Below are 71,632 nucleotides of genomic sequence, written 5' to 3' on the forward strand. Positions count from 1 at the left end.
CAAATTTCTCACGTGAAACAAGACAAATCTATCAAGTAACATTTCAGCAAGATAATTAATTTAATATTGATGGAAAAAGTTCTAGTTCCACTTATAACATGGGAAAATGTCTTGGTACAAGTGAAATGATCTGCCAATGGAACTAGTACTTTTTCATCAATATTAAGGAATTATCGACTTAAAACAAACTCCCATGTTTTTTGCGAGTTAGTTTTGTCTTATTCCAAGTTTACTAAGATATTTGCATTAAAACCAGAGCAGAGTACTTGGTAATGTTTCGTGTTTTTGCAGCGTAAAAGCCCTTATTAGGGGTAAGAAAACCCCAATCCCATCCACAGTGGGCCTAATCCAGGATTAGCTGACAGCAGCTGAACGCCGCTGCTGTTTGACAGGTGTTGTGGTTTTTACGATGCCTTTAAGTGCCTTTGTACATCTACACACCTGTTTGGATCGGAAGCTCTCAACAGGAAGAAAGTGGTTAAAAAAGGGACAGATTTTTTTTTTTAAGTGTCACTATAATTAACTTATACAAGAAATAAAGGCCAAGTAGAAAAATGTTTACACTTTTTTTTTACTCTTTTGGGTAATTTTTTGCTGAATAAAAGTCAGATTTGCTCTCAGGTGGAGTCTGGTCTCCAGTTTTTGTAATTTTTCACCATCAAAACCTTTAAATCCAAACTGTGAGAAAACAAACACTTGTTATTCACTGCAAAAACAAAATCTGAATCAGTTTTGTCTGGTTTTTAGTGCAAATCTCTCATTAAACTTGTAATAAGACAAATAAAACTTTCAAGTAACTTTTTAGCAAGAATTAGGAGCTTGTTTTCAGCCAGTAATTGTTGATTAATAAATTCTACTGGCAAATTATCTAACATACGATGTGAGAAAAATGTCTTGTTATAAATGAAAAAAAAATCTGCCGGCAGAATTAGTACTTTTTATAAAGATTCAAGAATTATTGACTATAGTTTAGATTATTAAAAAGTTACTTGTTATCCGTCTTATTAGAAGTATCAAACTGCATTTGCCCCAGAAATTAGATCAGGAATCTGCAACATTTACAACCTTAAGAGCCAAATTTACCTTTAGTTAGGATAAATAAGAGCCACAAATATTACATGATTTTAAAAGAAGACAGACAATTTTTTTTACATAAATATCCAATCCATATTTGTAATTTAAAATAAACTTCATTTTATTTTTTTAGTTTTAAAATAAAGAGAAAGGAAAATTGATATGTTTCCTTCTGTGGGATTGTTAAATTTATAGAAAATGAAAAACAAAACATGATTTGCAACTTAAAAATATAATACATCTAAATCAATCACTGGTATTTTTAGTGTCATGTTGTTGGAAATTAATTTACTACATGAAAACAGCTGTTTAAACCAACATTTGTGATTAAATTTATATTTTAATCTATTAGTTGGTTCTTTATTAATTTAAGAGATTTATTAAGAGCCACTGTTGAAGGTCCAAAGTTGCAGATGCCTGAACTAGACAAATACTGGGTAAGATTTTGGTTTTTGCAGTGCATCTCCACAACTACCCCTTAAAGCTGCAGTATGTAACTTTCATAAAAAAAAAAATTAAAAAAAAGTTTTTACATATTTGTTAAAACTTTCACTGATGGTGTGAGATTCAAAAAGTAAAAAAAAAAGAAAAAAAAAGAATAAACTGCTTTTCCTTCTCCCAATGCCAACTAGAAAACCAGTCAGGACCAGGTGCAGGGTCTTAGTACTGTCAATCAAGCTTGTGTACATGCCATTTATATTCTCCCCCCTTTCCTCTCTGTTATACTGCAGTTGCTTCACCACAACAAATCCTGTCATGAATGCTCACACTGGTGGATGAATGATTTTCCTGGAATGTTAAGTTGTTTCTTAGCCTTCAATACATTTAGCAGCACACACATCAGGTAGATTGACAGCGCCAGGACCCTCCTCCTGGCTCTGATTGGTTGTTATTTTCACAGATTATCCGTCTCGTATTACACCATCATGATGTCTGAATAGCTTTAATAAATATGTAAAAACATTCACACAGCCTCAGTGATGCGTCTCCAGCTCCACCACCGTCCACTCGCCCTGCGGCGAGCTGCCGGTGGCCTCGGGGGAGAAGCTGCTGACGGAGGTGACTGTGGCAGACGGAGGGGTGAGCGGGGGCAGCAGGCTGGGCCAGAGGCTGCTCTCCAGGGGGCTCAGGGTGCCCCCCGCCCCTCCAGGCAGCAGCAGCAGGGAGGAGCACCCGTCCCCGTTCAGCAGCAGCGTCTGGTTGATCAGCTGCTGGACGATGTCCACCTTCTTCCCCCAGTCCAGGTCGAGGGGCGGCGGTTGCTCCGGAGACGGTCGGTCAGAGTCGCAGCTGGGACACATCTGTTCGTGTGGATCCGGTCCAGGTTGGGTCGGGTCTGCATCCGGGTTCTGCTCCGGCGTTTCTTCGTCTTCGCTGCTCTCCAAGGCTTCATAAATGGTGCAGAGTCCAGACGAAGGGGACAGCAGTGCAGTCTGGGATTTGTTGGATTGCTGTAGCTCTTGCTGCCACTGCATGATCTGCTGTCTCTGCTGCAGCTCCTGTTGTTGCTGCTGCAGCTGCAGTTCCAGATCTCTCCTCTGCTGCAGCAGCTCCTCCTCTTCATCCTCTTCCCTCCTCCTCCTCTCCTCATCTGCCTTATTCCTCTTTATTTCTTCTTCTGCCTCGTCTTTCTTCTTCCTCTGCTCCTCCTCCACCCTCCTCTTCCTCTCCTGCTCGGCCTCCTCCAGCGGCCGACTCTGCTGCGCCCGGCGCTGCTGCAGCTCCAGCAGCTGCCTCTGGTGCTGCTCCAGCCTGCGGAGCTGCGGGCTCAGCGCCTGCTGCCCGAGGTTCCGGGGCGGCAGGTCGGTGCAGGTCAGCTTGGGCGAAGCAGCGGCGCTGATGACGGGTTTGACGAGGTCGCAGAAAGTTCTGGGGTAGGATGAGTGATCGCGGCGGTGAGGGTGTGGGATCGCCACGAAGCCTGTTGGTGACAGGAAGCAGAAAACGCCTCAGAGACGGAGCGCAACGACCGAAAAATGTGTTTTTATCAGTAATCCAGTTCAAAAAGTCAAACTGTTTCATAACAGGGAACAAAATGATTGTTGGTTCTCAAATTCACCATCTCGGAAAACAATACACTGCAAAAACAAAAAGATCTTAAGAATTTTTAGTTGATATTACAATTATTTTTAGTACACTTAAGACAAAAACGTAAAAGTTTTTCAGCAAGATGGAGCTTTATTATTGAGAACAGTTTTTAAAAATACTAGTTCCACCATCAGCTTATTTAAATTAAAATAAGAAAAATATCTTCTTATAAGTTACATAATCTGTCAGTGGAACTAGTCATTTTTAAAAATAAATATTCAAGATCAAAACAAGCTGAAAACTTACCTTGAAGTTATTTTTGTTCTAAATCAAATGTACTAAAACGTTTGCAGTACAAACTAGACAAAAAACTTGGTAAAATTTTGCATTTTTGCGAGACAAACACTGAAAACCTCACCAAGTATTTTTATCTAGTTTCTAGTGCAAATATGTTAGTATTAAGACAAAAATAAGTTCAAAATAAGATAGAGCTTATTTTGAATGAATAATTCCTTTATTTCACTTTGACATTTTTTAAATGTTATAAGTGAAATGATCTTCCAATGGAAAATATTCATTAATATTAAGGAATTTACGTAAAACAAGCTTGCAAATTACTTGTAAGTTAGTTTTGTTTCATTTCAAGTGTACTATTTGTCTAGAAACTAGACAAATAGTAGGATTGTGCTTTTGCAGTGTGCACATGGTTCTTTACACTGCAAAAACTTAAATATATTCGTACAATTGAAAACGCAAAACACACAACATTTCTGGATTTTTTTTCACTTATGTTTCCAATCTAAGTGAAAATCTAGGAACTTTTAGTCTTAAAAGAAGCTTGTATGTCTTGCTGTGAAGTTGCTTGCAAGTTATTTTTTGTCTCGTTTCAAATGCAACATATTTGAAACTAGAAACTACACAAATATAGTTGGAAAGATTGTGTTTTTACAGTGTACCATTACTATGAAGCATGGTGGTGGCAGAGTAATCCTCTGAGGTAAACATGTTGAGTTTCACTTTTTGAACTAAATTGCTGAAATAAATTATTTATAGAGAAACATCTGTTGAGCAGCACAGAGACAGACCACAGCTGTGAGGAGCAGCAGAAGGATGCACTGCAAAAACAAAATGTTACCAAGAATTCTTGTCAAGTTTCCAGTGCAAATATGTTTAAAATAAGACAAATAACTTTGTTTTCAGCAAGATAAATGTTTAAATTGATAAGTCTTTAATAGACAAAAGTATTAGATCCACTAGTAGATTTTTTCACTTAAAAAAATCTGCCAGTACTTTTTTTTTTAACCTATTAGATTATTATTAATTTTTTTTTACAGAAAACAAGCTTATGTATTTTGCTGGAAAGTTACTTTAGGTGCACTTACATATTTGCAGATGAAACTAGACAAAAATACTGGGTAACATTTGTGTTTTTGCAGTGTGTGTGAAATAAAGAAGGTCGGTCCTCATACCAGAGGAAAAAGTGAAAGGATTGTGAAGCCAAGCTCAAGAGTTTTTCCGTTTGCCTACAGCCCCAAAACAACCAGCAGTAACCGTTTTATTTTCTTACTTATATAAACAGAAAACTGTATTTTTGTGCAGCAGTGGCAGAACAGGCTCATTATTTACTCAGAGAGCCAGAGTGAGGTGATTGGGGGTGGTCAAGTGTTGGGAAATTTGTGCAGAGAGCAAAAGTGCAAACCCATTTTCTTTTCTCAGAAATGAGACCCAGAAAAGAAAGACTTTAGTGCAAAAAAAGAAGCCAAACTTCCTGTATATGCAATCAGCCCGGTGAGACGTAGACACCCACAGAGACGCTCTCAACGAGCTCAACAACAAATCACCAGTGTATAAAGTTCAGTTAGTCCACCTCGGATGCATGCAAAAGCTCCCCCATGCATTGACAGACATACAGGGAAGCACAAACAGCTTGGCTTCAGCTGGGAAACGCTCACAGCTGGATTTCATTTCTGCACACAAAGCCCCAGAGCCGAGCTATTTGGCTGACCCTGAACGCATCATCCCATCAACATGAGGCGCAACTCGTTGTGCAGCGGTGACATGCAGAAGCTCAGTGCAGCAAAAACAAACAAACCAACCAACAAGGAGGCATAACAGCAACAGACCCAAAGGGAGGGAAATTACAGTTCTGGAGTTCTGTAACGTAGCCGGGCGGATCCTGAGGCGACCCGGTCCGGTGGAGCGAACCGTCAGCCGCGTTCTTCTGGTCGCAGATCGATGGCGTCTTTGTTGTGGTCAAAGGTTTTGATCTTCAAGGTTTTACAGGAAAGTCACAACTTGTGGAAATGAACATGAATACAAGTCGACATGCAGCAGCAGCAGCAGCATTTTTTCAAGATGTTTTATTCAGCAAAGGATATTTTAATTTACTTATTGCAGAAATGCTTTTTACATAGAAAACCGTTCAGGCATCAACAGGTGAAGAGTTTTCATGTAGGAAATGCCAAACCAAACGTGTAACTTAACCTAGTCGGTTTAAATTCTGTAAAAATCACCTTTTGCTTCAATGCACTGAGTTAAGAAGAGACGTTTTTCACGTTAGACGCATCAAAAAATGATTGAGCATAAACTAAAGGATTAGTTAGCATTTTAAAGTTTACATTTTTATTTGAATTCACTTGAATGTTTTAATGTGTTTCTAATATTGCATAAAAAGGCTTAAGTGTGAATGTGACTACACACTGCTGGTCAGCTGGCTGATATAATACCTCAGCACTTTTCCCTTGCTAGACCAACATATGTGGTTTTTAGTGAACAATGGCATAGAAAATAATGTTTCCAAAGTTAATAATTAATTAATAATTAATAATTTAAAGTTAATAATTATTAACTTTAAATGTTCTTACAGTCATTTTTAGGTACAGGACAGTTTGTCTATTAAAACCAAATTGGCTGCAGAATTTGCAAACTGTGTGTCTTAATTGAATAAGACAAACGTGCAAAACCCCTTTTTTCAGTTTTGGATTTACAAGATAAAAGAAATGCGACATGCATTTAAAAATTATGTCTCGTGTTCTCTTTTTAATATTTCATTTTGTCCTGCAGGTACTTTTAAGTTAAAGATTTTGGACCATGTAAACTAAACTAAATAAAAGCATGTGATTATTTTAAAGATTTGGTTCCGAAATACTTTGATTCTGTTGCATTGGCTTCATCAACAAACCTCAATGATCCCACACAAACAAATTCCTGCAGTGGAATTTTCTCATTTCAATAACGGTACAGTAAGAATACATGATGGTAAAAAAATCGAATCTTTATTTAAAGCTTTAATGTTCATTATTCCAAAGGAAAAGGAGGGAAGAAGTTGGTACAATCATAAGTGCAAAAAGACTTGGTTAAAGAAAAGTACCCATATATAGTAAGAGCAGCTCCAAAACAGCAAACAGTCTTATTAGTTCTGCTTATTAAAAAACATACAATGATAAATGTGCATGGAAATGTGTTAAACAATTCATTCCACAGTTGTTTTGATATGTTTTCACTGTAAACAGACGAGTCACATCCATGCCACATAATTCTGCATCAGATAAAACAGACACCAAAAACCCAGCGCACGTCGATTAAAGGTAGACGCACCAAGCTATTGCACATACAGGAGTTACTTAAGCCAAATGCTCCGAGTTTAAATATGACAGAGGAAGTGCCAATGTGGTCTGCATTCTCCTTTTTGTTTGCTCTCTGATTTTTATCGATTCAGGTGTGAATACATCCACCCCCACAGGTTTATACAGACAGAAACTATCACTACGGTGAAGAGAGGAAGCTGAGGGGTCAAAGGTGAGTTAGCGAGCTCTGCTACTATACATTACCTGCAAAAGAGTCCTCAGTCTTTTCACAGATAGCCGAATAGTACGGAGGCTGGATGTCTTCTGCGATTTCCTCCGGCTTCGCTGTGGCGTCTTCAGATCCAGGGAGTTCCGTCTCGACGCGCTCGGCCGCCTCCGCTTCCTGCTGCTTCCCACACTCGATGTACTCGGCGGCGCGGCGCTGCGCGTCAGGCTCAGGGTTGAGGCACGGCTCCTTGGCCTCCTCCGAAAGCTCCTCCAGGGAGAAGATGCCGGGGCTCTTGATGCAGCTCTCGCCGGTGGACAGGGCGTTGGAGTTGGAAGCCGTGGTCATGGAGTCGAAGTTGTAGGACGCCAGTGAAGCTGCTGAAGGTGGAGTGGCTTCGTCGGCGGCGAAGCTTTCCACTTCCTCTCCCTCTTCCACGGTGGACAGGCAGTGCTGGGGCAGCGGAGGCTGCATGTCGAAAGTCAGTCTGGAGACTGGCGGGCACTTCAGCGACTCGTCCAGCTGAGTTTCTCCCTCCGTGTCGCTCGCCTCGTCTTCCGTTACAGAGGAAGAGGAGGGGTTGGACGTCGGCGCCGTCGAGGGGCCGCCAAGAACTTCATCAGCAGGCAGAGTTTCAGGTTCAGCCTCTTCCTCCTCCTGGGATGCAAGTTATTGATTACTTAAAGAATCTCGACTTCACTTAATTGATAAGTTTTATTAAAGAGTCGTCTTTTGCACAAAGAAAGTTTACCATCTTCCCATAGCATGAAGGGTTAAAATGAAGTTTTAACTACAGGTGCATTGATTGCAGGTTTTTGGCTGATCTTTAAAAAGCTTGGCCTGCTGACTCCGATTTTGGCCGGTACCATTTTTTTTTGGCTGAAATGTCGCTACAAATAGCAAGAACTTTGTTGACTGCAAACGTACAGAGATGCATGACCTGGTGGGCCAACCTCTTGGTCAAACCTCTCCAAGGGAGAGCAGAAGAGGACAGTGGATGATTTTTAGACCTTTGCCGACATCGATAAGATAAAGAGATAAAATTAGCTTCACCTGGAGGCATCGGCTGATCACCAGTCTCCCAAAATTAAGGAAATCGGCATCAATAAATCAGTACACCTCTAGATTTTACATCATTTTGTGTCAGGTGTATAAAACACTGACTGAAAAAACTAACATTGTGGTTCTCACATTAAATGTATAAAATTTACAAAATAGGAATCTCTTAGCCTACTGAATGGAAAATAAAAGTTGAAAAAAAACGTGAAACAATTGCCCACGAACAGATATTCATATAGAAGTTCAGTCTGTGGATGCTCCTAAAGGGTACATTTAAAATAAATGGTTGAGAATTTTTAAAGAGTGAACTTCTACTGCTTTTTAAATTACTTTTATGTTTGAAATAAAAGAATGTTAAAACTGGCGACTGGCCTCGAAAATCAACCTTGCTTATTGCCACATTTTTTTCCATAATGTTATTTTTTGCATTATGTCAGCTCCATTTTGTCATCTTACTAGTAATTTTCAATTTATAAGTTGACGCTGCTCCGCCACTAAGCTAGGCCGAATGAGCGATATTAAGGTAATAACTTAATGAGCTTGTTAAGTGTTTATATTTCAAAATAAAACCGCATAAAGTAAATTTTATATCCCAAACTGGACTCTGGTTTGACCGTTTCTCTATCTCCGCCATCTTTAATTCTCTGCTTAGCTAGCTCCGCTTAACGATCAACAGCGGTGCCTTCTGAGGCCAAACTACAACACTGAAAGAATGTCTAAACGGACGTTGTTAGAAAATCGATTTTAACTAATTTTAATCTAAAACCATTAATCAAAAACATCCCTACCTCCTCCTGCTCTCGTCTCTCCGCCTGAGCGTCCTGGCAGTCTCCGTCCGGCTGTGAGTTATGTGCCGAAGTTTCAAAAACGTGAGCTGGGAGCTTCCCTTCCTGGTTCCTGTCACCCTGGTCTCCAGGTAGGGCCATTTCTGGGGCTGGACCCGCTGGTTCCACGTTCTGAGGTTCGTTTGGCACCGATGAATGATGGCAGACATCTTGTCGTTCAGGAGCAGAAGGTGCAGATCCGACATCCAGCCAGGTCTGCGCTGCGGACTGAGCTAAAGCCTCGCAGTTTGCCGAGGCTTTAGATTCTTCTGGAATGTGTGATTGTGGCGGTTCTTCCCACGGAGAAGCAAACGGATTGGGTTGGTCCCACTGGGCCGCTGGGGCGGAGGGCAGAACCGGTGGTGGCGGCAGCGGCTGCAGAACCCGGTTCAAGTTATCCAGGTTGTCCTCCGCAAAGTCGTCCTCATCCGCGTTTCCGTAGCTTTCCAGTCCGCTCTCCGTCACGCCTTCGCTCGCCATCTCCACGTCATCATCGTCCTCATCTTCGTCCACGTCGTTGTCGTGCCTCGGTCTGCGCGGCTCGTCAGTCCGCTCCGAGCCCACTTCCATGTCGCACACCCGGTCGCTGTCGTCCTCATCTTCGTCTTCGAACTCGTTGGCGGGAATGTCGGGAACCTTCTCGAAGTCGGGGGAACCTGCCGAGGCCAACTCCATGTCGATGGCTCCTTTGAGGCTGCCGTCTCCGAGGTCGTCCGTGCTCTCCGTGCCCTCCAGGACGCCGGGCGCGCTCAGCTCCGACGCCCCCTGCTGGCTCCCGCTCACATCCTCGGAGTCCAATTCGGAGAGCAAGGCGCCTCCGGCTTTCCAGGCGGCCCTGCCAACCGGCCCGCCCGACCCGGGACGGGACTCTTCCGTTGGCTGTGTGGTTCCGCTCATTTCCGACACAGACACCAACTGGCTTCCCTCGCGCTCCTCCTCATCTTCCTCTTCGCTTAGATTAATAGCAGCCGCAGCAGCGCTTGGTTCTGTTGGGTTGACCGCAGGTGTAGAGGTGGTTTGATCCACTTCCTGAAGGAGGCGAGCAGAAGAAGAGGCCACGGTTGGTGATGAAGGCTTGGCTGGGGAAGAGAGTTGCTCTGGCTCAGGAAGCGGCACGGCACAGCCCTCAGATTGTTCCCGGAAAGGAGGAGATGTTGGTGGCGATGTCGTGTTGATGTGTTGGGCCACCTCCTCTGGTTCTGCAGCTCTTTCCTGCTGGGTTTGGACCTCCTCTACAGCAGAAACCACAGCCGCTGTCGTAACCTCGGTTACGGTGTCTGCTACCTGAACAGATTCAGCTGCTGTCGCTGAAGGAGCTGCAATCTGCGGTTCGGCAACAGACAACGCGACTTTCGCAGCTTTCTGTATGAAAGGTGAGACGGTCTGAGTCGGTTTGTTGGTTCCGCGTTTTGCTGCTGGGGTCGAAGGTTTGCCTGCTGGAGAAGCGGGTGGAGTTCGGCCAAGCGGCGGTCTGGTCGACGGAGGGTAGCGAGGTGTGGCTGCAGGTTTCTTTGTTTGGGTCGGTTTTGCCACGGATAGAACTTTGCCTTGCGACGCTTTAGGGTCGGCTGCCTTGGTTGCTGTTTGAGCAGAGTTTGGTTTCACTGCAGTTGTAGTTTTTGACGTTTCCTTCTTTTTGGCCACAGGTGATGCTGTTGGTGTTGTAAGGGGTTTCTTGGCAGCTGGTGCAGAAGGTGGTCGACCAACATCTGGTGTAAAACAGGCAAAACAGTTTCATATTTACAGAAAAAAACATTAGTAATCACTGTAAATAAATACATGTACAGTTATTTTATATTAAATTGGAAAGCATTAATTTAAATTCATAAGATGGTAAAATATTTTCTTTATTAAGGTGGAACTGTTTGGCCATATTGATCATTGTTACATCTGCAGGAAAAACTTCTGATTTCAAGACACATCTCTCATCGTTACTATGGCATTTCGTAAATAGAAATAATTTTGTCAGTTCTAACTAAACTAAAAAAAGATTGGTCTGATTTAACTTTAGACAGAAAAAAAATATTGCAAGTAAACTTATGGCTTACTTAAAAAGTAATTTTTTATGAATGATTCCCCTCTAGTCATTTAATAGACAAATGGTGATAAATACTTGAAGTTTTATTTTACCAATTTATTTACTGATTTATTGCAGTATTTTCCCCGTTTGCCACATAAATCAAAAGCAAATCGCTAAAACAAAGAAATATCTGCTGCACATGACATGACCTCCTCACCTTTCTTAGCAGGAGGATTTTTATTCAGCTGTGCTCCTGCACTCCTGCCAGCAGATGGCGGTGCAGCGGCTCTTGACGAAGCAACTCGTGAAGCTGCAGTGGTGGAAATCTTTGTTGTTGCTGCAGCAGCAGGAGGCTTTGAAAAGGTGGATGTTGCTCGAGATGTTGAGGCACCTGCAGCAGGCCTGAAAGGAAATAAATCCGTTTTTTTTTTAGAAAGGATGCAACTTTTTTTTTTAATGTCCACCTGCAAACTCCAGTGAGATGAAAAATAAAGAGCTGAAAAAGAAAAACGGGTGAAAGGAAAACATCTGAAGTATCATTTTGTCTAAAGCAAATCAAAAGGAAGCAGGTGGAAAATTAAAAGAAACAGAGGTTGTTGGTTGACGCATTTTACTTGCAATATTCTCTGCCAGAAGTCCATTTCTAGTTTTCAACATTTAAAGCATTACGTTTGTTCTGCAGATTTCACAAATGAATTAAACAGGAGGCTGTCTTTATGGCATCTGGACAAAACTGAATCAGCTCTGTTCAAAAATCCACAAATCTTGGACGGGTTAAACCGGGTCTTTAGTATCCCAGACTCTTTAAAGCAGAGTGTGTGAACTTTTGAACCTCAATTTTTTTAAATCATAAGATTGACTAATAACAGCTTTTCTAAGTGCTTCATTTGGAGTTCAAGCAAAGAGTTGAAAACTTACTGTATGAGTTTTGAACTAGTAAGAAATCAAAACGCTTCTGGATACATTGATAAATGCAATGTGAGATTTGGTAACTAAAAAGGGAAAAAAAATGTTTAATTTAATATTTAATGTAAAAACCACATTTAAGCATCATTAGACGTCTGCTATTTAGAAAAGGCAACAAAGGAAAAAGTTAAACAACAAACAAAACCAGTGTTCCACCCAAACTCGATACAGAAAAATTCTGGATTCAAAGCCGTGACCTTCTTGCTGCAAGGCAACAGTGCAACCAACTACACTGCAGTGCAGGCCTTAAATGTGTCCAGTCCTGGAAAATAATAAAAACCAAACTAAACTTCAGAACTGCATGGAAACGATGCTTTTCACTGCATTTTACTACCAAGTCTGACATCATCAAGTTCCTAAAGTCAATGAAAATAAATCGACCGCTACCAGTTCCAGTCCTCAAAAACCAGTCACGTATATTTCAGACGTTTTTCTGGTTTAACGCATCTGATGCAAAGTAATGGTTTATTACTAAGCCTCTGCAAAAGCTGGCATGCTGCACAGGAAAATGCTGTAATCTATAAAAATATATTTACAGTCTTCATTACCTTTTGGCTGAAAGACTTTCAGATTTTTGTCCTTCAGAGTTTCACTCTGACTGAACAGAGTTTTCTTATTACCATAAACAAAACAAAAAAAAGTAATTTGACTTCCTGAAAATGCAGCTTTTTTAAAATCTATAAATATATTAACAGGAGAGCCAAATTTATTCACTTTTGATGTGCAAGAAACTGCATCTTTAAAAATAAATAAATAAATGTTTTCTGGCAGAACAATTGTCTAAAATTGATTATTTGAATCCAAGACTGAAAGTTCATCATCAAGAACATTTGTGTCTCATACTGATGAGATTGACTGTCTATCAAATGTAGGTTGCCCTCTTTTTCAAGTAGAAAATGGTAAAGAAAAGGTTTCCAGAAAACTTCACCCAACTTTAAACCTTCTCCCATTTATCAACGGGAAGTCACAGGCCTGCAAGTAATTATGATCCATGGCATCATTTCCCAACCAAGTGCACCAACTTTGCTTCAGAAATTGAGTGATCAATCAATAACAATCTGCATTACGTTTCCTTCGACTTTGTCCGCTGATGTGGAAGTTGCAGCAGGAATAATCTGGGACAACACTGACTTTGATGGCTTTTAGCGGGGCAGCATGCCTGCAAAGAGATGCCGCTCCCACATTACAATCAACCATTACAATGACCATTTGTTCCTCCAAGATCAGACAACCACTGTACAGACATGAAGTCAGAGCGGCAGCATTTTCTAATTGGCTGTCATTAGACCGTAGAACCGGACTTTAGTTTGGCCAGAACCGCTCAAAGCCAGTCTGACATGGAGCTGGCCTCGGCCTGCAGCCAAGGAAACAGCAGAGAGACAATAAAACAAAGTCAATAAAGAAGAAACGGCTTTAAAGAAAGTGGAACCATTGATGTCCATCACATTTGATTCTCTTCCGAGAGGCAAAACTGTGATATAAAGGGGATGCAAATAAATACAAACAATAAAAAGGTAAAGGTGGCATTACTCACTGTAATTAGTGATGCCTTCCTCACATTTTACCCAAACAAAAATGTATTTACTCTGAACTTAATCTCTCCAGGATGGCAGTTTAGTCCCAAATAATGCTGATTGTAGTAAATTCCCCACCAACAGCAAGAAGATCCCGCCAAATTTATTCACCATCTGCACGAGTTGCTGTCAGGCCGAGATGCACCAAAGACACTGTAGCTTTTTGAAAATTTCAACTATTCTCTCTGTAGCAGGAGTACTAATCGTTTACACCAGTTTCAATGTGTTCCTGTGAAAGTGAAGCCATATATACCCATCAAAGGTATTGGGATAAAGAAAAGAAAAGTGATTTATGTGCTTTAGATGCATGTTTGTCCGGATCGCTCTTCTCTCCATCAACCCCAAACTGTCCAGAATCCTGCAGCTCAGCTTAGACAGCACTAAAAAAAAAAACAAACACACTCCAATTGACTCTCCATTGACTTCCCATTTGTTTACCAATTAAAATGGACTTTTAAAAGTTTTAATAGGTCTGGCCCAGTCTTCTTATTTAACTTATCTCAGCATTCAAAGAGACATAAGGAGCCAAATACTGCAGTCATTACCTGTTTGGGTGCTCCAGATTCGACACGTTGAGAAAAGCACACTGGATGTTTTGGGATCAAAATAAAGGCAAAAATATGGTAAGTAAAAGAAAATCAACTCTGTTGTACTTGATATTGATCATTTTAAGATGATATTTAGTCATGGTCATTCAAACTTATCTGTGCTGGTGTGTCCAGTATTTTTGAAATCTGGCCTCCTCCCTGGGTTACACTTTGAAACAGATTCAAAGTCCTTCCAACTTTCAACAGAAAGTGCAACATTAACAGGCGTTTACTGAATTAAGCTAGGCTACATCATACAAAAACAGCGGTGGTCACACTTCTGCTAATCTAGCTAATCTTTCCATTTAGCACCTTAGCTAGCTTTGAAAACATTTGGCACACTTTGGTTCCCATAAACTTTTTTTTCTGGATAAATTCTAAAGCGCTTAATTTACTTTGCTATTTTATAACCTTTCAGTTGAATAAAGGTCGACATCTGGGTCGAATTTGTCAACTAGTTAGACATTTATGGACATGCTCTTATTTTGAAGTGGGTGAAAATGCAGAAGTTCCATTTCCTCGACTCGGAGTTTCTTCCCTCCCCCAGCTATTAAGATATAAATAGATACAATTTCGAAGGGGATTATAGAGCACAAACTAAAATTAATTTAAACTTGAGAGTTAGTCTGTCAGAGGCAGATTTAATTTGAATTCGAATTAGCTTCAGCATTCACTTCTGCTAATTACTTTGTTGGTGAACTTCATTAGCATTAGCATAGCTAATGTTTATGATTAGCGTTTCAGGGTTAGCGGTGATTAATTAGCGGTGCTAAGCACTGCACAAAAACACAACCAATGCTGCCACCCTGTTTTTTGGCATCTGTGGTTTTTATTTATGTTTTGGAAAATAAATGGCTGCAATATAATTTAGTAAAACAATTTAAAAAGGAGAAAAACATAAAATGGGGACAAAATGTACCATTTGTACATATTTTGATTGCCAATTTTCTTTACATGATTGATTTAAAATTGACTGTACTGTGGCAAAAGAGTATTGATTATTTCTTTTATTTCCCCCATTGGTGGAAACAAACAAAACAACCAACCATCCAATAAGACTAGAGTCTTATTGGATGGTTGAAAGCAGAAGTCTGCAAGTAAAACTCCTGGTACAGAGTAAAAGGAAATTTTAAACTAGAATGACTAAAATAAATAAATAAAAAAGAGTTAAGATTTAACCAATCAGAAATCAAATAGTTTAGACCGTCAAATTGCCACATTTTCTTTTTTACATTTTTATCCCATCTGATTTTACTAAATAGAAACAAGATGGCCGCCACAAAACTAACCCCTGACTTCTGGAAGGACCCTGATCTTTGGTGAACATGAACCCAAAGGCATCAAGTTATCGCTTCACGAGGAGAAATAATTCAAAGCCTTAATCGGACTGATGGGAGCGAGGAAAGACTCGCCAACGCCGGCTGTCCGCACGCAGCCTGCGGGTGTTGGCTGGTGCTTGTGTTTTAGTATAGATTACATTTCCTGCCGGCAGAAGGTTCAAATCAATACAAACCACCACTAAAAGGAACACGATCAGCCTCACACAGTCATCTATGAAACTTTAATGATAAACAGCAGGTCCTGAATGACCAACACTGTTGACAGCCTGACAAATCATAGGATTTTTTTTTCTGAGTGTGTTTACAAGAGATGACATTACACTTCTGTTGTTCACAAAACAAAGCAACCACATCAATTTGGCTGCCAATTATTAAACGCAGGAGGAGTATTTTAAAAGCTTAAAACCAGTCGTCTGTGACTGCTATGGTTTTACTGGAAGGAAATAAACCAGTTAATTAGTTTTCCAAACTATTGAACTCCTCATACATAAAAGCAGAAAATATATTTTTTGTCTTGCAAATAAATTGTTTTCTCATGCTTCAGCGCACGCTAGATATTCAAGTGTAACGCAGAGCCTTGTTTTGCTTGTAAAGCATCCAAAACCAGCAGATTTACTCTGTCCTGAGAGCAGCACACATTCTTGACGCTTGTGTGGGTGATCTGTCATCTCCTCCACAGAGACTGAATGCCTAAAGCAGCTCAGTGGAGAGTTCAGAGCAAGCTCTGCAGCCTAGCAGCAGCCAGGAACTCGGGGTTGGCTCTGCAACAAGGCAGACTGGAGAAACTACAGCTTCAACAGAGAAAATGTAAAAAACAGAGGAAAAATCCAAAATATATTGTTGTGGTTTGGTTGAATTTACACTGTTCATTAAAAAAAAGTCATGATTAGGGCTTCAGCTAATTATTGTGATAATTGATTATTCTGACGATTAAAAGGATATAAAAAAATTGGCACTCATTTTAATACTTAGCCTTCTATATGCATGCATTAAAAAAACACATTTAACTGGAATGCTATAATTATCTGGCTGTATCTGGGTTATAGAGCATTATTATTATTGTTTTTATATACGTGTAGACTTTGTTAGTATTAATTTGTTCTTATTTGCTCCAGTTTAGCTTGCATTAGCTTGTGCCATGTTAAGTGTTGAACTGTAGTGTATATTTTTTGAAGAAAAATTTATAAAGTTCAATTCATTAAAAAAAAGCTAATAAATATAAATAAGTTTCCCTTTTAAATAGGAAATGTCTGAAATGCAAAAGATGCATCTGCAGATAAAAAAATAAAATCATGAGAAAAACTTAACCCTTTCTGCTTCAGATAATACTGTGAGGGCCAACATGTTGATTATGGTTTTGTTTTTTTATAAATAAATTATAAATTAATCAGACATTTATTCATTTTGCAGAATTTGAAGCTACAGCTGATATTAGAGAAGTTCTGGGTAAAATATTTACAAAAGACGTTTTTCATCTTAAATACTAAATGTACATGTTTTTTGTAGACTAACTGCTCTGACTTGTTCTTTGGCATCTATTCCAGTTAATGATTAACAAACTACTAAACTAGTTGACGATTTTGATTGTTTCAGCCCTAATCCTGGAGCTGAACTTTATCAGCGTAAACATTTATCACAACAAACATTTCATAACTTCTGTAACTCCAATACATGATGCTTGTTAGAGTTCAGGGTTTTAAATTAGATTGAAGGAACAAATCAGGATCCATCTGTCCTATTAAATCTGAAGAAGGATTTTACTTTTTGTCCTCCTTCAAATGAATTTCCCAGTTAAAGCAGCTCTGCCCTCCAAGGCAGATTGGAGCGTAGATTGGTTTGTCGTATCGGCCCAATCTAAGGCATGACTGATGCAGGGCAAAGAAAAACAAAGCCCTGAAATATTCAGCTGACTGATGCATGATTGGATGAAAATATTATCTTTTCTAAAGTTATTTATTCCTGAAATCTTTTCCATTGAAAAGCACAAACTCCACTAGTTATATATGAACCATCTGGCGTAGCAGGTTGAATATGGAACTACAGTGGGGCCAAAAAAGAAACAGAGAAAAGATTTAAAAATTTAAAGTAAAACAGGTAAAACCTACTTTTCAAATTTCTTTTTTTCCCAGTTTTACAAACTGAAGAACCGAACTATGGGGTTCTTCTGCTTTACTTTACTAGCATGAAATGTCCAACATGAACTGAAAATGCTGCAGAAAATGTTCAGTTTACTTTTTCCACTGATTTCTGTTGACGTAAGCGCCTATCGGTTCAACAATAAAACAATGAAGATAATGTTTAAGAGACTTCAATTTCCCACAGTTAATACAAGTTGGGAATATTTTGCACAGCTGGTACGTTGAGCCATCAGCCATGATTCAATACAGTTTCAAAAACTTGTTTTTCAGGTCCAAATCTGTTATTTTTAAGAATTTTAAATATATTTCAGTTTCAAATATTGTTTTAGCAAAATTTCTGGCAATAATATAGCTCCACAGTTAAAACACCAACATATTAAACCAGAAAAACAGACTGATCTCAGATCAGTTTTTTTTTCTTTTCTCTCAAGGTTGACCAAATTTAAAATCTCACATTAGAAGCAAAGGCAGATAAGAAAACTAGACATATGATTGTACAAAAACAAATTAAGAAATAGATCGTATTTTTTAGATGTGGAGTTCGATACCTCCTGAGCAACATTATGACTCATCAAAAACAAACAGGAAAAAAACAACAACAACAAAAACAAACTACTAGCTATAGCAGCTGAAGAAAAGAAGCCTGGTATCTGCCACACTTGACATTTTGTAATTTCCAATGCAAGTTCAAAAATATTCAAGCTTTCAAATACATATTAAGTAAAGTTTTTTTCCCCTCCCCTAAAATCTTGCATGTGCATGTCTTAATATCTCAGAATCCAACTAACTTCAAGTTTTTTCTCCGACAAAGAGATGAAACAGAAACCGGTGGAATAAGTTCACATTTCTGTCCGATATCAAGAAAAACTCACGACATCGACAGCAAGGGCTACCGAGGGCGTCTGAGTGCCCAAACAGTTCTGATCTGATCAATCTTATTCATAAGGGAAATTGATCTGCAGCAAGGATCATAAATACAAAAACCATCCTAAAAAAAAAAGCTGAATCATTTCATAATGTTGTCCTTTAACGTCTCTTGTCCAAATACAGTTCCCGTTCCTCGCCACAGTCATCTGCTTTCCATGCTGCAGATCTAGAACGTGTTGAGGGGAACATAATGAGTATTTTTACAAGAAAGCAATGGCTTGAAGGAAAATGGGAATCAAGTGACCCTGTGCTGGGTGGACGGCAGGATTTAATCAAGTTTCAACACAGAACATTACATTCTGTGGAAAACCGTCACTTTAATGTAATAGAAATTACATCTACAAGACAACAAACCAAATGAATTAAGGAAAAATGCAGCAAATAAAAATATTAAATTTTCCTGTCAATTCTAAAAACAACTTCCTGTGTAAAAAACCCAGAATTAGAAAAGAAGACCAAGAGTATTGGCCCAGTATGAGGGGTTTCATGCTCCAAGTCAACAGCTCTCTCTGCCCCGGGGAGGTAGGTCTGGTTCTGCCAGGGGGCATCAGGGACAAAGCTTTGGTTCTTCGGTTTCACATGCTGTGTTGAGGCTCTCTGTCTCAGGTCATTCCTGCTGATGTGACTCATGTAGCTGAAGAGGATCCGATTCATTAAGACTGCAGCAGATGTCCATCAAAGGTAAAGACCTTTGATGGACATCTGCTGCAGTCATCTGCTGCAGTTTCATCGCATAAAGACGAAGCATTCATAAAGTCTGGACATTAAAACTGTCCGAAGACGACTTAACCCGTTTTTTCAGACAAATTTACAAAGTGTTAATGAAGCATTTGAGCCAACTAGTCGATTATTTTGCTTCTTTCACGTCGACAAGTCGCAATCACGTAACAAAACCGATTTACTCAAGAAGATGAGAATCTAGGCAAGTTTTTCGTCAGTATTGTTATAAAAACAGAGACAACAGGTCAAAAGATCAGGTGGATGGATGAGAAAGAGCCAGACACCAGGCCATGCATTGTTTCAGCAGCTTTTGTCAGAGTTTGCAGCACAACTTTGGTAAATTACTTTATATTTTTATACATCTGAAATCTGGACAGAGTTTAAGAAACGTTCTGGGGATCTGACAATCTTTCCCTACCGCTTGAGCCGCAGCCCAGAGTCACCAGAGCAGCAGGTGGGTGAATCAAAGGTGATCCGTTTACGATAAGTTAAGTTTAGTCTATAAAGATCCAATTTGACTCCTATAGATACAGCAGCTGTCCAAGATTGGAATATACCCATCAGTAACCGCCAGAGTTTGAAAAAACAACAACAACAAAAAAAACAGACTCTGGTTTGTGCAACTTTTCGGACCACAGTAGCAGAAGTTCAGCGCTCTGCTCCTTTGCATCGTACAGAGGGCCTCAGAAACTGGACTTCAGAACTTCTTCTGTTTGCCAATTGGTCATGCTGAAATTCAATTCAATGGGAGAAAGCCCACTCACTGTGCTGGAAGTGAGATGAGAATCAAGCAGAGTTTCACAGGAAGACAATGACCAGGCTATCTGCTGCTGGAAAGTCCAGAAAAATGTTTTTACCCTTTTTTACTCTGCATAACAAACTTCTGTCTGTCTGAAAAGTGGGAATAAAGCCTCCAAGATGCTGTGAAGCGATTTCTCCTGTGTTACAGTCACTAGTCGACTGAACTTTTATCACGTTGACCTCGACTTTAAAACGACATAACGTACATCTGCCTCGTGGAAAATGCGACCCATACCTTGCTGTTCGTGACGAGGCTGGAGCGGCAGGTTTCGTTGTGGTCGGTGCGTTTGTTTTTGGAACAGCTGAAGCAACCGGTCTGTTAGTAGCAGCTACACAGGAAAAAGAAGAAAAAAAAGCCAATAAAGCAATGGTCATATCCAAAACCTTTGATTTTATTTCACTGAGAAGACTTGCCTGTGGTTTTTGGCCTAGCTCCATTAGCAGCCTCAGCTGCTGGTTTCCTACTAATGCCATTGGGTGCCACTCTCTGTTTGGTACCATTGGTTACTGTTGCATCAGCAGTCTTGATGGGTCCGACTGTCTTCCTGTCAAGAGCTCTTGTTTGGGTTTTAGCTGTGGATGAAACTGCTGGTGCACCTGCTGGCCTTTTAGGCACAGCTCCTGCAGCAGAGGGTTTTGCTGCTGCAACTCCTGCTGTTGTTTTCCTCCCTGCAGAGGAAGATTTAATATCCCTCTCCGTGCGGTGGGAAGCAGTTCCCGGCCGTGAGCCGGATCCAGCAGCGCCAGCAGAGGGTGTTGGTTGGGTTTTACTTCCAGCTGCTTTTGGTTTGACTTTGGGATCCACTGCTAAGGCCTTCCCATTGGCCTTCTGAGTCTCTGCAGGTGCAGCTGCGTCCGGTTGAGTTTGGGCTTCCTCGTTTATGTTTTCCTGAGACGAGCGCTCCGCTACGGCAGCAGCTTCACCGAGCTCTGGGGTCTCCATAGTAGCTCCATCCGGCTTCATCCCCTCCGTAGGTTGGTATGTTCAGTGTGGAGCGTCACACCGGCCAGTTCCTGCAACTCTTTAGTGCCCTGCAGAGAGAGGAAAGGAAATTATCTTTAAGCTATCCAAAACACAACAATACTCCATAAAATACTGATCTGAGCTTGGAAGGAATCTGTGCAACAAACAGCCTAAAAAAAATCTAAAGGAAAGACCAAATATGGTCAAGAGTTCTCAGAAAGCAAAGCAGGAAGTGAGCTGAACATGTTGGCAGCAAATAACTGAAGCAATTTGCCCACTTTGACACTCCAACATGCAAGACGATAATGAACAACTAATAAACGTACATTAAAAAAAAAACTAAAAACATCTGGAAACTGAAAGAGGGAAAAAAACTGGATTGTGTGCTGAAAGCAAAGAGGCGGAACTTCAGGAAAATGTGTAACAATCATTCGCAATGCAAAAAAAATAAAAAGTTACCAAGCATTTTTTGTTTACTTTGTAGTAGATTTCTTAAGTCAAAACTAACTTACAAGTAACTTTTGAACACAACATAAGAGTTTACGTATAAAACTGCTTAGTATTGATGGAACAAACTAGTTCCCCTGGAAGATTATTTCACTTATAAAAAGATATTTCCCCATGGAAGGAGGACTTTTTAAATCAATATTAAGGGATTATTTACTTACAACAAACTCCTACATCTTGTTGAAAAGTTACTTGGAACATTTGAAAGAAGACAAAACTAAGATATTTTCTCATGAAACTAGACCAAAAATACTTGGTAAGATTTTGTGTTTCTGCAGTCTGATTTACATTTCAATTTGCTGAAATATAAATAAATGTCTTCCTATTGTTTCTGTAAGTGATTGTGCAGAAAAACAGGGATAAAACAAGGAGGAAATCTGGAAGGAAAATGCACCGGAGGAAGCTGTGGTGAAGAATTTATGTGAGCAGAATTACAAAATACATTTCATAACAGTTTATTCAAGTAAAGCTTAGCCATAGCTATAAGGTGTTTGTCTAATTTCTTGAGTCTTGAATCTGTTCTTTAATAAAAAAAAGCCTGGTTAAGTTGAGAAAGGTTGTCAATCATTTAACACACATTTACGTAACTTTATTCTCCTGATTTTTCTCACCAGTCTAAGCTTTAGTATCTTGGCTACAAAAAAGAAAAGTCAGACGTAGAGATTGAACATAGATTCATCCAATGACGATATGAGGCCGTTTCAGTAGCAGAAATGAGCAGAACCAGAGTCTTTGTCAAGACGCGCAGAGCCTCTGCAAAGTTAATTTTGACCTTGGGGGGGGGGGAAAAAAACAACAACCTTTCGTTTCCTCAACAAATTAGTCAACCATTTGTACGCTAAAGCAACTGTGGCTACATGCTAACCTTTAAAATTACAGGAGAAACACAGAGGAAGATGGAACAGAAACCAGGACGAAGAACTAAATAAAGTAAGATGATATCCTGTTTCTTGTATAATCCAACAATATGTAAACAGCTGTAATCCAGGTTTCAAGGAAATAATGATATTCATCAATCTCCTGATTCGTTCGGAGAAAGTGGTTTTAGCCGATGCAGCAATTCTCTAAATGCCAACAAGCATTTATTTTCTCGTTTCATTCACAGCCACTCAATAGAAGCACCCTTTAAGAAGGTACTAAACTTGCTTCATTAAACCCACATTTTAGTTTTTAAATGTAAATTTTTATTGGTGTGATGTAATTTTAAATGCAATTTTCATCAGCTGCAAGTAGAAAATGATCATAATCATCAGAAACAGAGTTTGTGTGTTTCAGTTTGTGATAAAGTTCCTGAAATAAACGGGATGTTCAGTAATTTACTGGACAGGTCTGTACGCACTTTGTACTTTTGAATGAACTTTTTAAAAAAGTTACAGATTTATGGCTCCATTTTGGGCATTTCAAAAACCGACAGTCCAGTGTAGCTCCGGGCGCTTTGTTCCCAGACCCGGACCGACCCGTTAGGACGGTTCAGTTCAAACCTGAGCGGTTCTACAGAAACTCTTTGCAGCAATTCTTGTTCTGCTGGAGCAGCAAATCCCTGGACTGGTTGTCCTTTAGAGACTCTGAGCACATTGTTCATGCAATCACAAGAAAAACCCAACCAGCCGACAATACGGGGCAACAACGGGGGAAAAATTCACCAAACATCCCTGCACAGGAATAAACTGATTGATTACATCAGGGAAAAACAAACTTTTATCTCATCAGATTACACCTTTTTAATTTAGGCCTTAGGGCAGCAACTAAATTATTTTACTAATCAATTATTTGGATTAAGACATTGTGCAGATTTTTCTTTTAAGTGCTTGAGCTCATTTTGTTCAATGTTAGAAATGCATAAGAAAATGCAGAATGAAAGTTAACAGAATTTAAACCTGGAGACAGAATTGGCCACTTTAATTAAATGCAAAATGTTTACATTTTCTGTACAGTTTTTGTTTAATAACTGCTCTTTTCCCCCCCAGAAAACCGTCTCGTTTTAGTCTCCAGTTACAGATGAATTCATCACCAACTTAGTGGACAATTATTTCAACATCATCAATCATTTCAGCCCCAAAAACAAGCTGAACAAGTACGGGAGTCAAAACAAAAGCATTTCCCCTACCTTTATAATCTAAATTATACAACTGACATCTTTATCAAAAATCTTTTTAAAACAATCAAAGACTAGAAAAAAAACCCAGCCTGTTTATATAAAACTGACTAAAATCAGTCACATTCCATCTTTAATAGATTTACTGTCTTCAAATCTTACAGCCGTCTGCAGTTTAGTTGCATCTGGCCTTCCTCTGCATGTTAAGGTGCTGGATTGCGTGCGTTTGATAAAATGGGTCAGTTTTAATGCTGCGTTTATCATAGGCAGAGATTACGGCGCGCTGCAGCCACAGGAGGAGTTAGGAAAGCACCGAGCAGACGGATTGGAGGAGGAGGGGTTTGTTGATACTGGAGTCAGCTTAGTTTCATCTGTGGACCTACATCAGATGACTGTCGCAACAAAACAGCAGAGGAACGCACAGGGTGTGTCAAACGAAGTCAGTGACGAAGCTGGAGTCGTCTGAAAATGAGGTTTTTAATTTAAAGCTCAGCTGCTTTGTTCTATGGCACAAATGTGTAAACAGGGTTCAAAGTTATCAGTTGGGCTAAACAAAGGATTTTTTTTTTACCCCAATTTCTCTCTAAATTGTCTTTATGTGGATAAACCCTGGATGGATGAGAAACAAGGATTCAAACTGATCAAACTCGGGGTTTAATCAAACCAGGGACGTCCTTTTGTACGTTTGTTTGGTCCAGACCAAAAGCAAAACGTTGGGTTTCACGTTGTGCTTTTATTGAAAGCAAACTGTAATTTGTAAACAAAGCCACATGAGTGACATCATGTTCCCATTGGACAAAAATGACAGGGCTGGGATAGAGAACAAACCCAGGAATGGAAATCATGGAAAACGTGCTCACAAAAAAATAAATAAATAAAATGTACTGGATGATAAATCATCACAGAAATGATTGTGATAAACGAAAACATTGTCGGTTTGATTCCTACCCCTAGAATTACACTTTCTGCTCTTTCAGCTTGTAATGATAAATTGTGGGGGGGTGGGAGGGGGAAGCAGGTTACAGCTGAATTTAGTTATTTCTTAAAATAAAATTCTGCTCTTAGTTCAACTCAAAAGTCCAGCTGAGAGCAGAAATCTGTTTGCACGAGAGCCAAAGGTGAACCAAGAGTCACAAGCAAACATTTCAGCCAGACTGGGGTCAGATCCGACTCCAGATTCTGGGGCGCTGAAGCTTAAAGATGATCTACTAGGCTTCCTTCAACAGGTTCAGATAGATCACAAAATATGTCAACAATTTTCTTAGATAATGATATTTTATTCTGCTCAGTTCTGACCATTTTAAGTTCCTTCCAGAATGAGCCATTCTACGGCCTCTTTTCACTTTAAATCCAAATAAGCTGCTGCTGGCCACGCTTACTCAACTCTACATTAATACTCCGTGAAAACGGCTGCAAACAAATGCATAAAATTACAACCATATATCTTTGAAAAGCAAAAGTGGAGCCTCCTGCACAAACAACAAGAATACAGAAAGTGGTGTCTGGATGGCAAGTCCACAACAAAACCTGTCTTTTCCAGCAGCCATTGTACACGGCAGTAAAATCAACTGCGCAAATGTGCTAGGCAACGGTTGGTAGGTTTCTAAAATGGCTCAATGGCCTGGTGTTTTTTTTTTTAAGTGTTGTGCCATCTTTAAAAGCAGTTGAGACCCAAATGGAAAAAATGTTCAAAAACCAAATTTTCCATAATAGATCACCTTTAAGATTATTTAAGTCCAACTAAGAGGCAAGTACTGGTTCAGCTTTCAAATGTTTTTGGCATTTTCTTTTGCTACGCTTAGGAAATCTGGAATAAACTCAAAAATCGAGTTAGTTTCCAAAAGTGACGTCCAGTCTACATACCAGCCCAGCTGGGTGGTGTTCTGAAAAGCCCGAATAGCATGACAGCTTAATGGCCAGCAAAAGTTTCCCCAAACTGAAACAACTTGGACTGGGATGCAGTCGGGCCTGGCACGCATCTGCCATCCAAAATCAACTGGCTCCAATTAGAGGCAGATGTTTTTATTTGAGCATTGAAGCCGTTGCAGCGGCTGAAGGAAGAGAACGTGTTCAGCATCGGCAAACGCTCGTCTGACCCACCTACATTCCAGCGAGGAAGCCTGAGGCAGAGACATCTGGCTCATGCATGTGTGCAGCAAATTAAGTCACACAGAGGTCAGACGGACCTACACATATGAGTGACGCCTTAATGGATGAGAAGCAGCATGTCGAGGAGTGACCGGACGATCAATGGCTGCCATGAAGACGAGGAATCCACTTCCTTCGTTCTCCTAATTCCACCGCCGCACATGACTGAGCTTTACATTCTCACAGAACCACACAGTCCCTCTTTACAAGCTCAGAAAGTTAAAAATAACACTTCCTGCTGCTGTAGATTCAACCCAACTGTAAATCCCAGTGAAAGTGTTTCAAGTCGTCAAAGAGCTGACAGGAAGCAGGTGGCGTGAATTTATTCTCGGGGAAAAAAACGACCAAGAGGGAAAGGAAGGGGCTTTCCCCGCTTCCCGTGGAGAAAATTCAGCAACACAGGATGCAAAAAGCTGCTTTCTCATGTCCTTTATAGATTCTCACAGGCAACTTTTACTGAAGACTTCTAAAGCAAACTGATGCTGGCTCAAGAAACTTCAGTCGATTCCTACAAAGCTGTGTGAAGATTCCTGCTGCTCAGGCTGACCATACAAGGAAGTGGTGGCGTTGTTTCTATTGTGAGGGTTACACACACACACACACACACGAAGGATAAGAAACTTAATTCAAGTTCAGACGAATAAGTCATCACACAGACCTGTCACAATAAATTGTGACAAATTGTCCCAATATTTATTGCAATAAATGATAACGTTGTTGCAAGGCTAATTTTGAGCAATATATTGATAACGGCATAATAATGCAAGTTCTCACTCTGTTATCCAATAAACATTACTTTTGTAAAGAACACTTACTGCTGGAAGACATTTTAACTGTCTAAAATTAAAAAAGAAACAAAATTTCCCAAAAACTGACTGGATTGATACATTTTAACTTTGAATATGGCAAATAATTTCACATATAAAATATTTTTTCTTAAATATTAAGCAATTATTGACTTAAAACAAGATCCTATTTCTTACAGAGAAAGTTAGTGTTTTCCAATTTAAGTGGACCAAGATAATTACACCAGAAATGTAACCAAAAATACTTTAAGATTGTGTTTTTACATTTCATTTTCACATTTTTTTAGAGAACATAAAGGAATGAGGGGGGGAGAAAAAAATTATCTTGTCCGGCTTAAAAAAATAATCTGATTTTATTTTCAAGCCATATCATCCGGTGTTATAAGATTCAACTATAAACAGGCTTACTGTAGCATGATAATATCTGAAATGTGGATTGGTGAATGAAATACCAAACTGCTCCGGTCATTACAATCTGGAAAGTTCTGCCTTTGTCTCACCTGTGCCACAGCAACGTGAGCAAACTGTCAGAGAGGCCTGACTTAACCAAATGTGTTGAGTGAATGTTGGCGTCCTATTAAAGCTGCTCCAAAGCAGGTGGCTGAGTGAAGCTATGAGCTGAACAGACGAAGCCAGCATGCCTTAAAGGGAGTGGCTGTCAAAACGCCAGGTAACCCCGGCTCCTGGCAGAGCGACGGCCCCAAAACGCTACACAGAACTGGGTTACAATCTGTCCGAAACCCGGCAAACAAACACCCAACGTTGGCAACAACACAGGCCAAGTTAAACACTGAACACAAATGATTTTATTTGTAATAATATCTCAGAATAAATCCATCTATTCTCATTGTTTGTATGTAAATGTTTGATATAAATGAAGTCGTCAGAGAATGGTAGACCAGCAGCTCTATTGTCTGGCTTTGCATCAAAGATCCAGCCTCGGGCACGGTGCTGGGAGGTGTGGGGGTGGGTGACGACTGGATTAACTGGTACAAAAAAGAAAGAAAAAAAAAGAGGAGGGGCAGCTGGCACAAAAAGTAAAAAAATAAAAAAATCCTGGGACAGCCAACGTGTTTTAATAAAACTGGATCCAAGACCGATTGCTCTCCTGTGAATTGGCCGCTTCGCGATAAACAAGCCGACAGTTTGTCAATAAAACCCTGGATATCCTCTGGGCCGGATCCGTTACCGTCCCAGTGAGCGGGCGGGGCGAGCCGAGGCCAGATGCGTTCGCTGCCTCTTCCCAAAACGTTATGCTTTAAAATAAAAACTGCACAAGAAGCAGCAAAATTTATTCAGAATGACGAGCTTCCAGAGAACTGAAGGTAAACAACAGACAGGCTTTTAGAGGGCCAAATTACCCGTTAAATAATTACAGAGCACTGGTCCCAGTTCCAGTCTGACACAGACTGGGTTCCTGAAACTGCAGCGCTAGCAGCTACCACTTTATCCTAATAGGCAGGAAAGTGCCAGCCTGTAAACCACAGTGATGCAGCAGGGCATCAATCCTTCATCCCACTGCTGAAAAAACAAAAACAGACTGTAGGAGTTGATGATTTTATTCTTATTCTTCACTCTGAAAAGAGTCAGAGAGCCAGGAGAGAGTTTCAGTTTCCACAGGTTGGGTCCTGGAACTGGCAGAGCAAACATCCAAACCTATGCAAATCCTTTCTGGTGTGCGAGAAGAAGAGTAATTCAGAAGTAAAAAGAGGAATTAAGGCTGAGGAAACGACTGGTCGACCATCAAAATAATAATCAACTAATTTAATAATCGATTAATCGTTAGCGGGAGTATTCATCCTCTAAAAGCTGCCATTTGCTGAAAGAACGCCACACCCAGGACAGCAGTAAAGCCAAAACTGTACAAACATGGTGCACAAATCTGCTTTCTCTAAGTCTCTTCAAATGGCAGATTTAGCTTCAAATTCTGTGTAAAACAATAAAAAAAAAAAATGCCATCAATCACCTCTTGGTATACAATTATCAAAAGGAAAACGGATTATAGGCAGTATTTTTTAGCTGTAGATATACCTTTTGCTATAATTGATCAGGAGTATACAAAAATAATTGTGTCTTAATTCATTCCAGGAAATAAAAACATTTTCCCCATTTTAATTTGCTTATTTGCATCTTTCATTTTGTTTCCAAGTCATGTAAAATAAATCGTAGGTGGTTAAATGAAAAGTCTGCAGAATGTGCCAATTTTTCAATCAATTACCAAAAATAATTCAAATTAAGGGATTGAGAAAGATTTTTATTTCCAGCATCTATAATATAAAAAAATAAGACTTTTTCTCCAGTCCAGGTTTGATTTTTTAACAGCACTGTCATGTTGAAGATGGACTGAAATGAAAGTTACCAGCAAGTTTCAGCGTTTCTCACTGAGAGAGAAACGTCATGCTGGTCTTGCAAACTGAAGCATGACATGTCAAAAGCAAGAGGCAGTTAGGAAGAATTCCCCTTCCTGGTGTTTTCATAGAGGTAGATTAGGATCAGGTACATTGTGTGTACGATAATACAAAGTACTCCAGTATGCAAACAACGAGGACATCTGTGTTAAATGTACCTTAACCGACCAGAGATCTGGTACTTTCATGGTGAACTCCTGCAGTTTGACCTGGAAGTATGCAACACTTCAAATGCAGGAGGGAAAAACACTAAAGGGTAAAAGTAGGAACCTTAGTAGCTTTTACACCAAGTGTTGCAACATTTAGCCAATCCCAACTTGATAAACTCCAAACAGCGACCGGCCAGAAAGAAAGAAACTCAAAAATCGAATCTGTCCAAGCCTAATCAAACACTACCAAGGCATTGCACCAACACTATTACAAGGTTTCCCCCAGAAAACTTGCCAAGCCCGGTGGTTGGGTGCTCAGGCAGTCATTCATCCAGCTGTCCGCCATTTTTTGAATTAAAAAAAAAGTTTAAAGTTGACAGAAAATTTAAAAATATCACTTGGTAATTATGTGTTATTAAAAGATTGGAAGATTAGTATCTGAACACCATCTATAAAGTCTTAAAAAATGCAAACAAAAAAAAAAAACCTTAAATGAATAAGCAATGCTTAGCCGCTGTTGAGAAAATAAATTTAAAATAAGATAGTTTTAAAACTTAACATGTCTTGATTCAAATGGCCTAATTGCGGTTTTGAAATCAGTAACTTATTCTGGCCTATTGACCTTTATGTTACCTGTAGTTACAGCAGATGGTTTGCTAGGATCGTTTGAACTGCCTTTTGTCTGTGTGGGAAACAATACAGGAGAAGTTGTAGTTTTTCACACTCATCTGTGAAAAGCTGTAAACACGGCAGGAGTTTCTGGCTTGAGAGAGGGTCAGAGACAGCTCCTGGTTGGATTAGCAAAGATGCGCCTTATTTGAATAAATTAAAGATAAGAATGCGCCTTCACTATAAAACTTTCTACACAGAAGTAAATCAGATTTGCTCTTGCAATTCTCCAAATACGTCTTTGCTTTTCTTTTTTCTTCTTTCCATTTATGTCAGGTAAATGAATCTCTGTTGTTCTGCAGTTTCTGATGTAATTTTATGCACTGTCTTCTATTGGATTAAACTCTGTAATTCTGTGACGTCAACACGCATTGCTGTTTTCTTCTGAGTGACTACACGCGGCCCGCCGAGAGGACCTGGGATCTAAGAGGAAGAGAGAGAGCCAAACTTTTTCCAAAATTAATTAATTCAGAGAATCTCTTCCTTAACACCGCTTAGCCTGGTGGGGGCACAAGTAAAGCCTGGTGGCCCACCAGGCTTATAATACACTTGGGGAAACCCTGTCTTAGGTGCTGAAGCCATTACAGAGGGAGAAATCCCAATGTTAGCCCCTTTATGTGTCATTTAAAAGGAAACCATCTTTTCTACAAGCTGAGACATGTTTTCTGTTCATTCAGGCTGGAAGAGGCTTTCAGGAGACAAGAGGACAGCTGAAACGAGACAAATTTGCTACATTTTATCATTTCAGCTTTCAAGTCGTTTGTCTACACAGGATGGATTTGTAAATGCTACCAACCTTTGAAATTTAAGTCGAGGAGGATCTGTATTCTATAGGTGACTCTACAGGTGATTTTAAAAGTGACTTAAGAAAAAAAATTAACCGGTTTTGACAAAAAAGAAAAAGAGACTTGGGCCATTATTTTAGGAAGGTGGGGATAAATTAATTTGAAATTAAGCTTCTGAAGTGAATCTTTGGAAACTGGTCAAACATTCAGAATAACCACAAAAAGGGTGCAATTCACACCCTGGGGGAGGCGAGTAAAGTTTTAGAAGAAGACAGAAGACATCCCACGCCAACGCTCGTCCGTCTAAAGCCAGAGGAGAAGTGCAGCTCGTCACATCTAAACCCTGCCAACCACACCCAGCCATGTCCACAACACTCCGATTATGTAATGCAGGCTGCAAGCCAAACCAGCATCTCTCCATCACTGAGATTTGTACTCCCGATAGACTGCCCATTTCACTCTGCTCTGAACAGTCAACAATGAGATCACTGGATGCAAATATGAAAAACTGATTTAATCTTAGCAGGGAGTTATGAGAAAAGGTACACTTTTCCCAAAAAGATTTACAAACACTCAATACAGGGCGTTTAATCCCTAATTACAAAGGAAATTAAATTTCTTTTAAAAGCAGGTAGTTGAGGGACACTTACTGCACTAATGGGACCCCATAAGGGGCCTCAGTGTGGCCCCAGGAGGCCAATTGTTTATGATTTTTTTTTAAAGTGGGTCTCAAGTGGAGCTTTAATAACACCATTTGTTTCTGGAAACAAAAACACCAAACCTCCCCTCCCTGGTTTAGCAGGAAAAAAAAAAAGAGGACGGTCCAGCCTTGACAGAACAATAGCAATAATGCGCAAAGGGAGCCTGCAGGGTGAAGCACATGAGATTAGTCAATAAACTGAACGCAAAGCAACGCCAGGCGCCTCTTTCACCGCCGGAGACACAGACACCCATGTTCTTTTTCTGGAGGAAAAGCTACTCTAACCACGGCCCAGCCGAAACCGAGCCGTCTGGCTACAAGCCGGCTACTCCAATAACGCAAACAAACGTAACCCCAAAACAAAATATGCACTTTCTTTTAGCAGAGAAAACAAAGACGACAAGGTGCCGAGACGTGACTTAAATTAAATCACCCCTGAACAGAAACGACAAAGCGTTACTAAAGAAAATGTTACCTTCTGGACCGCCGACGTTGTTCTTCAGCACCACTTGAAGATGAGAGCAGCTCCTCCGGATCAGAACCAGCCCTGAAGCAAATAATGTCGACACAAACCGGCACCAAATTAACAATGGAGCCGCGCGCCCTGATGCGAGCGTCCCTCCGCGTGCCCTTCCCTCCACGTTTCAACGGCGACAGGCGGTTTTCCTTCTTGAAGGATGGACCCGGGTGGGGAGGGGTGAGGAAGAGGAGCAGGAAGGCGGTGACGAGGCGTCCAGCTGCACAACAACGAAGAAACGTGGTCTGCACAGATTAAGAAAAAAAAAAATATTGAGTTAAAATCCTGTAAACGGTCCAATCAAAGCCGCCAAACGGTGGTGGTTATGCAAAACAAAGTTGACGTCAAAATGAGACTCGAGCTCATGTCAGAGTCCAGGCAGGAAGCTCCGCCCACTCAGAGGGGGGCCTCCATGCACTGCCTGGATGCTAAGAGGATATCAGTGGTTCACTGAAACAGAGGCGGATTATTTTATAACAGGGCCCGGGGTGGGCAGAGTACCCAGAGTGACACTCAAAAAGAGTTGCACTTTTTCAATATATTTTTACTCAAGTAAAAGTAAAAAGTAGCCATCCAAGAAAATACGCAAGAAGGAGTAAAAACGTATTTGGTAAAAAGTAATATTTAAAAATATAACTAAATATAAAGTTAAGTGGAAATTTTGGTGTATTAAGGAGACAAATGACAAAAATCCATATTAGTAACAAAAAATAAAATAAGGCAAAATAATCTTTTTCATGTATTTCAATAAAAAACGTACGAAACCTTATAAAAACTGCAGGTGGGTTTTGGTTAAGACATGTTTGTTTTTCATTCGGTGAAGTTACTCACAGTGGGTAGAGAATCCAGAAATTTAACTCAAGTCAGAAAATAAGAGTAGCGATACTTCATAATAAAATTACTCAAGTAAAGCAAAAAGTATGATGTCGTAAAAATAATACTAAAAGTAAATTTTTTCAAAAAAGTTATTGTAAATAGTTACTACCCAACTCAGAGTAAGGGTAGCACTACTTCAACATATTTTTACTCAAGTAAAAGTAAAAAGTAGCCATCCAAGAAAGACAGAGTCTTGACGTTTCCCGCCCCAAAAGAGAATCTAAATAACCAATCGTGTGTGGTTGCTAGGGAAAAACAAGAACATTTGACCAATCAGGATCAGTGAATTTAATGTATTTCGGGATCTCTGAATTTTGCCGCTGCCATAGAAACTGCTGGAAAGTTTTGCGTTGCTATGGTGATAAAGTTAATGATGGCAAGCTTTTATTTCCAAGAATCTGTTTCACCAGTCGCCACTGATTCCCACTTCTAGTAAAAGTTAACGTCTCAGTTGGGTCTTCAGGAGTAAAATTGCATCCACCAGCCTTGGTTTTAAATCCTTTTGAAGACTGAACTTTTCCAAAATTTCAGTGTACTTAGATAAATCAGTGATTCTCCACACCAACTCCTCCCTGCTAAGGTTTTTCCCAACTTCACCATTGTGTTTAATTCCTGCTTTAGCAAAAAACAACAACAAAAAAAATCCAAGATACTAAACTGCAAGAGCTGAATAAAGGAGTGTCTGTTTTCTGAAATTTGGATAGTTGAAACTTGAGCCATGGGAAAGTCTCTATAAGGTTGACATTGTTCATTTCCTGTTCCCAAAGTTTCCTACAGTTTTCTCTCTCCTATGGTACAAGCTTTGAATGGACGAACGCTAAATGCTTTTTCTGTGAATGCTGATTCTTCAACATGCAGCTGCAGAAAAACACAAGCACAGAATAGAAAACGGAGACAAGAGGGAAACACGCAGAGAAGTCTTCAGCTCCCCGGAAAGACTTTTAGGGTGAAAAGACTCAGACATCAACTCTTGTTTTCTGCATTGAAATGCTGAGAAAGAAGAACAAAGACGTTTGGCGTAAAAAGAAAGGGATGATGGGAAATCGGAGTGACTGGTAACCAATAGTTATCTGCCATGGTTTCACCAGAATCTCAATCAAGCAGTCGAGGAAATCTTTTCCAACAAACTTCCATGTATTTAAATCTGAGCTCATGCCAACACAAAATACAACATAATTGTGAAACAGAAGGAGATATCTATGGTTTTTAAGTCTTTACAAACTGAAAAGTGTGGTAAAATTAAGGAACTAATGCTCCTTTGGCATTAGTTCTTAAAACAAGCTCTGATATCTTGCTGAAAAGTTACTTTTACGATCATTTTGTCTTATTTCATGTGTAACGAGATATTTGCCCTTGAAACTAAACCAAAAATACTTTGTAAGAGTCTGTGTTTTTGCTGTATAATTCCTCCTAAAGCCTGACACTAATGGTTTCCATCCATTCCAGATAGCTTCATAATGTTGCTACATAATGTTGTTACCCAGAGGTGTGGCTCAGAACCGGGCTCTTCCAATCCTAAACAGAACTACGACTGGCTGAAAACGCAAAAGGCTCTTCTGGAGAGACCTGCTTCTTTTAGCTCTTCCTATTCTTTTGTGTGTGGTCTGCAGGACACATCACAGCGCAGACAGCTGCACGGTAAAAGACACTGCACAGTTTATTATTTCAGCCCACAAACACAGCAGGAAAAGGAAAGGCTTGCTGGTGCAGGCACCTACGTTTGATCCGAGGCGCTTTGTTGGTATAAAGGCCTTGCAGTTCAAACACAGAGTCACAATTGAGCAAATGGAGCATATTTCAATTCAAACTGAGATCAAACTGGGAATCAACAAAGGATCTTACATTAGCACACAGAAGCAACAGCTGACAGACCATTAGTTGCCTCTGAATTAGCTACTTCCTCTGGGCTTTCAGTCTGCATTAAAGTCACTGAGGAAAGCTTCTGTATGTCCACGCATGGGGAGAGACAGATGAGTCGGGTTTGTGGGATGCATAAAACTGCGAACATTTCCTTCGGTCTCTCACAGAGCCATTAACATGAGGTAAAGCCGGAGTAGTACATAATGGAAGATGATATTAGCTTAAGTGGGTGAGAAGCTGTGATACCGTTGCTCCTAAGGCTGCTGGGGAAGTAACAAGGAAATGGAACCAATCATAGAGAAATCGATCTTAATTCACCTTCCCAGAAAGTTGCAGAGCAAAAACGTGTTTTTTCAGCCAACAATGGAGAGGGGAAAAAAAAGACTATCTGTAAAAACATTTTACTTAACTGCATTTTGAGTCAAATGTAAAAAAAAAAAAAAAGTTATATCTCATAAACTGCAGTTTCAACACACCTTTCATTGACTTCACATTTCTGTATTAAAATGTTTCCTCCCTGATTGCTCTGATGTAATTTTCTGATCTTAAATCTTGTTTTCATTAGCTGTAAGCACAAAATCACCTTACAGAAATAAAGGCCAGAAAACACCAGTCTTTATGTAATAAATCTACAGATCATTTCAGTTCATCAAATGAGTTGCTAAAATTAACTCTTTAATAATATTCTAATTTTTACTGAATATGACTGTATGAGTGCAGCTCAAAAGTTTAAAATATCACTTTTCTTGTAGCTTTTTCTAAAAATTAAACTCATTATATGGATTTATTAGAGGGAAATATTTGAAGCCTTTATTTCATGTAATTTTCATGATTATTGCTTGCAGATAATGAAAATCCAAAATTGTGTGCCTCATATGTTTAGAATATTACACAAAAACAAAAGTATCAGAAAATGTAAGCCTTCTGAAAAGTATGTCAATTTTTATCCTGCAGCTATGCAACTTTTATTTGAAAAAGTCAATAAAATGTGAATAGTTTTTGCATAAAATACTAAAAAAAACAAAAACAAAAAAAAAACTAAACACTAATTTATGCAAGCAGAAATCTGATCCCAGAACAGCGTTGCATGAACTTCTGGCTCCCCCTAGTGGCAACACAGGAGAACTACAGCAACATTCAGACGACAAAACAGCAGAAATCACAGGTGACCCAGAAAGTTTAATTCATAATTGAGGAACTGAACGGTGATCAATAGATACTGTAAATGACACAAAGCAGATGACTGAACATCAATTCACACAGTGTTTATCTGAGGTACAGTACAGGCACATCAACACCAAAACTCAACATAAAACACTGAAGTCAAGCAGAAACACTTCTTAGCAATAAGACAGTAATGGAGCCTTAATTTAAAGTCACTGATAAAACAGGCACTTTTAAAATCTATTATAGTACAGCACAATTAACTTAAAAAATGATTCAGCTGATATGTTGAACACGAGAGGAAACACTTCAGTCCTTTTTTTGGACCAGGAGTCTTCATCCTGAGACTCTTCAAACTTTTGTGCGTACAAGAAAAAAAGAAATCTTGTTAGTTCAGGACTCCAACAGAGCAACTGTTTTAGACAAGACAGCTTTATGTTAACGGGAAAGAACTGAGTCACAATGAGAAGCCATTATTAGCCATCGTTTTTCATCATTGTTTCCTAACCAGAGTCCGGCTACTCAAGTCAGATCCGATTTCTTAATGGCCATCAGTGTTGTCTCTCTCTCTACAGCGATGAGGGTGGAGGGGATTTGCAAACATTTTAACTTGCATATAAATGGAGTATCACAGTCTCCATAGTGTTTTGGCATCATTTAAAAGAAAAGTGCACACTTTGGAGTGCTTTGGAGGACAAACCAACTGCAACACAGTCTGACTGTGGAGTGAGTGTGTCTGCAACACATGGTACACACACTGTCCTGCAACAGGAAATGCTGTAGGAAAATTATACTGAATCTGCATCATTCTGATCATAATTCATAAGAAATAAAGCTTCTACACAGAAGCTTTGTTGTCTTCATTTTAGTTATACATCTCATGAATTTTACAAAATAAAACTGGACCTGTTATTGTCTTCAATCTGACATTTTCTAAAATATATATATTTAAAAAAAATCAAGTAAAGGAACATAAAAAAACAGTTTCCGTAACATTTCTGCACCAGCAGTTTGTGCTGCTTCTGCATCAGCAATGCAGAATCAGAATTGATTCAGAATTGAATCAGCAATGCAGAATCACAAACACAGAGAAAAAAATACTGACTTTTGTTCTAAAAACAATAAAAACTAACAGAAATGTTTGTGCAGTAGTCGTCAGCGATGCTACACTGTAATGCTCATTTAGAAAGGTTCAGTCCTTCAGTTCTCAACAAACACAAAGTGCCAGCAGGAAGAGAGTAGATCCTTCAGTAGATCCAGACTCCTTCTTCAGTACCGACTGTTTGGCCCACATGTGTGCAATACACACGGCTGGACAGCAGGGGGGGCTGGTGAGCACTCAGCTTAATAAGGTCATCCTCAGTTCACCAGCAGGACGTCTTCATATGTTGTTGTTCTGAGGAGTCAAAGCATAAAAGAGGTTTCAGACCTTAAATTAAACAACAAAATGTTATTTAAGACTCAGAAAGTTATTTTAATCCCGATTCATGTACGTAAACTCCACATGCATGATTTTGTTTGGTGCATCTTAAAATACGCTTCTTATTTTAGTATTTAATGGGGTGTATGAGTGATGCGCTCACCTGTCACAGCAGCAGAAGAAGGAGCAGGGAGACGTCTCCACTCCCCTGAACTTGCCAGACGTTGGTGCATCTGTACACTCGGCTATGAAGGCGTGCAGGTCTGTGATGTGGATCGGTTCCTGGGTTTGGTGCTGGGGAAATCAATGACAACACGCTTCTGTTATGTATAGATTTCACTCTTCCCAGTCGCTCCGTACTCTGCTGTGTACTACTGATGTGCTACATTTATCTCTGAGAGATAAATCAGACGTACAGTTGAGACCAGAAGTTTATGTACACCAAATAAAGAAAAACCAACACCTTTTTTCCTCGTTTTATTATAAAAATTACTTAAATTATTTGTATTTGCTAAATGCCACAATAATGAGTAGAAATATGTCAGAGATTTACACAGTAATGTCTTCAAGATCATACATCTACCTACAGATTATCTCATTACCGTTGTTTTTTTTTTATGTTTAAACAGCTATGAGGCACAGTGAAGAAACCAGAAACTGCCATTTAATCAACAGGTTGTTGCTAGGTAACCAAAGAGTGAGTGAGTTGCTAGGTAACCAAAGATTAAGTTAGTTTGTTGATCCCACCAATCTTGTTTAGCTGAGGTTGAGCAGCTAACCAAGCTCAGATGATGATGTCTTTCTTTGGAAACTTAACTGACACATTTAAATTAATTTGAGGGTTTAATACATTAAATACACAAGACATCTTTCATTATTGTGCCAAAATTATTTCTATTTAGCAAATAGAAATAATTTTGGTAATCCTAATGGACCTAAAACAAGAGACGTTTGGTCTGATTTAACCTCAAACAATGAGGAAAAAAAGGTTTATGTGTTTTTTTTTATTCAGTGCAGTAAAATTCTGGTTTCATTTCTAACCAGATTAACATTATGCAGAAATTCACTGCGTCTGCTACAGTTTTCAGAAAGAGTAATTTCTTACATTATCAGTACACTGATTTTGGTTTCCCTTCTTGTTCTGATTGGATAAGTGTCTCACCTTAATGGTCTCGTAGGCTCCAGTGATGAGAGCGATGAACAGAGACAGGACCATGTAGATGAACAGGGAGATGAAGGTGTAGAGGTAGATCTGGCTGAACGCCCAAACCAGAATGCTGCTCTCCTGCATCTCCGAGAACGTCACAAACATGTCGTCCCCATTAATGAGGGAGAACAGGCACTCCGACACCATCGACAGAGAGCGAAACTGTGGGGGGGTGAAAAACAGAGATGAAGATTGTTTACATGAACGTAGTTTGATGAAAGCTGAGTCGAGGGGGGAAATTAAAAGTCGAACAATGTGCTAAGCTCAGATGAAAACGAAATTACAGCCGTACAGCTACCTAAAAAAGGTGTAATAAGTATTTTTTTTTAAATCATAATGTTTATAGTTAACACAATCAAGTCAAAATGTTTGTTTTATTCACCTTGACGTGGTACGGTCCGAGCACGATCCAGCCACAGAAGCAGTAACCCAGATAGATGACGGCTACGCAGCAGCAGAAGCGAATCACATTGGGGAACGCAACTCGAAGTGTGATGATGAGGATCTGAGAAAAGAGAGCAAAGATCAGGCAAACTAAAAGCTTAAAGGAACGCTCGCCTACAGAACAGCCAGAGGATCCGTGACTTACGTTGTACTTTTGGAAAAACGTGAGGTAGCGAATGACTCCCACCCACACCAAAAGGGTGGAGGTCCCCAGCAGGATGGCACAGATGTCATAGGACGACGTAGTCTGTCAGGGGAAAAAAAAAGCAAGATGGACGACACATTTTTAACATAAGAAGCGCCTGAACTTATAGATCAAAATGCTGTGTTGAAGAAAACTAACACCTCACGTAATCCTAGAGCAACACAATAAAAATAACGCTGATGTAAGACCAGGTAATTTTATTTATACAGCACATTTTCAGCAACAAGGCAGTCCGAAGTGCTTTGCATGAATTAGGAGGAAATGCAAACAAAACCAAAAACTACATAATGTTCCCCTTGTTTGATCAGAATAATAGTCCATAATTTATAAACCAGTAGAAGTTTCTTTGGATTCTTGTTCTGATAAAACTAAATGTTGGTTTTCCAGGTTTGGTTCTTGTTCTGGGTTGTTAAGTAGACGGTATTTTCTAAGTTTGTTCTAAATTTGTAAACTAAGAGGCGTTTCTCCTCCTAGGTCTTGCTCCAATATTAAAAGTATGAAAATGTTAGTCTAAGCCAGGTAATAAAATAATATTCCACAGTTTATAAAAGTAGCTAAATCTTGACCTAATGTAAATAGTGCTCCACTTTCATTAAAAGTAATGAACTAAGCAGTTTTCTGTTTTAAACGTTGGTCTAAAGCAATAAGTCCTCCACAGTTTATAAAAATAATAATCTATAAGAGTGTAAAGCTGTAGGACCTTTGATTCGATGCAGATTTTGATGATGCTGCCTGTGATGGTGAAGATGTCGCTGATGATGAGAAGAATATACCAGCCGTTGATAAACTCAAACCGATCCGCCCAGCACACTTTACGATCCAGAGTATCCTTGAAGTACTTAACAAACTCCTGTAGAGAAAGTCAAACATTAAAACCTGTCAGACTCTTTTACGTTTATGCAAGCACACACATACACACCACCATTCAGGTTTTCTGTTTGTGCTTTTGGTTTTATGTGACATTGATGAAGCAGTTCTCATGAGGTTCTCTTGCTGTTTTTGTTTTGGTTACAACGAAACTCTCCACCTACCTGCTGCAGGATGATGCCTCGCAGCAGGGAGCGTCCACATAGGAGCAGAGACAGCAGGCACATCAGACAAACGATCACGTCGAACGTCACACGCGTGAAACTCTCAGCTGTGTTTAAAAGGAAAGAAAAATTTTTACATCGTTTTGGTTTTGAACATTTATAAATGGACTGCATTTGCAAAGCCCTGCAAAGGGATTCACACTGCATGAACAATTAAACATGTTTAATGTTGCACTAATTACATTACTCCATGGATTAGAACATATGGCTCTTGAAATTTGTTACAAGAGAAATCTGTAAATTTATCTGTTGTTCATTCAGCCTGTGAGAAAGCATGAAAGCATATCTGCCTGTATGACCCGTCAATAGATAACAGGAAGGCTGAAAAGGCAGAAAAGTTGCTGTTTTTTGTCTTTTGTGGATTTGTAAGTGTCAAACTTATAGAAACCCAAAATGTGAAGATGCTTGTTCTACAACCAGAGGATTCAAAGCAGCAAATGGCTTTTTGCCAACTAATGATTTTAAATATAATTACAAATTCAGTTTTTAGCTGATTTTTATTGAATCATTTTTGTTGAATTTCCACAACAGAATGGTATTACAAATATCAATAATATATTTTTGATCTATTTTCCTTTTCATCAGGTCAGAAAGTATTTGCTTTATATTTATACCATTTTCCACAAATAACATTATCCCATAGTGGAAAATGTAAGGTCTCATTAAAAACTTTTGTTTTTTTCTATTTGAAACCTAAAAACTGAAGTCTAATTTTAGTTTTTCAAAATGACAACAAATTTCCTACATCAGAAATCATAAGTTGTCTTTTTTTTTTATTATGTCACATTTGGCTCTAAACAAGTTGATTTAGTTGGATAGAAATGTCTCTTTGGATTATAATGGTTGCAGGAAGACTCCTGCTTTAGTAATGCTAACCATGCTAACTGCACTTATTGCTAACACAGACTGAAAAGACAAAGTTTAAAATCCAAACACTAGAATTATTTTGTATGTTTTGAAGAAATAGTAAAACTCAGTTTTACATTGACTGTTCTCTTACACAGTGTCTAATTTGAAATGATTCCTCACAAAAGAAAACATGGACATTAATATTTTGAATGCTTTTCTTTCATAGTCTTAAGTTCTTAAAGAGAAATCTGCCAAAACTGAAGTATGCAGGTCAAAGCTTTACAAAATCAAAAATCGGCCAAAAATGTTGTTTATTTCTAGCTGAAATCAGTAAATATTCTCTTTCAAAGAAGCAACAGCACATATGAAATGGTCAGAAATGAGAGGCTTGGTGACTTACCATGGCCAGAGACACTTGGGTCTTTACATTCCCTCATCATCGCCTTGTTTTCCAACCAGATCTTCACTTTTCCACTGTGAGCCTTGTTGTCCATCACTATCTGAAAGGAAGAATCAGCAAAACATAAATCTTATTATATTACACCAACTTTTCACAAACATTTCAGCAACTTGTAACTATGATTTCCTTTATGTACCAGTGAAGGCTTATGTGTTACCAGATTTAACATGAATAAATTATTTCCAGCCAGGAGATTTGATCTGTTTTTGATTTGCTTCTTGAAATCCAGTTCGTGACTTTTCTTTTGCATCGTGATGCTACTCTTAAACCAGGATAAACTGGATCATTGTTTTAGCGTCATTATGTTGAAAAGATCAGAACTGCTTCAAAAGCACAGGAAAATATTTGCTAGCAGTCCAGTAAAATTAACACCACAATGACTAAATCTTATGGAAATGTCAAGAAATAAGGATATGCTGGGAAATAATATTTTAAAAAGTACTACGACCCCTGGTGANACCTTTCGTTTCCTCAACAAATTAGTCAACCATTTGTACGCTAAAGCAACTGTGGCTACATGCTAACCTTTAAAATTACAGGAGAAACACAGAGGAAGATGGAACAGAAACCAGGATGAAGAACTAAATAAAGTAAGATGATATCCTGTTTCTTGTATAATCCAACAATATGTAAACAGCTGTAATCCAGGTTTCAAGGAAATAATGATATTCATCAATCTCCTGATTCGTTCGGAGAAAGTGGTTTTAGCCGATGCAGCAATTCTCTAAATGCCAACAAGCATTTATTTTCTCGTTTCATTCACAGCCACTCAATAGAAGCACCCTTTAAGAAGGTACTAAACTTGCTTCATTAAACCCACATTTTAGTTTTTAAATGTAAATTTTTATTGGTGTGATGTAATATTGTAATTTTAAATGCAATTTTCATCAGCTGCAAGTAGAAAATGATCATAATCATTAGAAACAGAGTTTGTGTGTTTCAGTTTGTGATAAAGTTCCTGAAATAAACGGGATGTTCAGTAATTTACTGGACAGGTCTGTACGCACTTTGTACTTTTGAATGAACTTTTTAAAAAAGTTACAGATTTATGGCTCCATTTTGGGCATTTCAAAAACCGACAGTCCAGTGTAGCTCCGGGCGCTTTGTTCCCAGACCCGGACCGACCCGTTAGGACGGTTCAGTTCAAACCTGAGCGGTTCTACAGAAACTCTTTGCAGCAATTCTTGTTCTGCTGGAGCAGCAAATCCCTGGACTGGTTGTCCTTTAGAGACTCTGAGCACATTGTTCATGCAATCACAAGAAAAACCCAACCAGCCGACAATACGGGGCAACAACGGGGGAAAAAATTCACCAAACATCCCTTCACAGGAATAAACTGATTGATTACATCAGGGAAAAACAAACTTTTATCTCATCAGATTACACCTTTTTAATTTAGGCCTTAGGGCAGCAACTAAATTATTTTACTAATCAATTATTTGGATTAAGACATTGTGCAGATTTTTCTTTTAAGTGCTTGAGCTCATTTTGTTCAATGTTAGAAATGCATAAGAAAATGCAGAATGAAAGTTAACAGAATTTAAACCTGGAAACAAAATTGGCCACTTTAATTAAATGCAAAATGTTTACATTTTCTGTACAGTTTTTGTTTAATAACTGCTCTTTTTCCCCCCCAGAAAACCGTCTCGTTTTAGTCTCCAGTTACAGATGAATTCATCACCAACTTAGTGGACAATTATTTCAACATCATCAATCATTTCAGCCCCAAAAACAAGCTGAACAAGTACGGGAGTCAAAACAAAAGCATTTCCCCTACCTTTATAATCTAAATTATACAACTGACATCTTTATCAAAAATCTATTTAAAACAATCAAAGACTAGAAAAAAACCCCAGCCTGTTTATATAAAATAAATATAAAACTGACTAAAATCAGTCACATTCCATCTTTAATAGATTTACTGTCTTCAAATCTTACAGCCGTCTGCAGTTTAGTTGCATCTGGCCTTCCTCTGCATGTTAAGGTGCTGGATTGCGTGCGTTTGATAAAATGGGTCAGTTTTAATGCTGCGTTTATCATAGGCAGAGATTACGGCGCGCTGCAGCCACAGGAGGAGTTAGGAAAGCACCGAGCAGACGGATTGGAGGAGGAGGGGTTTGTTGATACTGGAGTCAGCTTAGTTTCATCTGTGGACCTACATCAGATGACTGTCGCAACAAAACAGCAGAGGAACGCACAGGGTGTGTCAAACGAAGTCAGTGACGAAGCTGGAGTCGTCTGAAAATGAGGTTTTTAATTTAAAGCTCAGCTGCTTTGTTCTATGGCACAAATGTGTAAACAGGGTTCAAAGTTATCGGTTTGGGCTAAACAAAGGATTTTTTTTTTACCCCAATTTCTCTCTAAATTGTCTTTATGTGGATAAACCCTGGATGGATGAGAAACAAGGATTCAAACTGATCAAACTCGGGGTTTAATCAAACCAGGGACGTCCTTTTGTACATTTGTTTGGTCCAGACCAAAAGCAAAACGTTGGGTTTCACGTTGTGCTTTTATTGAAAGCAAACTGTAATTTGTAAACAAAGCCACATGAGTGACATCATGTTCCCGCTGGACAAAAATGACAGGGCTGGGATAGAGAACAAACCCAGGAATGGAAATCATGGAAAACGTGCTCACAAAAAAATAAATAAATAAAATGTACTGGATGATAAATCATCACAGAAATGATTGTGATAAACGAAAACATTGTCGTTTTGATTCCTACCCCTAGAATTACACTTTCTGCTCTTTCAGCTTGTAATGATAAATTGTGGGGGGGTGGGAGGGGGGAGCAGGTTACAGCTGAATTTAGTTATTTCTTAAAATAAAATTCTGCTCTTAGTTCAACTCAAAAGTCCAGCTGAGAGCAGAAATCTGTTTGCACGAGAGCCAAAGGTGAACCAAGAGTCACAAGCAAACATTTCAGCCAGACTGGGGTCAGATCCGACTCCAGATTCTGGGGCGCTGAAGCTTAAAGATGATCTACTAGGCTTCCTTCAACAGGTTCAGATAGATCACAAAATATGTCAACAATTTTCTTAGATAATGATATTTTATTCTGCTCAGTTCTGACCATTTTAAGTTCCTTCCAGAATGAGCCATTCTACGGCCTCTTTTCACTTTCAATCCAAATAAGCTGCTGCTGGCCACGCTTACTCAACTCTACATTAATACTCCGTGAAAACGGCTGCAAACAAATGCATAAAATTACAACCATATATCTTTGAAAAGCAAAAGTGGAGCCTCCTGCACAAACAACAAGAATACAGAAAGTGGTGTCTGGATGGCAAGTCCACAACAAAACCTGTCTTTTCCAGCAGCCATTGTACACGGCAGTAAAATCAACTGCGCAAATGTGCTAGGCAACGGTTGGTAGGTTTCTAAAATGGCTCAATGGCCTGGTGTTTTTTTTTTTAAGTGTTGTGCCATCTTTAAAAGCAGTTGAGACCCAAATGGAAAAAATGTTCAAAAACCAAATTTTCCATAATAGATCCCCTTTAAGATTATTTAAGTCCAACTAAGAGGCAAGTACTGGTTCAGCTTTCAAATGTTTTTGGCATTTTCTTTTGCTACGCTTAGGAAATCTGGAATAAACTCAAAAATCGAGTTAGTTTCCAAAAGTGACGTCCAGTCTACATACCAGCCCAGCTGGGTGGTGTTCTGAAAAGCCCGTATAGCATGACAGCTTAATGGCCAGCAAAAGTTTCCCCAAACTGAAACAACTTGGACTGGGACGCAGTCGGGCCTGGCACGCATCTGCCATCCAAAATCAACTGGCTCCAATTAGAGGCAGATGTTTTTATTTGAGCATTGAAGCCGTTGCAGCGGCTGAAGGAAGAGAACGTGTTCAGCATCGGCAAACGCTCGTCTGACCCACCTACATTCCAGCGAGGAAGCCTGAGGCAGAGACATCTGGCTCATGCATGTGTGCAGCAAATTAAGTCACACAGAGGTCAGACGGACCTACACATATGAGTGACGCCTTAATGGATGAGAAGCAGCATGTCGAGGAGTGACCGGACGATCAATGGCTGCCATGAAGACGAGGAATCCACTTCCTTCGTTCTCCTAATTCCACCGCCGCACATGACTTGAGCTTTACATTCTTACAGAACCACACCGTCCCTCTTTACAAGCTCAGAAAGTTAAAAATAACACTTCCTGCTGCTGTAGATTCAACCCAACTGTAAATCCCAGTGAAAGTGTTTCAAGTCGTCAAAGAGCTGACAGGAAGCAGGTGGCGTGAATTTATTCTCGGGGAAAAAAACGACCAAGAGGGAAAGGAAGGGGCTTTCCCCGCTTCCCGTGGAGAAAATTCAGCAACACAGGATGCAAAAAGCTGCTTTCTCATGTCCTTTATAGATTCTCACAGGCAACTTTTACTGAAGACTTCTAAAGCAAACTGATGCTGGCTCAAGAAACTTCAGTCGACTCCTACAAAGCTGTGTGAAGATTAGTGCTGCTCAGGCTGACCATACAAGGAAGTGGTGGCGTTGTTTCTATTGTGAGGGTTACACACACACACACACACACACACACACACACGAAGGAGAACGAAGGATAAGAAACTTAATTCAAGTTCAGACGAATAAGTCATCACACAGACCTGTCACAATAAATTGTGACAAATTGTCCCAATATTTATTGCAATAAATGATAACGTTGTTGCAAGGCTAATTTTGAGCAATATATTGATAACGGCATAATAATGCAAGTTCTCACTCTGTTATCCAATAAACATTACTTTTGTAAAGAACACTTACTGCTGGAAGACATTTTAACTGTCTAAAATTAAAAAAGAAACAAAATTTCCCAAAAACTGACTGGATTGATACATTTTAACTTTGAATATGGCAAATAATTTCACATATAAAATATTTTTTCTTAAATATTAAGCAATTATTGACTTAAAACAAGATCCTATTTCTTACAGAGAAAGTTAGTGTTTTCCAATTTAAGTGGACCAAGATAATTACACCAGAAATGTAACCAAAAATACTTTAAGATTGTGTTTTTACATTTCATTTTCACATTTTTTTAGAGAACATAAAGGAATGAGGGGGGGAGAAAAAAATTATCTTGTCCGGCTTAAAAAAAAAAATCTGATATTATTTTCAAGCCATATCATCCGGTGTTATAAGATTCAACTATAAACAGGCTTACTGTAGCATGATAATATCTGAAATGTGGATTGGTGAATGAAATACCAAACTGCTCCGGTCATTACAATCTGGAAAGTTCTGCCTTTGTCTCACCTGTGCCACATTAACGTGAGCAAACCGTCAGAGAGGCCCGACTTAACCAAATGTGTTAAGTGAATGTTGGCGTCCCGTTAAAGCCGCTCCAAAGCAGGTGGCTGAGTGAAGCTATGAGCTGAACAGACGAAGCCAGCATGCCTTAAAGGGAGTGGCTGTCAAAACGCCAGGTAACCCCGGCTCCTGGCAGAGCGACGGCCCCAAAACGCTACACAGAACTGGGTTACAATCTGTCCGAAACCCGGCAAACAAACACCCAACGTTGGCAACAACACAGGCCAAGTTAAACACTGAACACAAATGATTTTATTTTTAATAATATCTCAGAATAAATCCATCTATTCTCATTGTTTGTATGTAAATATTTGATATAAGTGAAGTCGTCAGAGAATGGTAGACCAGCAGCTCTATTGTCTGGCTTTGCATCAAAGATCCAGCCTCGGGCACGGTGCTGGGAGGTGTGGGGGTGGGTGACGACTGGATTAACTGGTACAAAAAAGAAAGAAAAAAAAAGAGGAGGGGCAGCTGGCACAAAAAGTAAAAAAATAAAAAAATCCTGGGACAGCCAACGTGTTTTAATAAAACTGGATCCAAGACCGATTGCTCTCCTGTGAATTGGCCGCTTCGCGATAAACAAGCCGACAGTTTGTCAATAAAACCCTGGATATCCTGTGGGCCGGATCCGTTACCGTCCCAGAGAGCGGGCGGGGCGAGCCGAGGCCAGATGCGTTCGCTGCCTCTTCCCAAAACGTTATGCTTTAAAATAAAAACTGCACAAGAAGCAGCAAAATTTATTCAGAATGACGAGCTTCCAGAGAACTGAAGGTAAACAACAGACAGGCTTTTAGAGGGCCAAATTACCCGTTAAATAATTACAGAGCACTGGTCCCAGTTCCAGTCTGACACAGACTGGGTTCCTGAAACTGCAGCGCTAGCAGCTACCACTTTATCCTAATAGGCAGGAAAGTGCCAGCCTGTAAACCACAGTGATGCAGCAGGGCATCAATCCTTCATCCCACTGCTGAAAAAACAAAAACAGACTGTAGGAGTTGATGATTTTATTCTTATTCTTCACTCTGAAAAGAGTCAGAGAGCCAGGAGAGAGTTTCAGTTTCCACAGGTTGGGTCCTGGAACTGGCAGAGCAAACATCCAAACCTATGCAAATCCTTTCTGGTGTGCGAGAAGAAGAGTAATTCAGAAGTAAAAAGAGGAATTAAGGTTGAGGAAACGACTGGTCGACCATCAAAATAATAATCAACTAATTTAATAATCGATTAATCGTTAGCGGGAGTATTCATCCTCTAAAAGCTGCCATTTGCTGAAAGAACGCCACACCCAGGACAGCAGTAAAGCCAAAACTGTACAAACATGGTGCACAAATCTGCTTTCTCTAAGTCTCTTCAAATGGCAGATTTAGCTTCAAATTCTGTGTAAAACAATAAAAAAAAAAAATGCCATCAATCACCTCTTGGTATACAATTATCAAAAGGAAAACGGATTATAGGCAGTATTTTTTAGCTGTAGATATACCTTTTGCTATAATTGATCAGGAGTATACAAAAATAATTGTGTCTTAATTCATTCCAGGAAATAAAAACATTTTCCCCATTTTAATTTGCTTATTTGCATCTTTCATTTTGTTTCCAAGTCATGTAAAATAAATCGTAGGTGGTTAAATGAAAAGTCTGCAGAATGTGCCAATTTTTCAATCAATTACCAAAAATAATTCAATTAAGGGATTGAGAAAGATTTTTATTTCCAGCATCTATAATATATAAAAATAAGATTTTTTTTCTCCAGTCCAGGTTTGATTTTTTAACAGCACTGTCATGTTGAAGATGGACTGAAATGAAAGTTACCAGCAAGTTTCAGCGTTTCTCACTGAGAGAGAAACGTCATGCTGGTCTTGCAAACTGAAGCATGACATGTCAAAAGCAAGAGGCAGTTAGGAAGAATTCCCCTTCCTGGTGTTTTCAGAGAGGTAGATTAGGATCAGGTACATTGTGTGTACGATAATACAAAGTACTCCAGTATGCAAACAACGAGGACATCTGTGTTAAATGTACCTTAACCGACCAGAGATCTGGTACTTTCATGGTGAACTCCTGCAGTTTGACCTGGAAGTATGCAACACTTCAAATGCAGGAGGGAAAAACACTAAAGGGTAAAAGTAGGAACCTTAGTAGCTTTTACACCAAGTGTTGCAACATTTAGCCAATCCCAACTTGATAAACTCCAAACAGCGACCGGCCAGAAAGAAAGAAACTCAAAAATCGAATCTGTCCAAGCCTAATCAAACACTACCAAGGCATTGCACCAACACTATTACAAGGTTTCCCCCAGAAAACTTGCCAAGCCCGGTGGTTGGGTGCTCAGGCAGTCATTCATCCAGCTGTCCGCCATTTTTTGAATTAAAAAAAAAGTTTAAAGTTGACAGAAAATTTAAAAATATCACTTGGTAATTATGTGTTATTAAAAGATTGGAAGATTAGTATCTGAACACCATCTATAAAGTCTTAAAAAATGCAAACAAAAAAAAAAAACCTTAAATGAATAAGCAATGCTTAGCCGCTGTTGAGAAAATAAATTTAAAATAAGATAGTTTTAAAACTTAACATGTCTTGATTCAAATGGCCTAATTGCGGTTTTGAAATCAGTAACTTATTCTGGCCTATTGACCTTTATGTTACCTGTAGTTACAGCAGATGGTTTGCTAGGATCGTTTGAACTGCCTTTTGTCTGTGTGGGAAACAATACAGGAGAAGTTGTAGTTTTTCACACTCATCTGTGAAAAGCTGTAAACACGGCAGGAGTTTCTGGCTTGAGAGAGGGTCAGAGACAGCTCCTGGTTGGATTAGCAAAGATGCGCCTTATTTGAATAAATTAAAGATAAGAATGCGCCTTCACTATAAAACTTTCTACACAGAAGTAAATCAGATTTGCTCTTGCAATTCTCCAAATACGTCTTTGCTTTTCTTTTTTCTTCTTTCCATTTATGTCAGGTAAATGAATCTCTGTTGTTCTGCAGTTTCTGATGTAATTTTATGCACTGTCTTCTATTGGATTAAACTCTGTAATTCTGTGACGTCAACACGCATTGCTGTTTTCTTCTGAGTGACTACACGCGGCCCGCCGAGAGGACCTGGGATCTAAGAGGAAGAGAGAGAGCCAAACTTTTTCCAAAATTAATTAATTCAGAGAATCTCTTCCTTAACACCGCTTAGCCTGGTGGGGGCACAAGTAAAGCCTGGTGGCCCGCCAGGCTTATAATACACTTGGGGAAACCCTGTCTTAGGTGCTGAAGCCATTACAGAGGGAGAAATCCCAATGTTAGCCCCTTTATGTGTCATTTAAAAGGAAACCATCTTTTCTACAAGCTGAGACATGTTTTCTGTTCATTCAGGCTGGAAGAGGCTTTCAGGAGACAAGAGGACAGCTGAAACGAGACAAATTTGCTACATTTTATCATTTCAGCTTTCAAGTCGTTTGTCTACACAGGATGGATTTGTAAATGCTACCAACCTTTGAAATTTAAGTCGAGGAGGATCTGTATTCTATAGGTGACTCTACAGGTGATTTTAAAAGTGACTTAAGAAAAAAAATTAACCGGTTTTGACAAAAAAGAAAAAGAGACTTGGGCCATTATTTTAGGAAGGTGGGGATAAATTAATTTGAAATTAAGCTTCTGAAGTGAATCTTTGGAAACTGGTCAAACATTCAGAATAACCACAAAAAGGGTGCAATTCACACCCTGGGGGAGGCGAGTAAAGTTTTAGAAGAAGACAGAAGACATCCCACGCCAACGCTCGTCCGTCTAAAGCCAGAGGAGAAGTGCAGCTCGTCACATCTAAACCCTGCCAACCACACCCAGCCATGTCCACAACACTCCGATTATGTAATGCAGGCTGCAAGCCAAACCAGCATCTCTCCATCACTGAGATTTGTACTCCTGATAGACTGCCCATTTCACTCTGCTCTGAACAGTCAACAATGAGATCACTGGATGCAAATATGAAAAACTGATTTAATCTTAGCAGGGAGTTATGAGAAAAGGTACACTTTTCCCAAAAAGATTTACAAACACTCAATACAGGGCGTTTAATCCCTAATTACAAAGGAAATTAAATTTCTTTTAAAAGCAGGTAGTTGAGGGACACTTACTGCACTAATGGGACCCCATAAGGGGCCTCAGTGTGGCCCCAGGAGGCCAATTGTTTATGATTTTTTTTTAAAGTGGGTCTCAAGTGGAGCTTTAATAACACCATTTGTTTCTGGAAACAAAAACACCAAACCTCCCCTCCCTGGTTTAGCAGGAAAAAAAAAAAGAGGACGGTCCAGCCTTGACAGAACAATAGCAATAATGCGCAAAGGGAGCCTGCAGGGTGAAGCACATGAGATTAGTCAATAAACTGAACGCAAAGCAACCCCAGGCGCCTCTTTCACCGCCGGAGACACAGACACCCATGTTCTTTTTCTGGAGGAAAAGCTACTCTAACCACGGCCCAGCCGAAACCGAGCCGTCTGGCTACAAGCCGGCTACTCCAATAACGCAAACAAACGTAACCCCAAAACAAAATATGCACTTTCTTTTAGCAGAGAAAACAAAGACGACAAGGTGCCGAGACGTGACTTAAATTAAATCACCCCTGAACAGAAAAACGACAAAGCGTTACTAAAGAAAATGTTACCTTCTGGACCGCCGACGTTGTTCTTCAGCACCACTTGAAGATGAGAGCAGCTCCTCCGGATCAGAACCAGCCCTGAAGCAAATAATGTCGACACAAACCGGCACCAAATTAACAATGGAGCCGCGCGCCCTGATGCGAGCGTCCCTCCGCGTGCCCTTCCCTCCACGTTTCAACGGCGACAGGCGGTTTTCCTTCTTGAAGGATGGACCCGGGTGGGGAGGGGTGAGGAAGAGGAGCAGGAAGGCGGTGACGAGGCGTCCAGCTGCACAACAACGAAGAAACGTGGTCTGCACAGATTAAGAAAAAAAAAAATTGAGTTAAAATCCTGTACACGGTCCAATCAAAGCCGCCAAACGGTGGTGGTTATGCAAAACAAAGTTGACGTCAAAATGAGACTCGAGCTCATGTCAGAGAGTCCAGGCAGGAAGCTCCGCCCACTCAGAGGGGGGCCTCCATGCACTGCCTGGATGCTAAGAGGATATCAGTGGTTCACTGAAACAGAGGCGGATTATTTTATAACAGGGCCCGGGGTGGGCAGAGTACCCAGAGTGACACTCAAAAAGAGTTGCACTTTTTCAATATATTTTTACTCAAGTAAAAGTAAAAAGTAGCCATCCAAGAAAATACGCAAGAAGGAGTAAAAACATATTTGGTAAAAAGTAATATTTAAAAATATAACTAAATATAAAGTTAAGTGGAAATTTTGGTGTATTAAGGAGACAAATGACAAAAATCCATATTAGTAACAAAAAATAAAATAAGGCAAAATAATCTTTTTCATGTATTTCAATAAAAAACGTACGAAACCTTATAAAAACTGCAGGTGGGTTTTGGTTAAGACATGTTTGTTTTTCATTCGGTGAAGTTACTCACAGTGGGTAGAGAATCCAGAAATTTAACTCAAGTCAGAAAATAAGAGTAGCGATACTTCATAATAAAATTACTCAAGTAAAGCAAAAAGTATGATGTCGTAAAAATAATACTAAAAGTAAATTTTTTCAAAAAAGTTATTGTAAATAGTTACTACCCAACTCAGAGTAAGGGTAGCACTACTTCAACATATTTTTACTCAAGTAAAAGTAAAAAGTAGCCATCCAAGAAAGACAGAGTCTTGACGTTTCCCGCCCCAAAAGAGAATCTAAATAACCAATCGTGTGTGGTTGCTAGGGAAAAACAAGAACATTTGACCAATCAGGATCAGTGAATTTAATGTATTTCGGGATCTCTGAATTTTGCCGCTGCCATAGAAACTGCTGGAAAGTTTTGCGTTGCTATGGTGATAAAGTTAATGATGGCAAGCTTTTATTTCCAAGAATCTGTTTCACCAGTCGCCACTGATTCCCACTTCTAGTAAAAGTTAACGTCTCAGTTGGGTCTTCAGGAGTAAAATTGCATCCACCAGCCTTGGTTTTAAATCCTTTTGAAGACTGAACTTTTCCAAAATTTCAGTGTACTTAGATAAATCAGTGATTCTCCACACCAACTCCTCCCTGCTAAGGTTTTTTCCCAACTTCACCATTGTGTTTAATTCCTGCTTTAGCAAAAAACAACAACAAAAAAAATCCAAGATACTAAACTGCAAGAGCTGAATAAAGGAGTGTCTGTTTTCTGAAATTTGGATAGTTGAAACTTGAGCCATGGGAAAGTCTCTATAAGGTTGACATTGTTCATTTCCTGTTCCCAAAGTTTCCTACAGTTTTCTCTCTCCTATGGTACAAGCTTTGAATGGACGAACGCTAAATGCTTTTTCTGTGAATGCTGATTCTTCAACATGCAGCTGCAGAAAAACACAAGCACAGAATAGAAAACGGAGACAAGAGGGAAACACGCAGAGAAGTCTTCAGCTCCCCGGAAAGACTTTTAGGGTGAAAAGACTCAGACATCAACTCTTGTTTTCTGCATTGAAATGCTGAGAAAGAAGAACAAAGACGTTTGGCGTAAAAAGAAAGGGATGATGGGAAATCGGAGTGACTGGTAACCAATAGTTATCTGCCATGGTTTCACCAGAATCTCAATCAAGCAGTCGAGGAAATCTTTTCCAACAAACTTCCATGTATTTAAATCTGAGCTCATGCCAACACAAAATACAACATAATTGTGAAACAGAAGGAGATATCTATGGTTTTTAAGTCTTTACAAACTGAAAAGTGTGGTAAAATTAAGGAACTAATGCTCCTTTGGCATTAGTTCTTAAAACGAGCTCTGATATCTTGCTGAAAAGTTACTTTTACGATCATTTTGTCTTATTTCATGTGTAACGAGATATTTGCCCTTGAAACTAAACCAAAAATACTTTGTAAGAGTCTGTGTTTTTGCTGTATAATTCCTCCTAAAGCCTGACACTAATGGTTTCCATCCATTCCAGATAGCTTCATAATGTTGCTACATAATGTTGTTACCCAGAGGTGTGGCTCAGAACCGGGCTCTTCCAATCCTAAACAGAACTACGACTGGCTGAAAACGCAGAAGGCTCTTCTGGAGAGACCTGCTTCTTTTAGCTCTTCCTATTCTTTTGTGTGTGGTCTGCGGGACACATCACAGCGCAGACAGCTGCACGGTAAAAGACACTGCACAGTTTATTATTTCAGCCCACAAACACAGCAGGAAAAGGAAAGGCTTGCTGGTGCAGGCACCTACGTTTGATCCGAGGCGCTTTGTTGGTATAAAGGCCTTGCAGTTCAAACACAGTCACAATTGAGCAAATGGAGCATATTTCAATTCAAACTGAGATCAAACTGGGAATCAACAAAGGATCTTACATTAGCACACAGAAGCAACAGCTGACAGACCATTAGTTGCCTCTGAATTAGCTACTTCCTCTGGGCTTTCAGTCTGCATTAAAGTCACTGAGGAAAGCTTCTGTATGTCCACGCATGGGGAGAGACAGATGAGCCGGGTTTGTGGGATGCATAAAACTGCGAACATTTCCTTCGGTCTCTCACAGAGCCATTAACATGAGGTAAAGCCGGAGTAGTACATAATGGAAGATGATATTAGTTTAAGTGGGTGAGAAGCTGTGATACCGCTGCTCCTAAGGCTGCTGGGGAAGTAACAAGGAAATGGAACCAATCATAGAGAAATCGATCTTAATTCACCTTCCCAGAAAGTTGCAGAGCAAAAACGTGTTTTTTCAGCCAACAATGGAGAGGGGGAAAAAAAGACTATGTAAAAACATTTTACTTAACTGCATTTTGAGTCAAATGTAAAAAAAAAAAAAAAGTTATATCTCATAAACTGCAGTTTCAACACACCTTTCATTGACTTCACATTTCTGTATTAAAATGTTTCCTCCCTGATTGCTCTGATGTAATTTTCTGATCTTAAATCTTGTTTTCATTAGCTGTAAGCACAAAATCACCTTACAGAAATAAAGGCCAGAAAACACCAGTCTTTATGTAATAAATCTACAGATCATTTCAGTTCATCAAATGAGTTGCTAAAATTAACTCTTTAATAATATTCTAATTTTTACTGAATATGACTGTATGAGTGCAGCTCAAAAGTTTAAAATATCACTTTTTTTGTAGCTTTTTCTAAAAATTAAACTCATTATATGGATTTATTAGAGGGAAATATTTGAAGCCTTTATTTCATGTAATTTTCATGATTATTGCTTGCAGATAATGAAAATCCAAAATTGTGTGCCTCATATATGTTTAGAACATTACACAAAAACGAAAGTATCAGAAAATGTAAGCCTTCTGAAAAGTATGTCAATTTTTATCCTGCAGCTATGCAACTTTTATTTGAAAAAGTCAATAAAATGTGAATAGTTTTTGCATAAAATACTAAAAAAAACAAAAACAAAAAAAAAACTAAACACTAATTTATGCAAGCAGAAATCTGATCCCAGAACAGCGTTGCATGAACTTCTTCCTCCCCCTGGTGGCAACACAGGAGAACTACAGCAACATTCAGACGACAAAACAGCAGAAATCACAGGTGACCCAGAAAGTTTAATTCATAATTGAGGAACTGAACGGTGATCAATAGATACTGTAAATGACACAAAGCAGATGACTGAACATCAATTCACACAGTGTTTATCTGAGGTACAGTACAGGCACATCAACACCAAAACTCAACATAAAACACTAAAGTCAAACAGAAACACTTCTTAGCAATAAGACAGTAATGGAGCCTTAATTTAAAGTCACTGATAAAACAGGCACTTTTAAAATCTATTATAGTACAGCACAATTAACTTAAAAAATGATTCAGCTGATATGTTGAACACGAGAGGAAACACTTCAGTCCTTTTTTTGGACCAGGAGTCTTCATCCTGAGACTCTTCAAACTTTTGTGCGTACAAGAAAAAAAGAAATCTTGTTAGTTCAGGACTCCAACAGAGCAACTGTTTTAGACAAGACAGCTTTATGTTAACGGGAAAGAACTGAGTCACAATGAGAAGCCATTATTAGCCATCGTTTTTCATCATTGTTTCCTAACCAGAGTCCGGCTACTCAAGTCAGATCCGATTTCTTAATGGCCATCAGTGTTGTCTCTCTCTCTACAGCGATGAGGGTGGAGGGGATTTGCAAACATTTTAACTTGCATATAAATGGAGTATCACAGTCTCCATAGTGTTTTGGCATCATTTAAAAGAAAAGTGCACACTTTGGAGTGCTTTGGAGGACAAACCAACTGCAACACAGTCTGACTGTGGAGTGAGTGTGTCTGCAACACATGGTACACACACTGTCCTGCAACAGGAAATGCTGTAGGAAAATTATACTGAATCTGCATCATTCTGATCATAATTCATAAGAAATAAAGCTTCTACACAGAAGCTTTGTTGTCTTCATTTTAGTTATACATCTCATGAATTTTACAAAATAAAACTGGACCTGTTATTGTCTTCAATCTGACATTTTCTAAAATATATATATTTAAAAAAAATCAAGTAAAGGAACATAAAAAAACAGTTTCCGTAACATTTCTGCACCAGCAGTTTGTGCTGCTTCTGCATCAGCAATGCAGAATCAGAATTGATTCAGAATTGAATCAGCAATGCAGAATCACAAACACAGAGAAAAAAATACTGACTTTTGTTCTAAAAACAATAAAAACTAACAGAAATGTTTGTGCAGTAGTCGTCAGCGATGCTACACTGTAATGCTCATTTAGAAAGGTTCAGTCCTTCAGTTCTCAACAAACACAAAGTGCCAGCAGGAAGAGAGTAGATCCTTCAGTAGATCCAGACTCCTTCTTCAGTACCGACTGTTTGGCCCACATGTGTGCAATACACACGGCTGGACAGCAGGGGGGGCTGGTGAGCACTCAGCTTAATAAATTCATCCTCAGTTCACCAGCAGGACGTCTTCATATGTTGTTGTTCTGAGGAGTCAAAGCATAAAAGAGGTTTCAGACCTTAAATTAAACAACAAAATGTTATTTAAGACTCAGAAAGTTATTTTAATCCTGATTCATGTACGTAAACTCCACATGCATGATTTTGTTTGGTGCATCTTAAAATACGCTTCTTATTTTAGTATTTAATGGGGTGTATGAGTGATGCGCTCACCTGTCACAGCAGCAGAAGAAGGAGCAGGGAGACGTCTCCACTCCCCTGAACTTGCCAGACGTTGGTGCATCTGTACACTCGGCTATGAAGGCGTGCAGGTCTGTGATGTGGATCGGTTCCTGGGTTTGGTGCTGGGGAAATCAATGACAACACGCTTCTGTTATGTATAGATTTCACTCTTCCCAGTCGCTCCGTACTCTGCTGTGTACTACTGATGTGCTACATTTATCTCTGAGAGATAAATCAGACGTACAGTTGAGACCAGAAGTTTATGTACACCAAATAAAGAAAAACCAACACCTTTTTTCCTCTTGTTTTATTATAAAAATTACTTAAATTATTTGTATTTGCTAAATGCCACAATAATGAGTAGAAATATGTCAGAGATTTACACAGTAATGTCTTCAAGATCATACATCTACCTACAGATTATCTCATTACCGTTGTTTTTTTTTTATGTTTAAACAGCTATGAGGCACAGTGAAGAAACCAGAAACTGCCATTTAATCAACAGGTTGTTGCTAGGTAACCAAAGAGTGAGTGAGTTGCTAGGTAACCAAAGATTAAGTTAGTTTGTTGATCCCACCAATCTTGTTTAGCTGAGGTTGAGCAGCTAACCAAGCTCAGATGATGATGTCTTTCTTTGGAAACTTAACTGACACATTTAAATTAATTTGAGGGTTTAATACATTAAATACACAAGACATCTTTCATTATTGTGCCAAAATTATTTCTATTTAGCAAATAGAAATAATTTTGGTAATCCTAATGGACCTAAAACAAGAGACGTTTGGTCTGATTTAACCTCAAACAATGAGGAAAAAAAGGTTTATGTGTTTTTTTTTATTCAGTGCAGTAAAATTCTGGTTTCATTTCTAACCAGATTAACATTATGCAGAAATTCACTGCGTCTGCTACAGTTTTCAGAAAGAGTAATTTCTTACATTATCAGTACACTGATTTTGGTTTCCCTTCTTGTTCTGATTGGATAAGTGTCTCACCTTAATGGTCTCGTAGGCTCCAGTGATGAGAGCGATGAACAGAGACAGGACCATGTAGATGAACAGGGAGATGAAGGTGTAGAGGTAGATCTGGCTGAACGCCCAAACCAGAATGCTGCTCTCCTGCATCTCCGAGAACGTCACAAACATGTCGTCCCCATTAATGAGGGAGAACAGGCACTCCGACACCATCGACAGAGAGCGAAACTGTGGGGGGGTGAAAAACAGAGATGAAGATTGTTTACATGAACGTAGTTTGATGAAAGCTGAGTCGAGGGGGGAAATTAAAAGTCGAACAATGTGCTAAGCTCAGATGAAAACGAAATTACAGCCGTACAGCTACCTAAAAAAGGTGTAATAAGTATTTTTTTTTAAATCATAATGTTTATAGTTAACACAATCAAGTCAAAATGTTTGTTTTATTCACCTTGACGTGGTACGGTCCGAGCACGATCCAGCCACAGAAGCAGTAACCCAGATAGATGACGGCTACGCAGCAGCAGAAGCGAATCACATTGGGGAACGCAACTCGAAGTGTGATGATGAGGATCTGAGAAAAGAGAGCAAAGATCAGGCAAACTAAAAGCTTAAAGGAACGCTCGCCTACAGAACAGCCAGAGGATCCGTGACTTACGTTGTACTTTTGGAAAAACGTGAGGTAGCGAATGACTCCCACCCACACCAAAAGGGTGGAGGTCCCCAGCAGGATGGCACAGATGTCATAGGACGACGTAGTCTGTCAGGGGAAAAAAAAAGCAAGATGGACGACACATTTTTAACATAAGAAGCGCCTGAACTTATAGATCAAAATGCTGTGTTGAAGAAAACTAACACCTCACGTAATCCTAGAGCAACACAATAAAAATAACGCTGATGTAAGACCAGGTAATTTTATTTATACAGCACATTTTCAGCAACAAGGCAGTCCGAAGTGCTTTGCATGAATTAGGAGGAAATGCAAACAAAACCAAAAACTACATAATGTTCCCCTTGTTTGATCAGAATAATAGTCCATAATTTATAAACCAGTAGAAGTTTCTTTGGATTCTTGTTCTGATAAAACTAAATGTTGGTTTTCCAGGTTTGGTTCTTGTTCTGGGTTGTTAAGTAGACGGTATTTTCTAAGTTTGTTCTAAATTTGTAAACTAAGAGGCGTTTCTCCTCCTAGGTCTTGCTCCAATATTAAAAGTATGAAAATGTTAGTCTAAGCCAGGTAATAAAATAATATTCCACAGTTTATAAAAGTAGCTAAATCTTGACCTAATGTAAATAGTGCTCCACTTTCATTAAAAGTAATGAACTAAGCAGTTTTCTGTTTTAAACGTTGGTCTAAAGCAATAAGTCCTCCACAGTTTATAAAAATAATAATCTATAAGAGTGTAAAGCTGTAGGACCTTTGATTCGATGCAGATTTTGATGATGCTGCCTGTGATGGTGAAGATGTCGCTGATGATGAGAAGAATATACCAGCCGTTGATAAACTCAAGCCGATCCGCCCAGCACACTTTACGATCCAGAGTATCCTTGAAGTACTTAACAAACTCCTGTAGAGAAAGTCAAACATTAAAACCTGTCAGACTCTTTTACGTTTATGCAAGCACACACATACACACCACCATTCAGGTTTTCTGTTTGTGCTTTTGGTTTTATGTGACATTGATGAAGCAGTTCTCATGAGGTTCTCTTGGTGTTTTTGTTTTGGTTACAACGAAACTCTCCACCTACCTGCTGCAGGATGATGCCTCGCAGCAGGGAGCGTCCACATAGGAGCAGAGACAGCAGGCACATCAGACAAACGATCACGTCGAACGTCACACGCGTGAAACTCTCAGCTGTGTTTAAAAGGAAAGAAAAATTTTTACATCGTTTTGGTTTTGAACATTTATAAATGGACTGCATTTGCAAAGCCCTGCAAAGGGATTCACACTGCATGAACAATTAAACATGTTTAATGTTGCACTAATTACATTACTCCATGGATTAGAACATATGGCTCTTGAAATTTGTTACAAGAGAAATCTGTAAATTTATCTGTTGTTCATTCAGCCTGTGAGAAAGCATGAAAGCATATCTGCCTGTATGACCCGTCAATAGATAACAGGAAGGCTGAAAAGGCAGAAAAGTTGCTGTTTTTTGTCTTTTGTGGATTTGTAAGTGTCAAACTTATAGAAACCCAAAATGTGAAGATGCTTGTTCTACAACCAGAGGATTCAAAGCAGCAAATGGCTTTTTGCCAACTAATGATTTTAAATATAATTACAAATTCAGTTTTTAGCTGATTTTTATTGAATCATTTTTGTTGAATTTCCACAACAGAATGGTATTACAAAAGCAATAATATATTTTTGATCCATTTTCCTTTTCATCAGGTCAGAAAGTATTTGCTTTATATTTATACCATTTTCCACAAATAACATTATCCCATAGTGGAAAATGCAAGGTCTCATTAAAAACTTTTGTTTTTTTCTATTTGAAACCTAAAAACTGAAGTCTAATTTTAGTTTTTCAAAATGACAACAAATTTCCTACATCAGAAATCATAAGTTGTCTTTTTTTTTATTATGTCACATTTGGCTCTAAACAAGTTGATTTAGTTGGATAGAAATGTCTCTTTGGATTATAATGGTTGCAGGAAGACTCCTGCTTTAGTAATGCTAACCATGCTAACTGCACTTATTGCTAACACAGACTGAAAAGACAAAGTTTAAAATCCAAACACTGGAATTATTTTGTATGTTTTGAAGAAATAGTAAAACTCAGTTTTACATTGACTGTTCTCTTACACAGTGTCTAATTTGAAATGATTCCTCACAAAAGAAAACATGGACATTAATATTTTGAATGCTTTTCTTTCATAGTCTTAAGTTCTTAAAGAGAAATCTGCCAAAACTGAAGTATGCAGGTCAAAGCTTTACAAAATCAAAAATCGGCCAAAAATGTTGTTTATTTCTAGCTGAAATCAGTAAATATTCTCTTTCAAAGAAGCAACAGCACATATGAAATGGTCAGAAATGAGAGGCTTGGTGACTTACCATGGCCAGAGACACTTGGGTCTTTACATTCCCTCATCATCGCCTTGTTTTCCAACCAGATCTTCACTTTTCCACTGTGAGCCTTGTTGTCCATCACTATCTGAAAGGAAGAATCAGCAAAACATAAATCTTATTATATTACACCAACTTTTCACAAACATTTCAGCAACTTGTAACTATGATTTCCTTTATGTACCAGTGAAGGCTTATGTGTTACCAGATTTAACATGAATAAATTATTTCCAGCCAGGAGATTTGATCTGTTTTTGATTTGCTTCTTGAAATCCAGTTCGTGACTTTTCTTTTGCATCGTGATGCTACTCTTAAACCAGGATAAACTGGATCATTGTTTTAGCGTCATTATGTTGAAAAGATCAGAACTGCTTCAAAAGCACAGGAAAATATTTGCTAGCAGTCCAGTAAAATTAACACCACAATGACTAAATCTTATGGAAATGTCAAGAAATAAGGATATGCTGGGAAATAATATTTTAAAAAGTACTACGACCCCTGGTGACCCCAGTTTCTTTGTTTCATTTAGTTTTTAAGTTGCTGCCACCAGCAGCAAAGAAAGTATTCAGGCCCTGGAAAAAGGAAACGAAGCAAATAAAATCTCAATGGATGACTGATGTGAAAGAAATATTTTACATGGAAAAATTTACCCACATACTGAAGCTACAAGAAGCACAACTGTGGAGAAAATTGGAAAATTTGGCTTCTATAAAACCTTAAATGAAGACAAGAATATGAAAAAAAAGAGGACTAGAATAATGATGAATATAGTAATCTGCTGTTTCCATAGACAGCTTTGTCCAGTTTCTTTGTTTCATTTAGTTTTTACGTTGAAAAACCAATAAGTGACCAAAAAATGAACAGCACAATGGTAAAATATTTTGTAAACTTACTATTTTGATTTGCTGGTCATTGAAGAACAGAAACAAATTTCTGATCTTACATCAATGCTTTTATGTAAACTCAGTGTCATGTTCACAGTAAACAATATCTGCCTGTCTCGGTGTTATTTCTATCCACACAGAGACAGCATGCTTTTTGAAAAGTGGCCTCGTCTCATGATGGACTCCCACATAATAATAATAATACTTTCATGCACTTTAGTGTCTTACCTGAGATGTCTTAACACCTAAAACTACTTAGAAAAGTGATCTCTTTTGTCTTACACTGATACCAGAGTCTTTGTGTTACTCCTCTATTTACTCTTGAATTAACAATGCTTGTTTGCTTCCAGTGTAAACTTACTGTAATGTGAAAAGTGTAGCAGTCAGGGATCTCATTGTTGATAATAGTTTGTATGTTGATGGCCTTCAGTTGGAACTGTATGGTTACATTAATCAACCTTAAAAAAACAAAACAAATATTCACATAACCAGGCAAAACAAGAAGTGTCTCAAAACTTGCATGAAGTAAAAGTTATTCACACCGCTGTGTGTTTACACCAAGCGCTGTTGAGCCAGTGTTACTGAATATATCTTAAAGCTTGCTGTGTGAGGTGTTTGTGCAGGCCAGATAAGTGACTGGCCTGATACAGAAATCTAAAGATAATTTTGACAATGTCGGCAGAAGCAATGAGAAAAATGAAGCCTTACTTGTGGAACTTGAGTGTGAAGTTCTTGTAGCTGCTGGTGAGCTGATTGTGGGGGACGGACATAGGATTCACGCCGATGCAGTCTGACAAGAAGACAGCAAGCAGACAAGGACACTTTTAAGTTATGTGATTTATCATAACAATAACAATAAAATAACATAACAATAAAATGTTTAACGATCCAGTTAAATCTTAAGTAAATGTTTCACATGCTTGTTCATGCAAGATGTGATGTAACTTCCTGGTAATTTCTGACTCATTATATGAGGAAGTCAGAAACTTCAAGCTCATGTAGTACTTTTTCTAAATGGATGTTTTAAAAAGAAACAGTTAGATGGAGGGAATCTTAATGGTAAAGAGAAACCTACTGAATTTTTCAAGAGCATTAAATATGGGTTTAATATTTTTTATGTAACAGAGGTTTTATTTTATCAATGCAATAGATGTGAAGCTTGACAAAATTTGTTTAATCATTCTTTGAGTTTGTTTTATTTAGTCAACACGTTGTTTCTCCAGACATTTATTGGTAAGTTCTGTTAAGCTGCTCTTGGCAGTTGGTGGTTACCATAGCAACCAGTAATGGACATCTTATGTTTTTTTTTTGAACAATAACAATATTTGTTAATCTGTTGCTAAGAGATGAGCTTGTTTTCTGGCAACCAAGTGCCACGAAGTAAACATTTGATTTTTACTTTTGCAAAATTTACCAAATGTGAATTTCTTCTGTCTAAGCAGATGAACAGCATTTCAAAATAGTTTGTGTTCAATAAATAAAAATTTATTTGGTTTCAAGAGATGAGAGTTTATTGGTAACGAAGTGCCACGAAGTAAATGTGATTTTTACTTTTGCAAAAGTAAAAATCAGAAGGCAGTGCATTAACATTAGCACAAACACTGCTAATGTAGCTACTGCTCACATTAGCAGTACCCTTTTCCCTAAAATTAGCTTTTTAGCCATTTTGTTTATTATCCATGTTTAAGCACACTGAATGGAGGAAGTCAATGTATTTTCACTTTTGTTAGAATAAATACAATGAAGATGAATGTGTCTGTTGTGAAGTCAACCTACTGGACCTTGTCTGTTCACAAGCAACTTCAATAATTATTTGTCTAACATAAGGATGCATTATATTCTATCTGGTCACATGTAAAGCACAAGCAGCACTTGGTAGAAATTCCTGCTGCTTCTTGGCACCCTACACAACCAGTTTGTGTCATTTTCAACAGATTCTGGAGAAAAGTTTTGTTTTTGCACACAAGCAGTCTTGATGCTGATATTAAAGCAAAAGATGCTTGAAGTATTGATTTAAGGCATCATAAAAAATGACATTTCACTTTTAGATCCACTGTTTTATAGGCATATTGCAAGATAAGACTTTACACTTTTCATCAGAATCAGAAGATTTAACGGTTAAAATAAAAAGCAAACTAATAATTCTCTGAGAGGATTTCCAAATATTTCTCCAAGCCAGGTGGTGACAGAACTGCTTGTGTAATTTCCTTGAAAAACAGATCGTTTAGCAAAAGGCTTCATTTGGTCAGTAAAACTTTATTAATTCTCAGGAAAAAAAAAATCAGTATGTTTGCGACTCACAGTCTGCATGGTGCAGTTTGTGTTACCTGTGACAATGCGAGGGTCTATGCTGAACGTGTCATTGGCTGGATCGATCTGCCCCTTCTTGTAGTACTGTTGGCAGAGGGAGAGGGCGCTGTCGTTCACTCCGACGTGGTAGACGTAGGCGTAGCGCCCTACTGTGTTATCTGGTAAGGTGAGATACTGAGGTGGAAGGAAATGAGGAAATATTCTGCATAACCCAGAGCTTTATCAAGAAACGCAAACAATGATCTATCATTGTGAGTTATTACGAGTCTAATTAAACTTCTGCTACAGTTTTTTTTTGTTATAGAGTTCAGCTCAGTTCAGTAGGAGATGGCAATGTTTTCATTCAGTGTTTGCTGTTTAAACCAGAAAAAGAAAGTCAACTAAAATGGCCTTCGTGGTCCTTTATGTCCTCTTACCTTTTCTATCGCATAAAACATGTGGTCGTACACGTCCTGCTGGGTGTAAACAGCGAAGGAGTCATCTGAGGATTGATCGTAGTCTTTGAGGAAGAGATGCTTGAATGTCATTGTGTTCTCCTCCTTGAAGGTAACGGCCACCTGGTTACTGATGCCAAACACTATTAACTGCACAGGAGAAGGTGCAAAAATGTAAAAAGTAGAAGGACAGAGAGAAAGCAGATGTTAGAATGAGGAGAGGCTAAATTAATCTTTTAAATTAACTGAACTAATGTTAATGGACTAGAAGACTTTATATATGAAGCCGATCTTATCCACCAATCTTATCTACCTGAGCAAAAGCCTAAAATCCTCCACTGTCCTCTTCTGTTCTCCCATAAGAGAGGCTTGAGTGATAGACCGGCCACCAGGTCAGGTCTGCACATTTGCAGTTAACAATAGTCACCTCACTGTTTCCCACTCAATGGCTTTCTTGCTATATTTAGCAACATTTCAGACAAAAAAATTGCTATCAGAAAAAATCGCAATCGGCAGGTTGGGATTTTTAAAGATAGGAAATTAGCCAAAAAACTGTAATCGGTGCACCCCTAACTATAAGAATAATGTCAAACCAAGAAGTGCCAGCTTGGTTTGACAACTGAAACAATAATTTGACAGCTGCTTTTTGCTCAGGTTACATTTGTCTGATATTATCTTGTTTTATCTGAATTATTCACATGTAAAAACACAGAAACAAAAGGAGGAGGAAATATTTTTTAAGGCTGCGTTACAAAGAAAATAACTCTTAAGAGTCCCATAGTTTAAGCACTTCACGATATCTCAGGATGTCTTGCTAACTGCTGCACATGGACCACAGTGTGCCCTCTCTATTTGCCTGTTTAAAAAAGCTTGACGATGATTGAAAAACGCTTTAATACAGAGTAGAAATGTAAACGGAATAAATTTTTTGACGTACCTGAGCTGTGACAGCAAATATCTTCAGCACCTGCAGGACCAGCTTGAAGGGTTTGCGTCCTTTGGCGTGATATTTATCACATGGACTCATGAAGAAGTACTTCAGCTTCCTGCGAATGGCCTCCTCCTCTGGATCGGCCTCGACCCAGTGACCTGCTGCCGCCGTGGATAAGTTCTGCTTGTTGCAGTTGCTGTCGTTGCTGTTTGCTTGATGGTCACTGCAGTTTTCTGTGGAGCCATAGTGGGTCACTGAGGAGAACAGGCCTGTATGCTCTGCTGGGGCAAAAGAAATGCAATGTAAGAGCCACTTTACTGTTATATGTTCACATGTTTGGATTTTCAGAAACAAAATCTATTCTAACAAAAGACTTGTATGTCATCCTATGGATTTAAGGAGAAATACAGAGAAACTATCTCAAACCAAAAGTACTGGTTAACTAAATGCTGATTAAATACTGACACAAAGCCTTGCTAGAAAAGTGAAAGCTGTCAGATAAATATTTGTTTTTATGGAAATGTATTTCATATTTATGTTTTTTCTGTTTCTGTTCCTTAACTCCTCTGTTGATCCTAAGAGAAGTGAGTATACTTCTTGAGCTTTTCCTACATTTCATCACATTTGTCTCACAAACGTCAGCGTACATCGTTAAGAGTTAATGAGACAGAACAACAAAAGTAGCACGTAGTTGTGAACTTTGTATTTTCTTATTGACCTGTACAGCACTTTGGTTGCCTTTGGCTTTGAAGGTGCTTTATAAATAAATAAATGAATGAATTCAAATTTGAAAATATGCTTGTTGTTCTTGTGAAGCCTGAATACGAACGAACAAAAACAATTATAACAATTCAGGTTCTGCCTTCTTTCTTACAGTTGTGCACAAGTTGCAGCCTGCTCAAACAGAAAAAAATCCCAACACAAACATTGAAGTTTGTTACAAGTTGAACTGCTTATGGCTGTATTAAAATGAATGACACTGGGAGGAACAGGATTATTTTAGATTTTAAATTAGGGATGTCAGATTTCTAAGATTTTGGTCAAGGTTTAAAAGTACTCATTAATAAATAATTATTTAATAAGTAATAGAGCAGAGAAACCATATATAGAGAAGGATGGGTGATGTGGACTTTGTGGTTATATTCTGGACTTGTGTCAATATGTCAAGTTTAATGCAATGATTGTACTTCTTCAGCCTTTTTGGCTCAATTTGTAACTTGTGGTTTTATTGTAAAGTGCAGCAGTGTGAACAATCAGCCAACTCACTCACACAAAAGCAAAAAATAGAGAAGTAGCATTCAGTTTTTATGCCCCTCCAATCTGGAATAAACTCCCAGAAAACTGTAAAACTGCTGAAACACTGAATCCCTATAAATCAAAGCTAAAAACAAATAAACTATACAAATAAACTTGACATGTTGGCACATGTCCAAAGCTAAACAGAAAGTAAAAATGAAAATACGACGGTGTTGCCCAATGCTGGGCCGTTGCTGCATAAATTAATGTCAACAATCTGTCAACTTTATAACAGTTGCATATCATATCTTAAAGATCAGCCCTGCTGAGTCAGTTTCTGCCATTTAAAACCAGCAAACGCATCATTGTAACAATTCAGACAGGTTTCAGTTTACATCCAAAATAGTGTTGGTAAAAGAAAAGAAATGGGAAGGAAAGTGGAAACCAGACCCAGTCGTAGAGAATCCACACAGAAATTAAGTATGTCGAAAACGATTTAAAGATATATTTCTGTGAAAGGCGTGCCATCTGTTTTACAGACCAGCGTCAATAACCAGTGTTCAGCTTTTAGCACTTTAACCTCATTCTGACACCTCCTACGTTGACGTCTGAGTGCAGCTCTGCTGCATGACATCAAAAATCCAACATTGCAACGACTCTTACTTTATAAGAGTAATCCTCTGAAGTGGCAAAAAAAAAAAATGTTTTCTACCTTAACTCGCTGAAAGAGTTGCAAAAGTGGAACTTATCCCTTCGGTGTGCAATAACACACATCAGCAACACTGAAGAGGAACTATCTTTTTAAGAGCCTGCTGTGTGTGAGCCCATATCTAGAAGTAGAAACGTGACGGATTCCTTAAATCGTTGAGAGCTGAAGAAAAATCAATGCTTTTTTTATTATTAGTGTTTCAGTAAAAGAACAGCCAGAGACAGAACTCAACTCAACTGAAGCAAATAGCAACCATCAGCAGAAATATATCAATATAACCTCAGGATACTATTGGACGATACGGCTGAAAAACATGTCAGGACATATGCATTTCATGTCAGTTGATATCAATATTATTGATTTTTTTGTTTATTTTAAATATCTGAAATGCTGCCAAATTGGTAGAGTTTTAACCACAGTTTTCACTTCATTTTGTTGTTTTTCATTTTTAAGCAGTTATGAAGAACAGTGTATTAAGTCTATACTCACCCTATCTTTCCGGTTTAAGGGTGAAACAATCTGATTAATTGTGATGAATTGCTTATTAAAATAACTGACAACTAATTTAGTAACAGATGAACCATTAATTGGAGTATACAGACTCAAAAAATGCCAATTACTGAAAGAACAAAGTCTGTATGAGCCACACAAAGCTTCTTAAGTGGCAGTTTAAGCTTCATCCAGTTCAAATTCTGTAAAGCTAAATATCTGAAGCATTTTTCGCTATCCAGTTATTAATCAGTTAATCCAAAAAAGAAAAGAAAAATTCCACAAACTCTTTTAACTACCTTTAGGATGCGCTCAGCCCAAGACATTATGCTAAAGGATCTCAAAAATAAAATCAAAATATGGAGAACTCTTTCCATTATTCTGCAGCAAAAGACTGGAATAAGCCACAATAGCATTAAGCTAAGCACCTTTGTATCAATAGAAACTTTTAAAGATTTTCTACAAAAGATGCTGCCTCAAACCTGTACATGTTTCAGCTAAAATGTCAACTTTATTTTATGCATTTGTCTTATGTATTTGTTTTTATTGCTTTATGACCTCAACAGCATTACCAATGTTGAAGTGTAAACGTTTGCTGCTTGATCTTCCCATTTGTTCTTCCCTCCCGTTCGGTCGACATTGTAAATAATAAATCAGTTCTTAATAACTCACCTAGTTAAATTAAGGTTAAATCAATTTTAAAAAAGCAAAACTGGGAGACAATCTGACAACTGCTGGTCAGTATATGGAGTTGACTACTTCACTATTCCTCAAAAACAGCCCATGACTTCCTGGAGTTTTGACAATATGTCTCTAAACAGTTGAATTTGTAAACGAGAGAAATTTGTGGTCTGTGCAAAACAAAAGCAATCAAGAGAATCCAGATGTTTAAAAAGAAATTTAAGACAAGTAGACATGTTTGTCTTGGTAAATCTGTGGTACAGATAACAGAGCAACCAGTTTATGATTGGAAACAGGAAAGCCACTCAGCACAGAGTGGGCTTATTATTCCTAATACTTGTCACATGTTTTTTTTTCCCCTCTCATGGACAAGCTGTTGGAAAGACGTCAAGAACACTCAGTTTGTTCAATTACAACTTGACCCCGGCTTTTGGTTTTAAACTCCAAAGTAGGTCAAGCTTTTGAACAAGTGATGAGGGAAATTTATTAAAGTTCCCTAATGAAGAAGAGTCATGAACTAAGAGTCAGTGACCTGTCAGAGTCCGATAAGGTCAGCAGATAAAGTCAGCAGGTTTACCAGCATGCATGTTGCAAATGGGAAGTGAAATGGGAACAGATGAGCTGCTTTGGGTTTAGTATTACTCAGCATAAATTTTAATCAAGATGAAAGTTCATCGTGTGAACAAGGGAGTGAAAAAATGTTCAGCTGGAATGTTTGAGATGGTGTCAATTATTCTGAGTCAACGTCTATCAGGTGGAACCGCTGTTTGTTTCCTTCTGGGGGTTTACAAAGCAAGAAAATAACTTCTAACATCAACATGTGAAAAGCTCAGCCAATTCTGCTTGACTTCAATAAATTAAAGGGCTAATCTGTTGATTATTCTTGGATTAAACAATAATTATATTTAACAGGCGGTAAAGAAAATATTTATTTACAGAATTTGAACCAGATGAAGTGAAAACTATGCCAATTGAAGAGATTTGAGTGGAACATATTTACAGAAAAAGTTATTTTTTTTTTAATCTTAAACGCAAAATGTATATTCTTTTGGTATAGTTTTTGCTTGATTGCTGCTGTGAACGTGTTGTTTTTTCAGTAAATAGGATTCTTTTGAGTCTATATAGGGCAGTTAACAATTAAATGATTATTAAATTAGTTGATGATTATTTCAATAACTGATTAGGATTAACTGTCTCAAAACTTGTGCTACACACAGCTATTGTTCTGAAATACAACATCTGATCCAGGCTGAAGCTAGAGTGTGGTTTTTGTAATAATATAAATAAAAAAATAATAAGAATGTTGTTTTGTGAAAACATAATAAATATATATATCAAAAACAACTTGTTTTTCAAAAAGTATCCACTTTGAAAAGCCACTTTAAGCTTTTACAAAAGGGAAAAAACATGTGTGGTATACATTTACCACACATGCACCACACTTTGGATTCCAGTAATATACCAAAGCCAAATTTAAAGGGTCACTTCCCGTGTCGACACCTGGCGAAATTTAGACAGAAATACAAACTGAAAAACCTGACAAACAAGCAGCTTGGCTGGAGTTTATAAATTTTCGTTACAATCAAAATTAACTCAGCTGTAAAGGCAGAAGGTACTGCATGATCACCACACCAAAAGAAACAAACATGCTTCATATCTGCAATCAGAAGAGCGTGTCAATCGTCACAGCAGATAGCTATCAAGCAAAAACTGGGGCAGATTTCTGACTGTGCCTCCAGGTTCGTTTGAACCGAGCAAACTTCTGAAAATATCCGGTTCTTCTGGTTCTCTGTCTCCTTCACAGATAAAACGATGGCGCTGTAGTAAATCAGGCATGACTGGAATAGCTCAGAGCTCGAATCTAATCTGCTCATCCAAAAGCAAAATGCAACCCACAGGTTGGCAGCTCAAAACTTCTGCTTACACCAAAGATAAAGAACTCAAAACACAAAAAACTGATCTGTAGATTAAGAGCTACAGATCAGCTCTAAAGACGTACCTTGCTTTTCAGCAACATGTAGCTGCTGGAAAGTAAGACCCAAGAGAAACATTAAAGTTTTAGCAGGGCCAAGGTGTACTAAAAGATGCCTTTATATAGGAGTTGTTACTGAGAGAAGATTCAAATTTACATTTTTTTATGTTGTTGATGCAGAGAGGATTTGGTATGTTTTTTTTGTTGTTGTTTTTTTTTTTTTGTTTTTTTGCATTTCCTTTTAAATAGTTTTTTTCCATAGTTAAAACCACTCCACAAAAGTTGAAATCTTTTTTAAAACATTGGAGGAAGGGCATTGGGCTTTTTTTTTTTTTTTTACAATTGCACAGCCATAAAAAGTAAAACTATTTCTGCTGGTATTTGCAAATCTCAGTTTTTATGTCATACATTACATATATTGTCATGTATTGGTGCCTCTAATGCAAAAATACATATTTTGCACATTTGTGGAAAAAAATTCTAATTTGTTGCTCATTCCTTGAGTCTGAGGATTAAATTTTTTAACTGTACAGTATTTTATATCACAATCTAACCCTTATTGGACAATGTATGATTCTTAATTTTGTTTTTATATATTTGAATACTTTTATATTTGTGTGGATCCACATGAGTCAATGCACTGTCTCTTTTCTGCTGTTACACCTGGATTTTCCCACTGTGGGACAACAAAGGATACTTCTTCGTCTTCTTCTTTTGATTTAAATTTCACTAAAACCCAGTTTTAAAGCAACTGCTCTCTCTCCAGTTGCCCATTGTGCTGCTCCTAGTTATGGAAGCTCATGGCAGGAAAGCCAAAAAAGTAATTTAAAAGTTACTAACTGTTCTTTTTAGAGAATAATTGAATCAGCTAAAATCTGCAGCGGCAGGTCAAAGCCTCACAAACAGCAGGGATCAGGAAAGATCTGATACATGTCTCTCTATGTGTGCTTATGGTTTCCAACCACAGCTCACAGTCTGAAAAAAATATTATGCATAAGCCAAGAGTGTCTAAAGGAGAAGGAAGCTGCAGCTGGAAAACCCAACCATCAACACTCTTTAGCAGAACTGCAAACTCATCCATGCATGTAAGAAGCTTATGACCTGGAAAGTGATTATTCTGCATGAAAACATTCGCATGTTGGGATATGGATGATTCAACAGCCTGACCTAATGAAAAGAAAAAAACACAGAAACATTCTGCAACCTCTTAGACATTACACACAGGAGTGGTTGTTCTTACATCAGATGATCCAATAATTACAGCTAAAATCTCAACAGTGATGCCACTAATAGTTGGAT

General features: G+C 38.7%; 3 protein-coding genes across 3 annotated transcripts in view; all 3 read right to left on the reverse strand.

Annotated features, from left to right (window-relative positions):
* Positions 1-2,048: 2,048 nt before the first annotated feature.
* On the reverse strand, positions 2,049-31,891 carry prr36a (proline rich 36a). The gene is made up of 8 exons (XM_007569546.2): positions 31,557-31,891; positions 20,265-20,882; positions 20,086-20,179; positions 11,015-11,199; positions 8,742-10,486; positions 6,933-7,551; positions 2,670-2,995; positions 2,049-2,507 (listed from the first exon to the last, which is right to left on the reverse strand). The coding sequence occupies exons 2-8, from the start codon at positions 20,812-20,814 to the stop codon at positions 2,049-2,051; spliced, it is 3,978 nt and encodes a 1,325-aa protein (XP_007569608.2). The 5' UTR covers positions 20,815-20,882; positions 31,557-31,891.
* Positions 31,892-35,493: 3,602 nt separating this feature from the next.
* LOC103150122 (mucolipin-1-like) lies at positions 35,494-41,561 on the reverse strand. The gene is made up of 8 exons (XM_016680437.1): positions 41,115-41,561; positions 39,806-39,912; positions 39,475-39,624; positions 38,715-38,816; positions 38,508-38,630; positions 38,081-38,287; positions 37,082-37,212; positions 35,494-36,894 (listed from the first exon to the last, which is right to left on the reverse strand). Exons 1-8 carry the CDS (start codon positions 41,206-41,208, stop codon positions 36,858-36,860), a joined length of 951 nt encoding a protein of 316 aa, XP_016535923.1. The 5' UTR covers positions 41,209-41,561; the 3' UTR covers positions 35,494-36,857.
* A 13,493-nt stretch (positions 41,562-55,054) lies between these two features.
* Positions 55,055-71,632, reverse strand: part of LOC103150090 (mucolipin-1-like) — a 17,195-nt gene continuing 617 nt past the window's right edge. The window contains exons 2-14 of the mRNA XM_007569548.2: positions 65,253-65,524; positions 64,298-64,465; positions 63,899-64,055; positions 62,280-62,361; positions 61,933-62,029; positions 60,676-60,775; positions 59,369-59,475; positions 59,038-59,187; positions 58,278-58,379; positions 58,071-58,193; positions 57,644-57,850; positions 56,643-56,773; positions 55,055-56,455 (exon numbers count right to left, since the gene is read on the reverse strand). Of these exons, the coding sequence (XP_007569610.1) occupies positions 56,419-56,455; positions 56,643-56,773; positions 57,644-57,850; positions 58,071-58,193; positions 58,278-58,379; positions 59,038-59,187; positions 59,369-59,475; positions 60,676-60,775; positions 61,933-62,029; positions 62,280-62,361; positions 63,899-64,055; positions 64,298-64,465; positions 65,253-65,524 (1,733 nt within the window). The 3' untranslated portion in view covers positions 55,055-56,418. The remainder of the gene's footprint in view (positions 56,456-56,642; positions 56,774-57,643; positions 57,851-58,070; positions 58,194-58,277; positions 58,380-59,037; positions 59,188-59,368; positions 59,476-60,675; positions 60,776-61,932; positions 62,030-62,279; positions 62,362-63,898; positions 64,056-64,297; positions 64,466-65,252; positions 65,525-71,632) is intronic.

The sequence above is a fragment of the Poecilia formosa genome, unplaced genomic scaffold (genome assembly GCF_000485575.1).
Source record: "Poecilia formosa unplaced genomic scaffold, Poecilia_formosa-5.1.2 Scaffold242, whole genome shotgun sequence".
Classification (NCBI taxonomy): Eukaryota; Metazoa; Chordata; class Actinopteri; order Cyprinodontiformes; family Poeciliidae; genus Poecilia; species Poecilia formosa.

What these genes read in the sequence shown, in the direction of transcription:
- prr36a (XM_007569546.2), bottom strand. Translation starts at nt 20,814, where the DNA reads ATGAAGCCGGATGGAGCTACTATGGAGACCCCAGAGCTCGGTGAAGCT. An exon ending in GCCTCGTCACGAACAGCAAG is followed by an intron (nt 11,200 to 20,085) that starts GTATGGGTCGCA and finishes ATTTCCTTTCAG; the next exon opens with GCCTGCTGCAGGTGCCTCAA. An exon ending in AAGAAATAAAGAGGAATAAG is followed by an intron (nt 2,508 to 2,669) that starts GCAGATGAGGAG and finishes AACAAATCCCAG; the next exon opens with ACTGCACTGCTGTCCCCTTC.
- LOC103150122 (XM_016680437.1), bottom strand. Translation starts at nt 41,208, where the DNA reads ATGGACAACAAGGCTCACAGTGGAAAAGTGAAGATCTGGTTGGAAAAC. An exon ending in CCCAAGTGTCTCTGGCCATG is followed by an intron (nt 39,913 to 41,114) that starts GTAAGTCACCAA and finishes TTTTAAACACAG; the next exon opens with CTGAGAGTTTCACGCGTGTG. An exon ending in AAATCTGCATCGAATCAAAG is followed by an intron (nt 38,817 to 39,474) that starts GTCCTACAGCTT and finishes TTCCCCTGACAG; the next exon opens with ACTACGTCGTCCTATGACAT.